This window comes from Carex rostrata, chromosome 9 (assembly GCF_964058835.1).
Source record: "Carex rostrata chromosome 9, lpCarRost1.2, whole genome shotgun sequence".
Classification (NCBI taxonomy): Eukaryota; Viridiplantae; Streptophyta; class Magnoliopsida; order Poales; family Cyperaceae; genus Carex; species Carex rostrata.
Genome location: NC_135926.1, coordinates 5318003 through 5390091, shown reverse-complemented (window position 1 = coordinate 5390091; position 72089 = coordinate 5318003). Strand labels below are relative to the sequence as shown.

The 72089-nt window shown below is 32.9% G+C and overlaps 5 protein-coding genes and 1 non-coding gene across 6 annotated transcripts; 1 reads left to right on the top strand and 5 right to left on the bottom strand.

Moving 5' to 3' along the window:
- The first annotated feature begins 10666 nt into the window (after window positions 1–10666).
- On the top strand, window positions 10667–11401 carry LOC144559521 (uncharacterized). Its single transcript, XM_078308572.1, has one exon. It carries the CDS (start codon window positions 10751–10753, stop codon window positions 11216–11218), a length of 468 nt encoding a protein of 155 aa, XP_078164698.1. The 5' UTR covers window positions 10667–10750; the 3' UTR covers window positions 11219–11401.
- Window positions 11402–14888: 3487 nt separating this feature from the next.
- TRNAA-AGC (transfer RNA alanine (anticodon AGC)) lies at window positions 14889–14961 on the bottom strand. Its single transcript has one exon. It is a non-coding gene; the product is annotated as a tRNA-Ala (tRNA).
- Window positions 14962–23367: 8406 nt separating this feature from the next.
- Window positions 23368–25133, bottom strand: LOC144559600 (uncharacterized). Its single transcript, XM_078308669.1, has 2 exons — window positions 25016–25133; window positions 23368–24870 (listed from the first exon to the last, which is right to left on the bottom strand). Exon 2 carries the CDS (start codon window positions 24866–24868, stop codon window positions 23582–23584), a length of 1287 nt encoding a protein of 428 aa, XP_078164795.1. The 5' UTR covers window positions 24869–24870; window positions 25016–25133; the 3' UTR covers window positions 23368–23581.
- A 367-nt stretch (window positions 25134–25500) lies between these two features.
- LOC144559793 (alcohol dehydrogenase-like 7) lies at window positions 25501–28951 on the bottom strand. Its single transcript, XM_078308914.1, has 9 exons — window positions 28735–28951; window positions 28453–28639; window positions 27609–27937; window positions 27021–27103; window positions 26871–26946; window positions 26708–26772; window positions 26506–26601; window positions 25953–26114; window positions 25501–25839 (listed from the first exon to the last, which is right to left on the bottom strand). Exons 1-9 carry the CDS (start codon window positions 28769–28771, stop codon window positions 25723–25725), a joined length of 1152 nt encoding a protein of 383 aa, XP_078165040.1. The 5' UTR covers window positions 28772–28951; the 3' UTR covers window positions 25501–25722.
- Window positions 28952–46379: 17428 nt separating this feature from the next.
- Window positions 46380–50522, bottom strand: LOC144559267 (alcohol dehydrogenase-like 1). The gene is made up of 9 exons (XM_078308281.1): window positions 50392–50522; window positions 50099–50285; window positions 49304–49629; window positions 48812–48894; window positions 47357–47432; window positions 47207–47271; window positions 47030–47125; window positions 46716–46877; window positions 46380–46611 (listed from the first exon to the last, which is right to left on the bottom strand). Exons 1-9 carry the CDS (start codon window positions 50429–50431, stop codon window positions 46495–46497), a joined length of 1152 nt encoding a protein of 383 aa, XP_078164407.1. The 5' UTR covers window positions 50432–50522; the 3' UTR covers window positions 46380–46494.
- A 14109-nt stretch (window positions 50523–64631) lies between these two features.
- On the bottom strand, window positions 64632–69473 carry LOC144559266 (alcohol dehydrogenase-like 1). The gene is made up of 9 exons (XM_078308280.1): window positions 69324–69473; window positions 69031–69217; window positions 68167–68492; window positions 67652–67734; window positions 65647–65722; window positions 65497–65561; window positions 65320–65415; window positions 65005–65166; window positions 64632–64900 (listed from the first exon to the last, which is right to left on the bottom strand). The coding sequence occupies exons 1-9, from the start codon at window positions 69361–69363 to the stop codon at window positions 64784–64786; spliced, it is 1152 nt and encodes a 383-aa protein (XP_078164406.1). The 5' UTR covers window positions 69364–69473; the 3' UTR covers window positions 64632–64783.
- Between the last annotated feature and the right edge of the window lie 2616 nt (window positions 69474–72089).

The following is a 72089-nucleotide window of genomic DNA, read 5'->3' as shown; positions in this document are numbered from 1 at the left end:
ATAGGTGACAAATTTTACAGTATACAAGTAATGTTTTGATGTGCATTTTGTATTATTTGTTATGATATGTGTATGTTACATTTTATATTAAGTAATTTACAGTATATAAGATATACAAATACAGTGTTATGAATACATTTTGATGTACATCATTATATTTATTTTTTTGTGTCTAACATTCTTTAGTATTGATTTTTACAGTTTTGTCCCAATGGCTTTTGATCTGAATGAAGATTTGGCAAGTGAAAATTCAAGCATGAATATTGAATAGTGTTGCAGAAATTAGGGTTGTAGAAATCGATTTAAATGCCGAACCCGATATTGTGGGAGATGTACGAATTGAAGAATCAGCAGAGTCAAACATTGTGGTGAACATATTTTGTGTGTGGTGAATAGATTTTGTTTGTGGTGAACAGATTTTTTGTGTGGTGAACAGATTTTTGTTGAACAGATGATGCATGGATGTATGTAGATTTAGAAATTTTACAGTATACATGGTATTATTTTATGGTTTATATTTTGAAATTTTACAGTATACATGATTCTTTGCAGGATGTAGTTTAAGCTGAAATGTAACATTTTTTACATTTTATCTTACAGTATACATGGTATTATTTTATGGTTTAGATTTAGAAATTTTACAATATACAAGATTCAATTGAAAATTTACAGTATTATTTGAAAATTTTACAGTATAAAAGATTCAATTTTACAGTATACAAGATTCAATTGAAAATTTTACGGTATACAAGATTCAATTTTACAGTATACAAGATTCAATTGAAAATTTTACTGTATACAAGATTCAATTTTACAGTATAAAAGATTCAATTTTACAGTATACAAGATTCAACCTAGTGCAGAGGCTAATAACTCTCTAACTGCCAATAACCGCTAATAACCGCTAATAACTAACTCTAACTACCAATAACTTCCTATAACGGTAATTTCTGAAAATACAGTTTGAAAGTATATTTCTTTTCTCATTGCAATCTTTTTCTAACTATCATGGGACCACTTCAAATAGTTGCTGAATGTTTTGTGATTAACTGATATATTTTATGTGATATATTGTATAATTATACAGCATGTAGAAGTAATTTTACAGTATTCTCGCAAGTCAAAGCTGTGGACAAATGGTGGACAAAAGGCTGTGGACAATTAGACGCTTCCTAAAAAATATTGAATGTATGTCTAAACACAAACAAAACTACAATACATAATTTATGAAACTTATTATCATGTACTATTACATAAAAAAAAGTCAATATGAAAAAAAAAATTACTGAAATAAATTGAAATAAACATGAAAAAAAGAGAATAATCGAGAATAAATGAAAATAAACGACCGATTAAACGATAAAACAGTTGATTAATCGAAAAAATCCACAACAAGTCTTCCATTAAATATATTCGTAACAGTTTGGGTTAACGATTAAACAGCCGATTATAACGGCCGTTTTTTACAACACTGATCTTTGTATTTACAACTCTAAAATTTTGGAAAGATACGAATCTTATTTCAGATAAGACAACTCCAGTGAGAAGTCAAATCAAATTCAATCCGATACCTTTCATACTACTTACCCCGTCTGTACGGCCAGTTAAAAAATGTTTGTAATGTCCTATCGTAAAAAGGTAACAAAAAGTAAGATTAAACAGTAAATCTAGCCCTAAAGGAATAGCATCTATAGTTACCATTTTGTCGTATCTAGATGTGATACAGTGACCAATAAAAACTACACAAGTAATGTTTTAAAGCTGAAAACAAAGCTATTTATGGAATTAAAAAATATACTTTTTTGCGTTTAACCCTAAAAAAAAAATAGACTTTTCTCCACTATTACCACGACTCGAGGCATGAGAAAGTTCCCTCTTTTATTGACTTGTAACTATAATTATTGATAGTTTGAAACTATACATAAATTAGTGGCGAACACGCTCATTGCAGTGCCTTTTTTAGTTGATCATTTGTGGAAGATCAAGTTTTCTTGCATGACAGCTAACTAATTACGTAAAAAGGGTATTGTGTGCACATCAAGTTTTCAATAAATTGACAAATAAGAATATGTGCAGACGAAATCATTTATGAATATTGATGAAGTGAGGCCAAATCATCTCTCAAAATATGAAAATTACTGGGTGCATATTTAAATGCACAACAGACAAAGCCGAAAAACGGTTAAAGGAAGATAATTTCAAAGAGGCCTACGGGCTGTCAATGAAGAAAAAAAAAATCTCAAATCCTCTAATAACTTGCTCTAATTTTAGAACCATTCTTTGATGAGGTATATAGTACACTTTCTGAATGAGAAATCGTGAGATTGAAATTTGAATAATTTTTTTTTTATGAACATTAAATAAAAATTAATATATTAGACCTCTATCTTTCTACATAATATGGGCTTGTTTGACGTTCCTACTGGGAATAAAAATAGAAATAGAAAGTGAAAATTAATGTTTACGTGAGAAAAAAAAAATTCACTCTATTTTGAACTGAAAATCATTTATATAAATTTTTTTAAAAGCACCTAACGTTAATCATTTCGAATTTCAAAAAATAGAGTGAAAACCCGAGGGAAGGGTAATTTGTTTGAAGTTTTCAAAAAATAGAGAGCAGGTTTCCAAAAAATATTTTATTGAAAACCCGAGGGAAGGGTAATTTGTTTGAAGTTTTCAAAACGAGAAAATATTATAAAATTTCTTTTTGATAACATATTTCGCAATATGGACAAAAGTATTTAGACTTTCAAAATAAGTTGATTGTATTATAAGAGAAAATATGTTATAAATAAGATTTTAAATAACAATTATCGCAGATGTTTTAAAATGTGGTTGCATATGTTTATGTTGTCTTGTGCTTAAAATATCATACAATTTTTGTATGCAATTTTGAATATGAGGCCACATATGTAATATGCATATATTAATATACAAATACAAAATTTAAGATGCGGTGCATGGAATCAAAATTTAATATATGTTATATGAATCGAACTCCGAATTATAATTGATTCTTATATAATTTATTTTGTTATTTAGACAATATCGACATATATAATTGTTGCTTACAAAATTTGTTACATTAATTTATATGGAAATAAATTCAAATATTCATCATGTTGAACAGTTTGTATTTGATTATTTGAACTTTAAAAATGTAGAGTGTAATCCGGTGTCACCAAAAAAGAGTGTGTGCGCATGTAAATTCTCATTTTAAATCCACATATATTAGTCCGCATTAAAAAACATTGATTATCGTAATTATCACATTATCATGGAAAAGCTAAAAAACATTATAGTACGCTATAGCACCGAAAACTACGGATAGTGCTATAATTTTTAAGACCAAAAAATGTCATAGCATGCTATTTAGAATATTAGTTATAAATAGAAACTTTAAGTTGTTTCAGTTTTAAAAAACAAAAACAAAAATGAGAGTCCAAATGCCTCCAACTTTTGTCTTCATTCAACTTTTAATTTTCTAAATAGCATAAACTTTAAAATTAATATGTGAAAATATAATTGTCAGATTAGTTCTCTACATATACATAAAATTTTCATTACTTTTCGGATTTGTTTTTTTATGAATCAATAAATTAAAAATCAATGTCCAAAATTTATCCATATCAATTTATTTTTGCAAATTCTTGATAAAAATAAAACAAAGTCAAAATAATATAATATATTATATGTGTATAAATAAAATAATATAAATTAAATTTAACAGTTTTATTATAATATTTGAGTTATAAATCTGAATTTATTAATATTTAAAAATGATGACATAATAAAGATATAAAAAATAAAATATTTGAAACCCTTTTTAAAACAAATTATCCTGTATCATTAATCAAATAATTGGGACGCTGATTCTAGTATTCTACCCATGCTTCTTTTGACATTAAAGAATCTCACGAGGGGTTCTTATTCTAGTCTAATAATTGCCCGCGTTATTTTACAGGAAACTTGGGGCTTTCTCTCAAATGGAGATGATTGCAACCTTTAATCAATCACATCTTGTATTAATATTGGCATATTATGTCTTCTTTTGTAGTGGCCGACCATAATTATCTGCCTTCCTATTGTCAGCAAAACAAAACAGCGACGAATTACAATTACACGTGTTATTGACTAGTTTTGTTCTGAGTCAAAAATCTCATCTTCTGTCCCCGTCTCAATTATGGGTCCGGATCTTCAAAAATTGAGTTTGAACCCGGACTGTTCAATTAGAATCTGAATTAATTCAGTTCGAGGTAAAATTCACCGAATCCTTTTAAATTTTTATACATATTTTGATTGAACGATCAGGATTTAAATTCCAACTTTTTAGTTACTTTAAGTAATATAAATTTTCAATTATGCCCGCGCGTGAATTTTTTATTTTTCGTAGTTAAGATATAATTATTGGAAAAAAGATTGATGGTTTTTTTATAAAAAAAAAGATTGATTGTTTTTTTATATTAAAAAAAAACGTAAGTTCCGAATCAAACTGCTGGTCTTTTTTTTTTTTTTTTTTTATATTCTGTCTTGGAGGAGGGGGGCTATCGGACCAAGGTTTCAGTTCCTCTTAGGGTATCAAATCTATAGTTCGGTGCATTTCATTGTTTTATTTTTAGATTTAATATATATAAATAAATCATAAATATAACTACTTCAGTGAAAATAATTACTTTTATTTTTTATTGCGTTACTGTATTAGTATGATTAATAATTGTAATACTATTTGTATATATATGTATATTGTAATACTTTTTTATTGACTGTGTATTTTTTTTTATATTACATCTCATTTGTCGATTGAAGTTAACAAAATAAATATTTTTTTGAATTATTAATAATACTAACATTATAATAACGCGTGCACACATATAATATTAAATTATAGCAATACTGATACAAAAATTGAAAATAAAAATAATTATTTTAACTAATACAGAAATTGAAACACAATTGTCTTTTGTAATATAATGAAACTAAGATTAATTCCGAAAAAAAACCTATAAACATGAAATTGTAGTCATTCCGCATACTATAAATTTTAAATAATACTACTAGAAAAACATTACATCTATATAAACGAATATTTAAAAAAAAATATTCAAAATAATATGAATTGCACCTTAAATATAAAATAAAATAAAAAATCCGACGAGCCAAATCATAGATTTGGTCCTCCTCAGAGTGTACCGAATCTATGGTTCGGTCTCCTCTTTTCTTGATCTTCTGTGGTTTCTTCTGTGGAGCAAGGAGGGATAGGAGGGGGGCCGAACCATGGAAATAAATCTACTACAATCATGAGAGATTGTAGGGTCCTACGATTTTAAATTCAATATTTTATTTTTTGGGTGGTATGAATCTCCATAGAAGTTGCTTTTTATGCACGAATCTCAAAACAAATGAAAGGCTGAATTTAGAATCGTAAGACCCTACAATCCCCTTAGAATCGCAGCAGATTTATATCCGCCGAACCATATATTCGGCACTTGTTATTTATGTAACAATCAACTTTTCATTTTTTTTCTTCCGAAAAGTTCATTTTCTATTTACCAAAAATTAAAAAAAATTCCCCGTGGGTAGCTTTCTCCAACAATATATTTACTAAAACTCCCTAATTCAAACTGAAATTATTTTAAAATTATCAAAATATTTATTGTGTATTATAAATACTCTAAAAAAAGAGTCATTTAACAATGGTTATTTTAATATGATTGTCAAAATAAAAATATCAAATGATTCCCTCTCTACTTAATTTAATAATAACAATAAATTACCAATTTAACCTAATAACATAAAGAGAAAAGTGATGCGTTGCCCCCCCCCCCCCCCCCCCCCCCCCCCCCCCCCTCTTCAAAAAAAAAAGAGAATTCGTATCCTCTCCATTAACTCAATGGATCTTTTGAGAGCATCTACATCCCTGAAACTCTTGGAGTTTCTAAATAACTGTTAACTAATTTTTAGAAACTTTATCTCTGAAAGTTTATAAACCCTCACATCCCTGAAACTCAAAATTAGAGTTTCTTAATTGCCACATCAGCAAATAAATTACAAGAGAAAAGAATTTCAGCGAATTATTTGGCCACGTCAGAGTTTATAAACGGTTTCTTATTAAGAAACTTTGGAGCAAAGTTGCTAAATAAGAAACCCATCTGCATCCCTGAAACTGGTTTAGAAACTGCCACATCAGATTAGAAACTCAAAGAGTTTCAGGGATGTAGATGCTCTGAGTTGATGTATCTGAGCCGTTCAGTCAGTTTTAAAATTTGTGCGCACTAATACTAAAGATGCTCTATATTTTAGACCGAGATCATATGAACTCCGTTTACAATCGAACAACCGATATGTATTAACTCAAAAGATGCTCTTTTGAGTTAATGCAGATGCGGACTCCAAAAAAATATTTCAGTCGTGTGACTCTCTTTGTAGACATTTTGAATTAAATGAGTTGTCAATTTAATATAAATAGAAGTCGAAACTTACATATATTACATATATTTAAATTATCTCTTTATTAAATATTTGAAAATTTCTTCATTGAAACTTTGATGCCGGATATAATTAAAAATACTTTTGTTGTATGCCCACAGATTGTTTAATTAAATAATAAAAAATCAATAAAATATCTTTCTTATAACAATTTCACATATGACGAGAAGAGGGATGAAGGCATGAATGCCAACGACCGAAATTTATATTTATACCATAAAGAAAAAAAAAAAATCAAACATCCTTATTTCTAGAGAATTTCAGATTTATTCAGGTCTCAGAGCCAATTTGCATACTCAAATACCAGAGTCCGCATAGACAATCTGCAACCCCAATAATATATTTTTTTTATTATTTTTACAAAATATTTATTAATAAAAAACAAAAAAACTTTGGCATTATCTCGGAGAACGCGAATTTCAAATTTTGGTTGGTGCTCTGAAAATTGATAAATTTTGACAGTACGCGAATTAAAAACTTTGGTTGATGCTCCGAAAGGAATTTTTAAGAAAAAAAAAGCGAAAGTAAAACTTTTTGGTGCAAACCCCACTCACTTACAAAAAAAATGTAAAACTGGGGTCATAGATTCAATCTGCGGACTCCAGTGCGATTTTCATTAAATGAGACCGTAGATTGTCTGTGTGGCTTGAATATTGATGGAATTATTTCAAAACGAGAATGTTTTGGTTTATTTTTTTTATTATGGTATTAAAAAAAAATTTGGTGCCAACAACGATGACTAATGATATTTTTTTCCACTACATTTTTTGGACTTATAATGCTAATTTAATTGAAATTTAACTATGGGATATATCAAAGGTATTAATATTTAATTTTAAAATTTAAAATTAGTGAAAATTTTAAATAGATTGTTTTAACAGGGATGCATCCAATTGCATTAAGAATTTGAGATTGACACTTTAACCTTTAATTTCAGGATTTGTTGCGCATTTGAGCTAAAGTAGAGAATGAATAAATTATTTTGAGATTCAAATAGAATCAAGCTTTCCAACTTACCCGCATGCTCTAATTAAAAAAACTTGAGAAAAAAAATCATAAAATGATCCACTTCCTATTAACCTATATTTACTTTTAATAAATTTAATCGAAAAATGGATGAAAATAGGACTGGTCTGGAGAAATCAAATAGCTTTCCTCTGCTGGCCGAGCTATAGGTCCTCTTCACTTGTCCTCCTCTTCTTTTGTCCCATTTTGAAACCCCAACAAAAATAGATAACAAGTTCATATTGCTATTAATTGGTGCTATTGTTGATAACTTGATATATATATGAAATGGTAATCACGTTTGAAAAATTTGCCATCACACAATATGCGCTCAATCTTTCAAACTTTTTGAACCTTCAAAAAATTGAGGTGGCTTCTTTCATGCTTTTTCTTCAATGCACGCCTCTGAAAGATACAAAGAGAGAAATTGGACTTAAATTTAAATAAACTGGACTTATTTACACGTATAACACGTGGGTTAAAAATAAAAAATATAAATAAACTGGACTTTATTTAGGGAGTGGACGATTAAGAAATTGATTCAACACATTTAATTTGATATTTTTATAAAGTGAAAAAAAGAGAGAGAATTAATTGGTTTACTTAAATTTGCAGTTCTAAATATACGTGGTAAGAGATAGCTCAGACAGACATCATATCAGTTTTTATAGTGTTTTGGATATTAAACAGTTAATAGAGTAAATAAATTTGGATAAAATTTAAAATTCAGTGACTAAAAACAAATAAATCAGTGTCAACACAACAAATTATAAATCAAATTTAGTAATCTCTGAAAAATTTTACCCTTAAAACTAACGTTACAGTTAATAACTGTTAAAAAGGAACACAAGGAATAAACATATCCGGATAAGTCACTAATAAAATAAAATTTGCACGAATATTAAAGAGATTCTGTAAATTCTAATTTGAGTCAAATTGGTTTTGATTCTGATCCAATGGTCCGGATCCAAACTCAAAATATGGAGTTACTTTATAGTACCCCGACCTAGGGCTGGCAAACAAATTCGTAGTTCGTGATTCGATTCGGGTTTGATTCGAGTTTAATTTGATTCGAAATGGATTTGAATTGAAACGAACCAAACCAGGTTCGGTTCAAAATTAATTCAAATCAAACTCAAACCTAGCTTAGTTTGATCGAAATGGGTTCGCGAACTTTTATGGTTTGAATCTCATAATAACATCGGCCGTTCATTTACCTGATGAAATTAAAACCCAAAATAGAGAGTCATAATTTAACTTAGCCGATGCTCATTCGCTCTCAAATCTCAATAATCTAGTTATCTCTTCGTCTCTTCCTAACTCACTCTCCCACTCACTCTAAAACCTAGTCAACGCTCTCGGCGACTAACTGTTTCTCTGGTCGTCACTCCTCTCTCCAGCCTAGACGGCTCTCTCTCCTCTCTCTTCGGTCGTCTCTCCTCTGCCTTCTCTACCTTTCGAATTCTCACTTCATTAGATGGTCCAATCGAGGGTTTGATCGAGTGAGCACTCGAGGTACGATTACTTGTTTTACTGCATATTTCAGTTCTCGTACTTAATCCTCTTTTTACATTTATTTGTTGTGATGTATTTTTTCATGAATAATTTTCAACTTAAAAATACTTATTTCATACCGGTAAAAGGAAGCCATGTGAATTTTGTCCCGCAAGAAAAAATTAATGTATAAACTATCGGTATAACTAGGCTGCTAAAAAATAATTTAATTTGTGATTCGATTCGGGTTTGATTCGAAAAATGTGTAGTTTGCAATTAATTCGATTCAAAATGGATTCGGTTCGAAAAGAATCAAACCAGGTTCAGTTTGAATCTTATTCAAACCAAATTCAAACGTAGAGTATGTTTGATTCGGTTCGATTCGTTGCCACCCGTACCCGGACCCAATAAAATATCGAGTCTGATGGTCTTCTAGCAATAAATTTGGTTGCTGAATAGATTGAATTTTGACAAACGTCATTACTAAATTATATTAAGGAACCACCGATAAGGCGCAATCTTTGTCATTTGAGTTGTTGCATAGACACTTCCCATGATAGCAACAACGGAATTATGTAATAACTGAAAATGACCGCAACACGTGGGCCTAATGTGGAACAAAGCGAGCGATGTAAGTGCACACGTGTGCTGTCACAATGGACACTCAATTTCGTCGGTGCTGGAGAGGATATTTCATTTCATCTGACACAAAATAATCTTTTGTAATTGAGGAATAAAAATAGACTAGGTAGAGCCATAGAGCAACTCAGGTAAGAGGAGGTTTCAAATGCCTCCATATTTTGTGTCTTCACTGTAACTCTATTTTTTAAACTTTAATAATTCAAAATTTAAAATTTAAAAGTCAAAATAAAACCGTTAGATGTGATCTATGTTATTTTCTCTATGTGCTCATAGAAAATTATCACATTTTAATTTTGTTTTTATGTGAATCAATAACTTCAAAAATTAACGTCTAGAAATCATCCACATTAGTGCGCTTTTTACAAACTCTTGATGACAATCAAAATAAAATTAAAATGTCATAATTTTTTACACGTGTATAAATAAAATGACGAAGATCATATCCAACGGTTTTATTTTTACTTTTAAGTTTTAAATTTTGAATTATTAAAATTTAAAAAAATAGAAACATGGTGGAAGCACAAAAAATGGAGGGAGCCATTTGAACCCTCCTCCTCAGGTAATTGTCTCAAAACTTTACATCACATATTTAATTAAAAAACTGAATTGACAGCCTCATTTACTTATTTAACTTTTGACAAGATTATTTGGTATTAACTTTTTACAATAATTTAATTTTGACCCATTCAAAGTTTCAAACCATGCCATTATTTGGCCAAGAGTGCCTACATGTCGTACTCCACAGGAAATAGATCTGCTACGATCCTAAGAGATGGTAGGGTCCTACGATTCTAAATCCAACCTTTCATTTTTTTGAGTTATACGAATCTCTATAGAAGTTGTTTTTATGCACGAATCTCAAAACAAATGAAAGGTTGGATTTAGAATTGTAAGACTCTACAATCCACATAGGATCGTAGCAGATTTATTTCCAAGTCTACATTCTAGACTTTTATTCCCCCACACGGTCTAACCTTTTCATCAATCCACACTCTACCCCTTTTGTTTGCACCATAAAATCTCATTTCTCAAGCCATACCTAGCAATCTAGCATCGACCATATAACACAACCATCCCTTGACAGATAAGAACAAAAGATAAAGAGAAAAAAGGAGAAGAAAATATGAAGAAATCAGAATGGGAAGATAGGTGCAAGATCCATCCAGAGCACCGTTTATCAAAAGGGGTATGCCCTTTTTGTCTTAGAGAGAGATTAGCTCATCTCTCTGCTTCCTCTTCTACAACAAACACCACACATGCCTCATCTAGCTCTAGAATCTCACCAAATTCTACCAATTCCAATCGTTCGCCTGGTGCCGCATCATCGCCGCCTCCACTTGTTGTCCCAACAAAGGATAGTTCTGTGAAAAGTTCTGATATATTTCAGAAAAGCCGATCTCTTGCTTTGGATGTTAATGAGAAGGAGACCACTGGTCAGAAGCACAAGGATAAAATTAAGAAGAAAAAGAAAAAAATCGAGAGGTTTTTCTCAAAAATTATTCATGGTCCGAGCAAGAAAAGCGAAGGTCATGATTTGCATCACTCGAGAACCATGAAGGAGAGTTCTGCACCTAAGTGGGTACTCTTCTAATTTTAATTCCAAGATTTCAATTCTTGTTGGTGTATTTAATTAGAGTCTGTTGCTTGATTATGTGCAAAAATTAGCAGAAAGTAACGGTATAGATGGTGACTTAAAAGCAGGATTTTTGTTGGTTTTGATGATTTTCTGACGATGTCGATCCGATTGATAATTACAACATATGGAATTTGTGTACTGTGTGTTAATGAACAAAAGTTAAATGCCCGAAAAAAAGTTGCATGTTTTTTAGATCATGTGCACTAGGATGATAATCAAGATGAGAAACTTTGTCTACATATTTGCAATTTGAAAATTTATTTGTTTCTTAATTAAGTTTCTGTGGTGGCGTGATCTTCTAAGCGACCATTGTCTTTTCTAAGTAATAAATAACAATCAATTTGCTCTTTTATTTACTTTTTCATTCAAATAATATCAACAAGCTAAGCAAATCATTATTACAAAAATAAATAAAGTAAATTATTTACAAAGGGAGGGTCAAACTTGCAAATTTATTGGAGGTGGACATTAATAATATAAATTCGCGGTCAAACAGGCAAATTAATAGATATATGTTATTATTGTTAGTGCTACCACTTAACTTAAGCAGCTGTTGACCACTTAATGGGGGTTTGCTTTCGTGCCTACCTATTAATGATACGTCAAAAGAGACAATTTGGTTGGAACTGCTACAAAATTTCCGAAAAACAGTACCATGAGAGACAAATAGATTACGACCCTGTACCAAATTCTGACAAGGAAATAACACCGAATTATCCGTTTGTGGCATACTGGCATGTGGCATTTGCTTTCAAGTTTTCTAATGTGAGTATATATAGGTCAAGATATTATGGTCCTATTCCACAATTTTAAAAATAATACATACGAAATCCATTCTGACCATTTTGCTTTTAGGTTTTTTTTTTTAATGCTAGAGAATTATACACAATGAATTATTCTCTCTTCATTGGTAATACTTAGAGGAAATTTACTAAAATTAAGGACTATAGTTCACTGATTATAACTCCGTGAAAATTATTTCATAGTTCGGTAATTAATTAATTTACTCCTGTAAAACTGACAAGTTGCAGAAAACATATATTGCGCACCTGCGAGGAATCTCATCATTTGTGTAATTGCGTTTATCAGTTGCATCCACTTCATTTAGCTTTTCCCATGTGGATTTTACTATCTTTTGTTTTTTTGCACCGCGTTTGGTTGGAAATCCTGTGGAATATGTTCAGTGCTAGTGGAGAGAAAAATAAATAAATAAGAAATGTCGAAGGTGAAACGGTGCATGCATTAAATGGTAAGATTGTGTTCTTGATGTGACTGAAACACAGAATTCATTTCTCTTCCAACTCCAAATTACCAGCACATTTTGTTTACATCATTTTTCCACGCATATCTTTATCTTCGTTCTTCAATAATTTCTTTTGCAATTGTACGGTAGCGGGGTACTATTTTGTACAGTTATTTGCTTGAATACACTAACCAGAATAAGCAAGATGCTCGATATGGGGCGTATAGATATTTTAGGTACATATTAAATTTCTTTTGTTTCTTGAATTTTAGGTACAAACATATAAGATGTCGAGTGAAGTAAATTGTTGTTTTGGTTTTTTAATCAAAGGATTCTGATACAGTCTAACATTGTTTAGATGTTAGTTTTTAAAATTAAATCAGCAGCTCTTTATAGAGGAGAGATGGGTTTGATACCATTATGCTAACTCCGCTGTTCAAAGTAGGTTATTGTTAAGAATCTGTTTTTAATTCAGGGGTAAAGACACATGACTTTCATGTGAAAAGTTAATTGTTCGAAACCTACAAAATAAAAAGTGTGTTGGATAGTTTGACATTTAACTCATAATTTTAAAAAAGTAGGTCATTGTTAATTGTTAAAAAAGTAAAAGTGTGAATAACAGAACGCAGCTTAAAGCAAACTGTAAAAGTGAGGTCTAAACTGCAAAAATGCAAATTAAAGAAAAACTAACGTGGCACTCTACTATCTTTCCCCGTGCGTACAAGCACTAGGGGTGTAAACAGGATCGGATATTATTCAATTTCGTTCAAATTTGAATCGGAAAAATTATTTAAATTATTTGATCTATATTCAAGACTATCTTTATTCATATCCGTATTCAAAAATTTATAATGGATAAGGATACAATTTAATTTTTAACTATTTGTAATTGTTTGTATCTGGCCATTTATATACCTGAAACAAAAAAAAGATATTATTTGTTCTTAAATTAATTTATTAAACTGCATATACATACTAATGATTTATTAAAGAGGAGGGATCCAATTACATTATTTTTTGGTGACACCAAATTACTTTATTTATTTTCGAAGTTTTTAAATTTCAAACAGTCGATCTAAACCGTTCAACATGATGATATATTAAAAAATTCAAATAGCTGACAGAAAGCAAATTTTTTTTATGAAAAATCTAGTCTTCAGTTGTTATGACCAATCAAATATACGGTGTGTTTTGATATATTTATGTCAATTAACTAGCTCACTTGAAACATGGTGAATTTTTATTTAACTAATTATTAAAGCGAGAATTGTAACTAACTTTGCACTTCTTTATTTTTGGTGACAATATAAATTGACGGATCATCAACTGAATGATAAAAAATATGTTTTAATCACGCTGATAAATGACCCATAAAAAAAAAAATTACTTCGATGTTCCGCTATAACAATTATACTGGTAATATTTTTTTACATTTCTTCAACTGTGTAGCGTCCTATGTTACTCTGATACTTCATCTAGAGCCCCGTATCTATATCGGATAATCTGGATGCACATCTGATACACGTAGATCAACTGAGCCGCCCAACCCAAATTAATTTTGTTAAGTGCTGCAGGACTCGAACACGGGACATTTTGATTTTCAGCGAAATGTCAGCGAAGATATGTATCGCTACACTAGCTACATATTGTATCCCCGTATCCGATTCAATATTCGTACCCATATTCTGCAACATAGATAGCGTGTATTATTGCTTAAGAAAAACTATAATAATGGAAAATATCATTGTAAGAATTTTTAGATTGCTCCACAGTCCACACTATAAAAGGCCCTTCCATCCTTTTGTATTTCAAATTTTACGTTTGATATTTTTTTTTTGTAACGGGACACGCAGCGTCGGAGATCCCAGTAACATTTTTGGAATGTTACTGAAAAAGAAAATATTTTGCAACCTGGGCCACTATAGCCCATTTCCCCCTTATCAATAACTGCGCCGTCGAAAGAAGTTTCAGCACTTGGCCCATCTATCCTATTATCCATGCGTACAACTCGGAAATGCCTGGTCCTGGATATGTTAGGTATGACATAGTTGGTAGTTGGTACCGGTACTTCTGTACTTGATGTTTGAAATGTAGGCCTAAAAGAAGTTGCATGTATTTCAAACTCATTGGAATTTCGTTACAGAATAGCCCATTTCCCCCTTATCAATAACTGCGCCGTCGAAAGAAGTTTCAGAACTTGGCCCATCTATCCTATTATCCATGCGTACAACTCGGAAATGCCTGGTCCTGGATATGTTAGGTATGACATAGTTGGCAGTTGGTACCGGTACTTCTGTACTTGATGTTTGAAATGTAGGCCTAAAAGAAGTTGCCTGTATTTCAAACTCATTGGAATTTCGTTACAGAAAAAAATATTGAAGTTGGAGATGCGGGGTATCGATCCCCGTACCTCTCGCATGCTAAGCGAGCGCTCTACCATCTGAGCTACATCCCCGTTATTAAATATTGTAAAATGTCTTAATATATTAATTATATTTAACAACTGCAGTAATTTTGTAAAATTCAGAAGTGTAAACCAGCAATTCTGTATAAGTTGTTCATTTGGCGAACTATTTAGTACAATTCTTTGTAGGTAATTTGACATCCATACTAATATATATGTTTTTTCATATAGCATACTAATAAACATCCATACTAATATATATATATTTTGAATTTTTTGAATTTTTTTAGATTTATTGAAAATTGAAGTTTTTTTTATAGTCCAGATTTGTCTGAAAACAACAATTTTCAATAATACTAAAAAAATAGTAAATTTTTTTCAAAAATATATAAAATTTGGTCTCCAAACACATATTAATATGGAGAACAAGATGAACGGTTTGAATCGGTTATTTGGACTTCGAATCCGATAATTTATAGTCCAATATACAAAAATGCCTATACATTGCAATGAATGGTAGCCACACACACACACACACACATATAGAGGGTCTGTCTAAATTGCTGCTGGCAGCATTTCAGCAGAGGTGATGCCGGGGATATATTTAGCCGTGTGATGTCCAAACAACAAATCCAAACCGTTAGATGTTTAATCCATATTATAATCTACTTGGAGACCAAATTTTACATTTTTTGGAATTTTTTTACTATATATTAAGTTGGTTTGAAAACTGCTGATTTCAGTAAATTTCTGCAGCATTGAAATCAACGGTTTTCAAACCAGCTTAATATATACTAAAAAAATTCCAAAATATGTAAAATTTGGTCTCCAAGTAGATTATAATATAGATTAAATATCTAACGGTTTGGATTTATTGTTTGGACATCACAAAATAAAAAAAAAGCGACAGCACTGCAGGCAGAAATGCTGCCGGCAGCAAATCAAAGTGGTAGTTCCTGAGCTTTGGTGCTACCAATTTGTTTTTCAATTTTTAAAGTTCAAAATGACGATCCGAACCGTTCAAGTTGTTCTCCATATTAAATTTTGGTTGGAGACCAAATTTTACATTTTTCTGAATTTGTTTACTATTTATTAAGCCACTTTGAAAACAGTTGATCCAACGGTGGCTTCTGATTTTACTGTTTTGTTAAGACACCGTTGGATCAATGATTTTCAAAGTGGCTTAATAAATAGTAAAAAAATTCAAAAAAATGTAAAATTTAGTCTCCAAGCACAATTTAATATGGAGAACAACTTGAACGGTTCGGATCAACATTTTGAACTTTGAAAATTGAAAAACGAATTGGTAGCACCAAAGCTTAGGAACTATCACTTTGATCTTAGCCAACCTCTATATATATACGTATACACACATATATATATACATATGTACATACATATACATCTCTCTCGAAGGCTATGCTACTTCGCGAATTAAACAGACTGTTTTAATTCGCGGTCATATCTCTAGTTTCGAAGTCCAAATAGCTGATCCAAACCGTTAGATATTTAATCTATATTAAAATGTGCTTGGAGATCAAATTTTACATTTTTTGAAATTTTTTTACTATTTATTAAGATTGTTTGAAAATCGCTATTTTTATTAAAATTTTGCACCATTAAAAAAACAGCGATTTTCAAACCATCTTAATAAATAGTAAAAAAATTATAAAAAATGTAAAATTTGGTTTCCAAGCACATTTTAATATAGATTAAACATCTAACGGTTTGGTTCGGCTATTTGGACTTCGAAACTAGAGATATGAGCGCGAATTAAAACAACCCGTTTAATTCCCGAAGTAGCGTAGCCTTACTCTCTCTCTCTCTCTCTCTCTCTCTCTCTCTCTCTATATATATATATATATATATATATAGGGTCTGTCTAAATTGCTGCTGGCAGCAGTTCTGCCCAGGTGCTGCCGGGGCTATTTTTAGCCGTGTGATGTCCAAACAACAAATCCAAACCGTTAGATGTTTAATCTATATTATAATATACTTGGAGACCAAATTTTACATTTTTTGGAATTTTTTTACTATTTATTAAGCTGGTTTGAAAACCGCTGATTTCAGTAATTTTCTGCAGCATTGAAATCAGCGGTTTTCAAACCAGCTTAATAAATAGTAAAAAAATTCCAAAAAATGTAAAATTTGGTCTCCAAGTAGATTATAACATAGATTAAACATCTAACGGTTTGGATTTATTGTTTGGACATCACACGGCTAAAAATAGCCCCGGCAGCACCTGAGCAGAACTGCTGCCAGCAGCAATTTAGCCACAGCACATATATATATATATATAGGTCCGGCTAATTTGCTGTCGGCAGCATTTCTGCCCAAGGTGCTGCCGCCCCTTTTTTATTTTGTGATGTCCAAACAACAAATCCAAACCGTTAGATGTTTAATCTATATTATAATCTACTTGGAGACCAAATTTTACATTTTTTGGATTTTTTTTACTATTTATTAAGCTGGTTTGAAAACCGCTGATTTCAATGCTGCAGAAATTTACTGAAAACAGTGGTTTTCAAACTAGCTTAATAAATAGTAAAAAAATTCCAAAAAATGTAAAATTTGGTCTCCAAGTAGATTATAATATAGATTAAACATCTAACGGTTTGGATTTGTTGTTTGGCATCACAAAATAAAAAAGGGGCGGCAGCACCTTGGGCAGAAATGCTGCCGACAGCAAATTAGCTGGACCATATATATATATATATATAGAGAGAGAGAGATGGGCTACGGTGAGTTGCGAAGTAAAACGCGTTTCTACTTTTTACCGTATTTTTATTTTGAAAGTCCAAACGATCGATCCGAACCGTTAGATGTTTAATCCATATTGAAATGTGCTTGGAGACCAAATTTTACATTTTTTGGAATTTTTTTACTATTTATTAAGCATTTTTGAAAATTCCTGTTTTGCTGTGAACAGTAAAAACAGTAAAATTTTTTGGACAATCAGATCAGCGACTTTCAAAATTGCTTAATAAATAATAAAAAATTTCTAAAAAATGTAAAATTTGGTCTCCAAGCACATTTCAATATGGAGAACAAGATGAACGGTTTGGATCGACATTTTGAACTTTAAAATCGCAAAATATGAGCGTGAAGTAAAATAGTCGCTTTACTTCGCAACTCATCGTAGCCCATCTCTCTGTCTCTCTCTCTCTCTATATATATATATTAAAGTGATTGTTGTAATTTGTGCTCATATCTTTAGTTTCAAAGTTCAAAACGTCAATCCGAACCATTCAAGTTGATATCTATATTAGATTGTTCTTGGAGACCAAATTTTATATTTTTTTGGAAATTTTTTACTATTTTTTTTAGAATTTTTCAAAATCAGTGTTTTTCAGAAAATTCTGGACCATCAAAAACAATAATTTTGAAAGATACTAAAAAATAGTAATTTTTTTCAAAATATATAAAATTTGGTCTCCAAGCACAATGTAATATGGATATCAAGTTGAACGGTTTGAATCAACGTTTTGAATTTTGAAATTAGAGATATGAGCGCAAATTAAAACACCCACTTTAATTTACAAAGCATGGTAGTCTTACTCTACATATATATGTGTGTATATATATATATATAGAGAGAGAGAGAGAGATGGGCTATGGTGCATTGCAATGCATGGAGGAGTTTGTGCATTGGACCATAAATCTAAAATTCAAAATCCAAATGACCGATCCAAACCGTTCATCTTGTTCTCCATATTAATATGTGCTTGGTGACCAAATTTTACATTTTTCTTAATTTTTTTTACTATTTATTAAGTATTTTACAAAATTGTTGATCCAACGGTGGCTGCTGATTTTACTGTTTTGTCAAGCCACCGTTGGATCAACAATTTTGTAAAATACTTAATAAATAGTAAAAAAATTCAGAAAAATGTAAAATTTGGTCTCCAAGCACATATTAATATGGAGAACAAGATGAACGGTTTGGATCGGTCATTTGAATTTTGAATTTTAGATTTATAGTTCAATGCACAAACCCCTCTATGCATTGCAATGCACCATAGCCCATCTCTCTCTATATATACACACACTTACATATAGATGTATATGTGTGTGTATTAATCACAATTTAACATAAATAAATTGTGACCTACTTCAGAAATCAAGCCTATTAAGATAATGGAAAAAAGGATACACAATCAATAAGATTGTATGCTGCACGGTTAATCGTAACTTATTTTCTTTGAAAATAAATATTTCATTAATTGAATTTATTTATTCTGATACTCTGGGATAGCCTACTAAGATCAGAATTATAGAGACTAAATGCTTTTATTCCTGATCGAATTATAGAGTCAACTGGTTATCAATTCGAGTTAACTCGTAACTCATTAAGACCAATTGTTGTTTAAATTTTAAACAATTTGAATTTCTTAAAACCTAAACAGTACATAATAAAAAGAAAATTTAACAAATTTAACCAAAATAAGAAAAAAAAAATACATATTCACTGCTTCACTGGGGATTGGGTTGGGTGACTTGGGTACTTCTATAATCTTCACTCTCAATTTAGCTCTTTTAATCCTGACCCATGTACATCTGATTCTTTGATGTGGAGATGGTCAATAGGGGGTAATTTTTCTTTTCATTCATATTATAAGTGACTTGAATATGGAGGTATTATCAATATTGAATATGACTCTATTTGAGCTGCAAGAATACCTCTAAAAATTAAAGTATTTTTTGGCTTTTGAAAAGAAATAAAATTCTAACAAAGGCCAATCTAGCTAAAAGGGGATGGACTGGAGATACCTCTTGTCCATTTTGTGGTAATTTTGGGACAGCTGACCATCTATTTGTTACTTGTTACTATGCTTTTCAGAGTTGGAGTTGGATTGCAGCTCATAATAACTTCATTTCTTCTGGTTCTACTATGTCAGATATATAGTTTTTAGCAGCCCCTATTCCATTAAAGGAACCGTTATTGATTGAATTCATTCGAGGAGTAGTCTTATGGACACTTTGGTTAGAAAAAAATAAATTGTATTTTCAACATTATAATATTCCTTCTTTGCAATAGGGTCTAAGATAATCTCTTTGACTAAATTTTGGTGTTCATCTCTTAATAGTAATTTATTACCTTGTTTACATCTAATTTTGTCTTTCGATACTACTTCTTTGCCTTGTCAGGCTTTGATAATTCAAAGAACATATATGGATCCTTCTTGGGCAGAGGAAGAGGATGGGGAAGGGGCAGGGGTAGTACCAGCTATTCTGGAACAAGAAGATGAAATCCACATGCTTGGTACCAAGTTCCTACTAGCTCTCGAATGAACTGAGTGTTTTTTCTATGCTGATTTGCCTTGTTTTGTAATCTTGTAGTATGTTGTATTTTTAGCTCAGCTGCTGTTGGGATGCTACTACTTGTTTGTTATGTGATTTTTGTATGCTATTACATTATCCATATTTGGAGATTGAAATGGCCAAATTCTATTAGTTCAATGAAAACTAGTGGATTTTCCCACACTATTTCAAAAAGAAGAAGATACTTTTGAGATTAGATGTGGTTCAACTCCATATAACTTGAGTTAGTAATGAGCAAGTTGGAATATGTTCGTGCTCAATTCATTAAGTTAATGAGTCAACCAACTCGAGTTGGTAGTGGACGAGTTATTAATGACTGAATTATGAGTGAATCACGAGTTACAAAAGTCCTTCATCATATCGTGGAGGCGGTGAAGAATATTTTTATCAGCCCTATTTCGGATAGAAAATAATGAATTGATTTGTAACCCTATAGCTCTGCTTGAATTCTCAATAAAAAGATAATTAACTCCAGATATTCATAAAATCTAAGAAAATTTAAATTCATCATCCAATTAGTGAGAATAAAAAATATTTGTTCTTCAGCTTTCACGGTCTACTTTTATGAAGAGCACAGTGCAGAAAATCGTTCTGTTGGAGAGAATAAAAAAAAATCACAACTGTTGTTCACAAGTTACTTTTTAGAACGTAGTTACTAGTTAGGGTGCATTGTAATCAGCCGATTTCAAATAATATCGTTTTTTTTATATTCATAATTTGAAATTGACTCATATAATTTTTATGAAGATTTAATATGTTTGATCATCATTCCTTTTTAAAGAAAAAACTGACTATTGTACAATATGTACAACTTAGATTATTGAGATTTTTCTACTTGAAGTATGTAACTTATAAGGAAATTATTAATATTTAATTTATTAAAAAAATATGTTATTTAATTTTTTCTTTGTATATTTTTGATACCCATTACTTAAAAATCTACCTCCAACTCTAATTAGAAAGAACCGAAAGTGAAAAAAATATCTGATATTCACGGTTTTCTGTCACGAATGTGCTGAAGAATCAGCCTAATTTCAGAAATCCATACAAATTTATAATAATGTCTAAACTAAAAATAAATAATATCTAATGAAATCTTATTAAGATTTTTAAATTTAAAATCATTAAAATTAAAATTGGTTCCAAATAGAAAATATATGACTCGAAACTATGTACAATATCGCAATGTATGCCAGATTAACCCGATATCCTGACGGATGAATCAAGTATAGTGGCAAATTAATCATTCTGATCTGTAAAATGCTCTTCTAATACAGTATAAATTGTGATTTGTCTGTCGACTCTGATGAGTGAGGCCGCCAAGACCGTTGACACAGTAGGTTTTGATAAAATGAAAATAGATCACGAAAATGAAGAGGAACTCTGTACAATGGCATTGGGTATCTGGCAAGAAAATATTAGCAATGTGAAGTTGATCAATTAATGCTTACATATAGTTGACAGATTATATATAGTAGATTGATAAAAAAAATATATAATCATAATGGAAAATTGTAAAGTTGGTACCAACATCTCTTTTTGCCTTTTATTCTCATGTTTCACTCGACTAGTTGAAGAATTTTGGTTTTGGCCTTTTATTATGTTTTTATTGCTTCAGAAATAAAGTTTATCAAAACTCCAGGTGATGCACGAACGATCAAGAAATTGGAAAAAGTAATGGAAAGATAGATTTTGTTCTGAGATCACACAGATTCTCAATTCTTTGATAAAACTGATACATAAAAACTAACTTCTGCCAAAAGACATGACGTCTGTTTAAATACAAATCCTAAAAACAGAAAATACATAAAAGATACATAAAAGATTCTAAAACTCTAAAATTATAAAGAAAGGTCCAAAAGTCCATAAAGGAAGACTCGGATCGCGAATTTGAGCCCGCAAAATGGGCGAAATGAATCATAGATTGTTTCGGATCCGGTTTTGGGCTGTGGAGTTCCTGTCAAAATTTCAGCCCGATCCGACGGACGGATCAAAAGTTACGCCCCTTTTCGTGAAGCATGCGCATGACCATATTGCATCACCAGGGACCACTTCTGGGATAAAGACCCACATCAACTGAATTTGATTATTGCGTTCCCCGCCCAGATTCAAGGTTTTCAGTTGGCTAGCCCTATTAAATGGAATCTTAACACTCGATAACTTAATGAAAAACTTGGCTAGCCCTATTAAATAGAATCTTAACACTCGATAACTTGATGGAAAACTTGGCTAGCCCTATTAAATAGAATCTTAACACTCGATAACTTGATGAAAAGAGGAATATGCATAGTCAATAGGTGCATTGTGTGTAGACAGGATGCTGAATCAGTAACACATCTATTTGAGACCTGCACAGTGGTGCAAACACTACATGACAGTGTGGCTTTTCAGCTGCAAACCGCACGACCAAACTTCAGAGGATTGACAGGTACACAACACACTGTTCGAGAAAAATCCATATCACAAATAACTCATTTTATCACCTGGAGAGAGAGGTGTGGGAGGATTTTCAGAGGAGAAGATAGTATGATGGATGAACTGCTGAGTCAAATAACAAAACAGTTCAGTTACAGTGCAGTTACAGCTTGGGGCAAGCAAGAATGTAGAAGATGGCACTTTCAGTAGTTCCAATTCGATTCCTATCTCTTTTCTTTTTTCTCTCATTTTTTATTTTACTTATTGCTATTTTTCTTAGTTTTCATTTCTGTTTTCTTTAGCATTTTTTATTTCTGTTATTTTCTTTTCCTAAGCTGATTCAGTACCTTATTATCAGCCTTGTATTATTTTCTCATTTTGGTTCTTACACAACTTTTGTAATGGACTATTTCATCAATCAAATGGGGGCTTGACTCCTACTTTTACTCAAAAAAACTCCAGAGGCCACTTAAAAATTTCTTTAGCCTGCAGAAACTACTTGCCCAAAAGATAGAAGTGCAAAATTTCTATGGTAGAAGTATTTTAACTTTTCTTCCATAATTTATTTTTTCAATTAATATTGTATAGCCGAAGTTTAAAATTTTTGTTGATAAATATCATGAAACTTAGACACAATCGAAACAAAAAAATTTAAGAAGAAATAACAGTGACAATGAGAAATAGACGGTACAAATTTACTTGTTGTATTTAGATTCCTTTGTTTTCTAATTTAGAAGAAAATAATCGGATGTGCTGTTTGTTCTTAATTTACAATATGAAAAAGAAAAGAAAAGAAATAAAATAAAATAAAACAGAGGTGAAAATGCTTGATTGAAGTCCAAAACACAGGACCAAAAAAGCATAAACACTTTCCTCCATGTTCACATAAAAAGTTTATATTATTATGAAAAAAAATAAACATAAACAATATCAATTATTTATGGAAGCTTTTCCATCTAAGCAAACCCTCAAATTTCTTCCGAATTGTCTCACTCTTCTTCAATTTTATCATAACCCGAGTTGGCGTACCTGGCGCCTCTTTACATTCAAAATTGGTACCTTTTAGGTGATCCTTCTCTTTTCTATCCGGTGAACCTATCATATCAGAGAGGCAACCAATTTTCTCAGTGTCACCGCATGAGTACCGCCTTCCATTTCTCCAGCGATGTCCTAGCGGTGATTTTGCCAAATTTCGCTTAGCAACTCTACCACCACCCTCACAAACCACTGCCTTTGGTGGTAATCTTGGCGATTCACCTTCAAATTTCACCGAATTTTTGTTTGAGTTCATGGTTGAAGTTGCAACAAGTAAGCCTTTTAGTTTTTTGACGCTATCTAATGCTGCTCCTTCACTGACTTTTATCGATTCGAGCTCATGTTTTAAGGATTGTATGGCATTTTCTTTCTCTTTCAATAAGTCCTTGAGTTGTGAGTTTTCCTTAAGCGCGATATCTCGTGATTCTTTAGCAACCGAAGCTTCATTTATCATGTGTTTGATTATATCTCTAAGGTTGTATACTTCTTGTCTGGCACCTTTTTCTGAGGCGATTATTTTCTCATTTTCTTCCTTTATTGTAATCATCTCTGCTTCACATAAAGATATGCATTGCAAGAATCCATTCTCTTTTTCTCTCCACGAAAGAGACGACTCATCTGCTTCAACTTTAAGCCTGTCGCTTTCGTCCAAGGCAATTCTAAGATCTCTTTCCTTTTGTCTTAGAATGATCTTCAAATTATTATTTTCCTTTTCAGTTTCTTCAAACTCCAATTGGGTTGCTGTCAGGCGCTGTCGTGCCAAAATAGACTCGTTTGTGACTTCTTGAAGGGCTAGTGCTAGACCATCCAGAGCCTTTTTGCTTTTCTCCTCTGCCTGTGTGGCGCGCTTTAGTTGGTTGTTTAATGTACCAGTTGGGGTTGTTTCTAGTAATTTCACAGCATCATCAAGGGAATGGATTTCAAGCTTGGCCTCTTCAAGACAAATTTTTGTTTGTTCTAGTTGTTTGGTTTGCGAGGTGAGAGATTCGAGCAATTTTCTTTCAGATTCTTTGGTTTTTGCCAACTCTTGTTCAAGGATTTCAAGTTTACATCTGCTGCTCGATGGGTACAAACTTTTGTCTGAGCAGCTTCGCCATTTAATTCTCTCAAGCTCATGTTGTGCTTGAGTTCGTTCTCGCTTCTCCTTCTTTAACTCTTCTCGGAGATGTTTAAGTTGCTGCTGCATCTCTGAACAAAATGTAGGGCTTAGAAATATGAAGGATTGAATTTCTATCTGAAGGATTACTAAGAGAATAAATCATAACATAAATTATGGATCCAAATTTAACTTCGCGTGACAAAAAAAAAAAAAAACTCAAGGGGAAAAACTTACTTGGCAGAAACTATCTGTTAAATTAATGATTTGACTGATAACGACAATAATGTTTGTTCTTCCTCTCACTCAAATGAAATTTTTGAGAGAGAGAGAGGAAGAAGAAAGAGAAAGGAGAGGGATCAGTTGGTATTCAGTTTTGTATATGCCTTCTAAATATAGACATGTACTTTTTCTAAGCTGGCACATGCTAGCATTTTCACAAAAAAAATGGAAGGATGTCGATAGCTGACATGATTTTTATTCACAGGAATGCCCTTAATGCCTGTATACAGCAGTAAACAATTATTAGCTAATATATTGTTTCAAAAATAAGTATTTGCATATAGTTTAGAGTTATTTGCTAATTTTCCTGAAAATAGGTTTTTAAGGTAATCAATTACCGGAAAATGTCATTTATTGGCATTATCATTTGCAGTTATACAAACCATACATGACATCATTGTAAATAGGTAACAACAGTAAATTTGATGAACAGCTTTAAATGATCAGTGCAAAACTAATCATCATATATTGGCATTAATTATAGTTTGCAGTAATACAATTGCCCATTACACATGCTGCATTCCAATAAAAAGACAAATACGTTAAATTTGCATGAAGATCTAATTAGTATTCTGAATTTATTATAAATCTTTCTTGAAATAACAGTGATGGGTTTTTTTATTCAAGATAAAAGCTATTCACTAAATTTCTAATTTGTTTCTTTATTTGTCCATCCAAATAATACATCTGAGGCTTTTTCCTTCAATTAGCAAATCAAATGCTTTGTTTATTTCATCTAGACCAATCTCATGCGTTATGAACTTGTCAAGCTCCAGTTCCTACAATATATTTGATTTTAAAAAAGAAGTTAGCAACAAAAATAAAACACCATGCAATCTTTCATCTAACAGTACTAATAATGAAAATTAATCAAGGAAAAGAAAATTCTTGCCTTATTGAGGTACTTATTGAGAAGAGTTGGGATGTCATCTTTAGGTTTGATCCCTCCAAACAATGATCCCATTACGCATTTGCCATTTAACAGTTCATACGGTGCTATGCATAAAGGCGAGCCATGCATCTCTACTCCTAGTATAATAGTCTTACCCCAACCCTGTATCATAAAAAAAAAGGAGAGGTTCGTTTTAAAAATGTGTTTTTATTCTCTAAATTGTCAAAAGGTTGACAAAAAGATTGAGATGGTATATTGGTATCAAATTGGAAATGGAGGAGATTACACAGTCCAATTAATTAGAAGATAGTGTAATGGGCTTTTCTTGGGCCAGATACCATAAATGCGAATTTGTAAATACGGCTTAATACTGTTTTGGATAATCACCGGGCTGGCTTCTTTTTTTTTCAGACTCAATTGTTCATCGCACAAGAAATATACTTTTGAGAGTTTGGTACCAGCTGTTGGTACCCTACCCTTGTATCTTTAGGTTTCATTAATGAAACTGGTGAGATATCCCACTGTTTGGTACCAGCTGTTTTGTTAAAATAACCTGACGAGAGCTTTTGAATGCATCGCTCATTAGTGATGATAAGCCTATGCACTCGAAACAGTAATCAGCACCGCCATTTGTCATCTCAATAATCACCTATAAAGAGGATGAAATAGTGAGATCATTACATATATTTTTTGCGCAGGGTTGATTGATCATTGATCGTATAATAGACAAACAAAATGAATTATGGATTATCGACCTCGCTGACTGATTTCTCGCCAATCTCCTTTGCATTCACAAAATCTGTCAAACCAAATTTCTTTCCTGCAAATATATAGAGAATCAAATGAGAAGAAAATGCTGATTCCAGAAATAGTACCAAATTTAAGAAATCTCAGATAGATATTACTAAATTATCTCACCGAGTTCAAACTTGTCAGGATTCAGATCAACACCGATAATTCTTGAGGCTCCGCGGATTCGACATCCTTCTGCAACCTGTTGTCAGCTAATTAATAAATACACTAGAGAAATTAGGAATTAGAATTTAACAGATTGTGAAAATGACATACTGCTAAACCAACTGATCCAAGGCCGAATATTGCAACAGTGGATCCAACCTCCACGGCAGCCACTTTCCATGCAGCGCCAACGCCTATTAATAAACTCAATCAATTTCAACTTACTGAAATCCAGATACACGTCCTTATCAATGAAAGTAACCTTTTTTTTTTAATTTATCATGTTTAGAAATTAGACATGTAGTACAATAATAATATAAATAAAAATAAAAATAATATTAATATAATAATATAAATAAAATAATAATATTATTATTATTATAATGTATGTGAGTTTATAATTGATCAACCTTTGGGATCTGGAATTCATTAATAAACCAGAATATCCCTAAATAATCAATTTTTGAAAACACTTAGTCTATAGAACCCTAACATTATTGCCTTTCTTTTTAAGGGTCACGCAGTAAAAAAAAGGTCAAACAAAATAACAACAGTCAGATGTTGAGCATAACAAATTATTTGATTTTGTACAAGATCAAACAAAATAACAACTTAATTTTTAAGGGTCACGCAGAAAAAAAAGGTGATGACAAGAATATATAATTTTTCCAAAGTCTAAAAACAATATATTTTGTGTACCTGTTGACACGCCACAGCTGAGCAAGCATAACTTGCTATGCTCAACCGCTGCATCCAACTTGACAACCTGAGTAACATCCACTACAGTGTACTCGCTGAAGCTCGATACACCGGTAAAGTGGTAAATCGGCTCTCCATTTGTGTCGGTAAACCTAGTCGTGCCATCCCTTGGCATTGCAGCACTGATTTTAAATGGTAGCAGTGAGCATATGTTGCTTCCTCGTTCTGAGGTGCAGTCGTCGCACTCATGGCATTGTCCGGTGAAAACGGGGACCACTAAATCGCCCACTTTGAACTCATTTACGTGCTCGCCTATGCTCTCTATTGTCCTGTCGAAGCCATTCGATTTAAATTGTCTCTTGTTAGTGAGATTTGTGTTGTCACTAAATATATTCAGTAAACTAAATCAACAGTCAGTACACCAAAGTCTGATCAAGTTGAAAATATGTATGTATGGTTTTTCTGTCATCGATTGAAAACAAGCTAGAAATGTGGAAAAAGGCTCTTTTCATGAATAGCAGGAATATTAAAACAAAAGAACCGATTCTTCTTTTCCAAATCTCGTGTGGTAGTTTGTATTGCAAATGCTGCACATGATCATCTCATATCCTGGCCATAATATGCACACCAGAAGAAATAAATTTCTAGAACAGAGGCTTCATCATCACAAAAGAACAAAGAACAAAGAACAAAGAACAAAGAAGAATCGAGAGATATATAATAGTGACTACAAGGAAAACAAAAACAAAACACATTGGATTTTATTTCTTTTGGGGACGGCGCTTAAGCTAGAGAAATCATGGGAAACTAATCAATAATTGAGTTGACAGAGCACACAACTTACCCGACGGCCTCATGTCCGAAGATCTTGGGATGAACTGTGATTGGGCCACCCTTCATGCGCCAAAATGTGATATCACTATGGCAAAGTGAGGTACATATGATCTTTATCCTAACCTCATATTCTTTAGGTGGCGCCACCACCACCTCCTCTATCTGGAGTGGTTCCCCTGCCGCTCTGCTTACCGCCGCTGCACACGTATATGTGAAAATTTGCAAAATTGTGTGAAAAAAACATAGAGGAAATTTGGTAGTGTGAATTTAAGTTATTATGGACCAATTTTACCTTTGCATTTGATGGGTCTTGGTGTGGCGGTAGACATGGCGTATGTGTCCCTTGTCAAGAATGTCGTTCTTTTTCTATGACAGGATTAAGGGGCCATAGATGCTTTTGGGCTTTATATGTGTGGCATGGGGTTGGTGATGTAGTTAAATATATATATATTTTTGCATTAATTAGTTTTTTACTGGCGTTCTTTGTATGGATTAGCATCATTCGTTTTCTAGAACAAAATTATTATGTTGATTCTTGATGCTCCTCTGGTCTATTGCTGACCGTCCATCTGGTTCTCATCTATGGCACAGATTTGGTCACAACCACCAACACCTAGTTATTATATTTTTCAATTTGCCAAAGAGAAAACTAAGTTATATTTTTTTTATTAGATTAATTAATTTGTCCATGATGAATTTTTATGTTCTTTTATGTTTTACTGAAACGGAAAAAATTCAAATCCCAAATTCCATAAATTGTTTTTGTATAAAATAAATGGCAATCAAATTTTATTTGCTCGGCATCACATTTTTTTAAAATTCAAGTCATAATCATACGAGAAACAAAATTAATATAGTTGGCTAAAACAATATTTTTGTAATAGAATATCACACATTCAAAACTCGCCATTAAACTAATTTTAAAATATACATATAAAGACTTGGCTATTTCTTTATTCAAAAGTTTTTTTTTTATTTTTTGGAAATTGCTTGGTAGGGCTACAAAATTTCTTTATTCAAAAGTTATACTGACCCAGTTGAACTTTATTCGATCCGATCCTCACAACTTGGACCGATATGATTGAACGATTGATCCTCTCCAATTGTGCAGATACGATTGATGAGTCCAGCTCCGTACATCAGCCATTGTTTTGTCATAAACTTTCCAGACAGATGTGCAGGTACGGATTCGTTCCCAATCCATATCCTCTGAGGTAACAAAATATTTATGTTTGGCTCACGGCCATCCATTTAAAATTTGGATCAGTTCAGTAGAGACTCGAGATGGAATACACAGTGTGGGAAAAATGGCACGGCGGAGTCGGCTCTGTCACGGAATGACACGGTACGGGTTATTATTCCGTACCGTGATTCGCGTGCCGTGATTATTCCTTAACATTTTGATCACAGCACGGCATGCAAAAGATCCAATAATGGCACGGCACGGCACGTAATCACACGAGTTACGTGTAATTAGAACCGTTAGGTCTTAATCAAATAGTGAATTTTGAAAAAACTAACTTAAATTATGAAAAAATAGTTAAACGTGAGAAACGTGATTGGTCACGTTTGGACACGGCACGCGAGTCACGCCGTGACTCGCATGCTGTGACCATTCGCGTGCCGTGACCACCCCTTGATATTTTGGTCACGGCACGGCATGGGTCACTGTTCACTTGATCACGGCATGTTAGTCACGGCACGGCATGGCATGGCATGTTTTTTTCACTATATACACATGATCATTTTAATGGGTTGTGCAGATTCTGATTAGACAGTTCATAACTTAAGATGGAACATAAATACTCTGTTACCTTAGGTGATTCGGATTCGTTCTAAAGAGATTGGAAAGACCCAAGTAATTTTGGATTATTACTTTGGATTTCACTGTGAGAGTTACTGACATGTGTAGTGAATTATGAGGTTGTGGTTTTAGACTATCTATCTCATTTGACGTTGTGTCTAGGGGTGAGTAAATTGTTCATAACTTGCTCATTAAATGCTCATTTAAACTCGCATATTTATCAACTCGCTTAAACTCGCTCATTAACAATTCGCTCATTTATTAAATGAGCGAGCATGAGCATGCCCCAACTCGCTCATAACTCGCTAATTTAGGATTTACCACATCTAATCCCTGCCACATTCAATCCCAAATAAATTTCTGCCACATCAGCCTTACCTCATTAAATCCTGTGTAATAATCATAGTTTCATCATACATTCATTTTTTTTTTAATTCAATAGAACAAGTTGAAAGTATTACACTTTGTTGGATGATACTATTGATTTTTGTTATATTATATTGTTGTTTGTTGGACGATAGCTGTGAAAGTATCACTGTTGAAGTATTGATGATACTGTTGATTTTTGTAATATGATTATATTTTTGTTAGATTTTTATTATATTTTATTTAAATGAATTATGACAATTTATTAAATTTTAGTACTTATAACTCGTGAGCCGCTCATAACTCGCTCATTTTCGACCCGCTCATTTATCAACTCGCTTAAATTCGCTCATTTACCAACTCGTTCATTTACTAAATAAACAAGCATGAACATACCCTAACTCGCTTGTTAATCAAGCCTAGTTGTGTCGGATGAATGAGCTGAAAAGTACAAAATAGACAGCCTTGCACGGTTTGGATCATGCAAATTGGATCAGGCAGTGGGGTAAGTTCGGATTTAAAAAAAAATAGAATTCATTTAAATAATTTTAAGAAAACAAGTACAATGAGTGGAAAAGTTGCAAAAGTTACTTCCATCGAGACACACTGCTTCAGTTGAGGGGGACCAGTTGCGAAAAAAAATCATCTCTACTGTATATTAAGATTTTGTTGAGGTCTGTCAGTGGAGATGATTTTTGTAACTTCTTCTGTGTTTGTTTTTTTTAAATCATTTAAATGAGTTTTATTTTTATAAAATCCCACAAATTTAAAGTAAATTTAGTGCGATATTAAATATCGCAATATTTGAAATCAATTTTAAATAATAAATATAATATTATTAGTATAGGAGATAGTAGGTTAAATAAAAATCTTTTACGATGATTAAATAATTAGATAGAACGCTAATTTTGACACTCAGAAAAAAAAAAAGTATCTCAAAGAATTTTCTATACACAATTATTTGACAATTTTATTGGACCTCTTAGTCAAAACAGTAAATTTGGATAGAGGTGCTACTTTTACCCGATTATCCGGATCCGATCTGGAACCGAACTATATCTAACTCGGAACCAATCCGGATCCGATTAATTTGGATAGGGTATGATTTAAAAAATATAACTGGTTAAATTATGGATACGGTTACAAAATTAATAATTTAATATCCGATTCGGATTCGAACCGGAACCGATACTGTAATGGGTAGGATATGTGTTTCATTTAATTATCCGACTCATAACCGAACCTAACCCGATACCCGTATAAATACCTGATAAAACATATATTAATAACTATTAATATATAAAAATACAACTTTGCATAAGCCGTGGTGAGAGCAATATTTTTTCACAACTTGAATGTTAGAAAATATAATGCAGTCACATATTCGTTGTGTTTATACACACAGATGAATGTCAAATTTATTCCTTCTGTAACAGTCGCATTAATTTTTTAAGTAAAATTTATTGCTATGAATACATCCTTCAATATTTGCCTTAATATTCTCTGCATAATAATGAAAATTTATTGCTCTCATTGATATGTCATTTCTACAAATTATTAGTATTTCATTCATAGATTTTTTGAACTATAGAAAAGGAAATCGTCATCTCTAATATGTTACTTTCTAAAAATTATATCTCTTCTTCAACTATGGAGTTATTATTTTTATTGTGTTATGTACCATGATATATTTTATTATTTATGAACAAGATCAATAGTATAATTTTTATTTTGCAGTAGTTTTTAATTTATATTGTAATGATTTATGATATGTGATGTTTAAGAAATTATTATATTTAAATGTAAATGATTTTTCAAATACTTTGGAGTTGTGACATATGCCCGCTCCGGATCCGGAACTGCTCCGTATCCAAACCAGATCCGATAATCTACAAACAAGTTATGAGTATCTATCTACCCGGAACTGAAAGACTGGACCCGAAATATCTTCAGATAGATAGGTATTCAGATCCGAATCCGATCCGATTTGAAACAAATAAATATATGGATCGAAATTCAGATCCAAACATTTTTAGAGTACGGGTCAAAATATAATAGTATCCGGACCAGACCCAATTCGATAGCACCTCTAAATTTGGGGCTGCTTTATTTATTCTAACTAATATCTCACGTGTTATTAAATTAATTAACAAATCATCAGCGGATCAAGTTCTCACTGCCACTGAGATATCAACCTCGATTCAATAAATAATGGATTCTCTTATGCTTCAATTTTTTAGAGATTATAAGGATAAAGATATTGACAAAATTAGTTGGACTTTATGAGTAAGACTTGAATGCTATGGATAGCATAAGGTCATTTATGTTATAGTTTTAAAAATATATCGTATAAACTTCAAACTTCGATTTAAGTAGCTTAATAAATTAGCTATATAATAAACTTGTAGAATACTAACTTTTGCTATTTAAATTTTTTTTTTACTATTTTTTATGATTTATAAAAGATGACCAAAAATGATCTAAAAATAAAAAAATTATCAATATTTTAAGCTATTTTTGTAATTTTTCGTAAATCATAAAAATAGTAAAAAAAAATTCAAAAATAGTAAAAATTAGTATTTTACAAGTTAATTATATAACTAATTTATTGAGTTACTTAAATCAAAATTTAAAATTTATACGATAGATTTTTTAAACCATAGCATGAATGACCTTATACTATTCATAACACCCAACCTTACTTGGACTTTATACAGCACGTAAGTCTCGATTTTTTTATTTATATCCAAAAAACAAATAAAATTTAAAAAAATATACAAATTCCGAATAAATTTCAAAAATACCCAAACCGGTTATCCAATAACCGGATTTGGGACAAATGTCCGGTTAACGGATTTCCGGACTCAAAAAATAAATCCGGTTAACCGTTAACCGAACTTATGTTTTTTATTTTATTTTTTTTAAGTTGTGTTTTTTTTAAAACATAAATTTTTTATTTTTTATTTATTTTTTGTATTGAAATATTAAAAATGTTGAATATATTTCTTTAAAAATAGATGGAATACAATATAATTTGATTTATTAGAAATACTGCAACAAATAACCCGGATCAATATTTTTCAGGCCGGATTTTTTGCGGCTGTAAGAAAAATTAATATATTTTTTTATGTGTTATTGGAAAAAAATAAAAATGCTTAGATTCTGAGTTATTGATCCTGGTTCAAAAGTCACTTCTATGTAATCCAGAAAATATTGTGATCTTTCTAGGACATTTAATTTATGAAAAGTTGTATCTATTTTTGAAAAAAAAATAAAAACTTTAAGTTATTTAATTATTGTTATTAAAAAGAATTATTAAAATAGATACAACTTTTTATAAATTAAATGTCCTAGAAGGATCACAATATTTTCTGGATTACATAGAAGTGACTTTTGAACCGGGATCAATAACTCAGAATCTAAGCATTTTTATTTTTTTCCAATAACACATAAAGAAATATATTAATTTTTCTTACAGCCGCGAAAAATCCGGCCTGAAAAATATTGATCCGGGTTATTTGTTGCAGTCTTTCTAATAAATCAAATTATATTGTATTCCATCTATTTTTAAAGAAATATATTCAACATTTCTAATATTTCAATACAAAAAAAAAATAATGTTTTAAAAAAAAAACACAACTTAAAAAAAAAAAAAACATAAGTCCGGTTAACCATTAACCGGATTTTTTATTTTAAAAAAAAATAATAAAAATATAACTTTCCGGTTAACGGTTAACCGGATTTATTTTTTGAGTCCGGGAATCCGTTAACCGGACATTTGTCCCAAATCCAGTTATTGGATAACCGGTTTGGATATTTTTTGAAATTTATTCGGGATTTGTAGATTTTTTTAAATTTTATTTGTTTTTTGGGCATTAATAAAAAAATCGGTGTAAGTCATATATATATATTTTATTTTGTATCCATTGACCAGGGCTGCAAACGACCAGAACCAAATCGAATCTGCCTTAGTTCGAATTCGAATTCGAAATAATTTCGAATCAAACCCAGTTCGAAATTGAAATAGATTAGAATCTAAAAGGCTAGTTCGAATTTGGTTCGGTATAATTCGAACTAGTTCGATTTGATTCGAAATTAGTTCGAAATTGGGAGCAATTCGATTAAATTTAAACTGCAATTCAAAATTGATGCAGTAGTTCGAAATTGAGGCAGTTCGAAATTGATGCAGCAGTTCGAAATTGAGACAGTTCGAAATTGATGCAACAGTTTGAAATTAAGGCAGTTCGAAATTGAGACAGCAGTTCAAAATTGAGGTAGTAATTTGATTACACAGTACTTTAAATATCAATAGAAACAATTCAAACAAATTAGTATAATCTATTACAAACAGGATCCAGCAATTCGGTCAAATATCAATTCTATCCAACAATTCGATTAAATATCAATAGAACAATCACAACAGTTTTAGAATTATTACAAACTCAAATATTAACCTAAATAAAAGCCATTTCTCTAAATCAACATAACAATCACAAATTAATACTAAACCTTTTGGTTGCACATCAGGTAACCTGCACAGAACAAAATTAAACAACTTTCAAAGCTGTCCTGATTTTAAGATCTAGCAAAATATCACATAATAATACAAAAAAACACATGATATTTTTTTTTGGTTGCCCATATGCATCTCTCAGATTGTCATCATCTGCTGTAAAAGATTTATAAAATTTGACAGAAACTAATTGAGATAAAAAGATCTGACAGAAGCTAATTGATATAAAATTAGATCATACAAAAATAAAACATTTCTGTCTAATATTTTCCAAAATAAAATAAGAGGTAGCCATCTAAGCAAGCATCAAATTGAAATGGTAACCAGAAACTGAGAATGTACCAGTAAACTAGTAAACTGGTACCGTCAACCAAGCAAGCATCAATTTTTTTTATATAAAAAGCACTTGTCATCATTTCAATTCAGAAATCAGAAAAACTTATCAGTAGCACAAATTAAGATCAAAATATGCACATGACTTTGAGAATGGGATAGCATAGAGGTTAGGCATAAAGATCTTACAATGCACCAAAGGCTATATTTTAGCCTTTTTTGTACATTACAAATCCGACGGTCGATCAGTTTCACTCTCTAATTAGTTTCAGATTTTTTTTTCTGGTCAGTTTCAGATTCAGATTTCTGGTCAGTTTCAGATTCAGATTTCTGATCAGTTTTGGCACCATATCTATAGCTTCATCTTCTTCCACCTCATTAGTGGGAGTATGAGAAGATTCAGCCCGCGACATCTTATAAAACAGCAAAAGATTTTGTTAACGTTACGGTTCAGATTTGTATATTGCTGAGAATCATAACAATTTAATGTTTATTAACTCATCTATAACTAGCAATAGACAAAAAAAAGTATATTACTTGTTTCTCAAGCTCTTTTGCTCGTGCCTCCGCTTCTTCGGATCTCTCTTCAGCAAATCAAATGGCTGTCTCAAATGGCATGTACTGCAGCAACAAATGAAAATATTTTTAATGAAATATTTTGCTAGTCCTGTACTGGTACAAATTACTTGCATAAAAAGATCTCATACTGATAATTCAAGTCTAATTCTATTAAAAGAGAGTAACACTACAGTCTTAATTCTAAATTTTTCGTATCTAATGAGTCTTACTTGTAAGGTGTGCAATATAATTATAATTGGGTGAATCTCTTAACTTAAAAAAAAGGAACTACTATATTAAAATCAGATTTGGTCAGATCTGTCACCAACAATTAATTAAGACAAATTTGGTATTTGTATATTACTTGTTTCTCAAGCTCTTTTGCTCGTGCCTCCGCTTCTTCGGATCTCTCTTCAGCAATTCATGCTACACACAGCTGCATTTAGAAAAGGAACTACTATATCAAAATCAAAATATTTCAGCAGGTTGGTAAAAAAAAGTTGAAGTTATTTATTTATGTATTTGCAACAAATAAAGTTCTTTTTAAGCACATACATGCACTAAGAAAGCAATTGTTTCCTTGTGATCAACAATCTCCTTCGACTGCCTCGCAATGCTCATCTAGAGAATAGACCAAAAGAAAACAAGAAAAAAGCATCATTAAAACAAGGTAATTAAAACTCAAAATGCTTTCACAACTCTTGGACTTTGGCTTACATACAAAATAAATGGTTTTTAGAAATGGACTTGGTGGTCCTCTTTGAGACTATGATCATTACTTTTCAGAAAAAATATGTCTGGTACCGGTACCAGTATGTACTGCTCTGGTACCAAACCAAATTGGTACATGTTGGTATCAGGTCATAATGTTAAGAGGTGTCACTTTTTTCTATTTCAGCTTACCACCAGCTACACCCCCACAAGAGAGCCAGGTGTCATATCAGGAATCGATTCCAAACCTTGTGCAGTTGTGCAGAACCCAGTACAATCACCTTCACTGAACTGTCATGAGAGTGGCTATGACTCAGCTCCTACGCCTAATACACCAGATGAAAATATGTCCTCCTGAGAAAAATTCAAATTCAAAAGAATATGAGTTGTAGTGTTGTACAATACATGAAACAAAGAAGATGAACTGTACAAAAAATTAGAGAGCAGTGAGCAATATTACACAGCGGAGGAGAGATGAGAGCAACGGCGGAGGAGAACGGCCGGAGAGAATAAAGCAACGGCGGCGGAGAACGCGAAGCACAGGCACTGGCACGGCGGAGGAGCACTGGCACGGTAGAGGAGAACGCGAAGAAGAAGCACCGGCACAGCGGAGGAGAACGCGCAGGAGCAACGGCGGAGGAAAGTCGCGTCGGCTAGGTTTAGGTTTAAGTGAGAGAGAGAAAGAATACTGGTGAGTGGTGAATGGCGATGGGCGATGGCAATGACAAACCTATAACCTTCATCGTAAACTAATGGACGGTCCCTGTTACGCGGAGATTCGAACCCAAAAAGATTCGCGAACTTATCGAATCGAACCAGGTCTGGTTCGAATTCGAAATTGAAATAATTTCGAATCGAACTGGTTTGAATTAATTTCGAATCGAATTAATTTCAAATCGAATTTTTTTCGAACTTTTTCGAATCGAACTCGAATCGAATTACGAATCTCGAATTTTTTGTGCACCCCTACCATTGACCATGCACTGCATAAAGTAAAAACTAATTATGTCTATATATTTACCTGCTTTGGCCTGTTGATGGATCTCATGTCCCGGTACGATTTGAAGTTCTTAAACAGATTCAGATTTTCGAGATTCCCAACATCATGAGACAGATTATCATCGGAAAGCAAACATGTCAAAAAGATCATAACCGATTTCTTTTCTAAAAAAAATACTAATGTCAAAAGCTTTTAGTATTGTAAAATTTCGCAATATTTGCATGTACACTATGTATTTAAAATTCAAACTTCAATTATGTTTATTTAAATAAAAAACTTTTTCATAAAATTTTATAGTTATTGGAACTTAATTAATTTATACTAGATTAAGTTGTAAAAAATAATTGTTCTAAACTTAATCCATCATAGTTAACTAGATCCTTTCGTCTTTTAATCTCTTGATTTAGTATAAATAATTAAATATAATTCTAAAACTTATATAATTTTATGTGAATAAATGAGAATAATAATATTAATGATTATATATAAAAATAAGGCTATGGTACTTTGCAAAACACATGTAGATCTGTACTATGGATCAATATTTTTGTTTTAAAAGTTTAAATAGCTTTCAACATAATATTTATATAAAAATATATTTGGTGAAGAAAATTTTCATTTTTGAGAACTTTGGTATTGGTTTTTTAGATAGAAAATGAGGAGGGTTCAAATGCCTCCATCATGCCTTCATTTTTAAAAACTTTAATAACTCAAAATTTAGAACTTAAAAGTCAAAATAAAATCGTTGGATGTGATATACATCATTTTCTCTATGTGCTCATTAAAAATTATGACATTTCAATTTTGTTTTGATGTGAATCAATAAGTTAAAAAATCAACGTCTAGAAATTATCCACATTAGTAGGTTTTTTATAAGCTCTTGATGACAACCAAAATAAAATTGAAATGTCATAATTTTTTATATGTGCATAAATAAAATGATGTAGATCACATTCAATGGTTTTATTTTGACTTTTAAGTTTTAAATTTTGAGTTATTAAAGTTTGTAAAAATGGAGGTATAGTGGAGGCACAAAAAATAGAAGCATTTGAACCCTCCTCGATAGAATATCAGGTATTCTAAATATTATGGACCATTTGATAGTAGTAATATTCTACCTATAGAAAATAATGGCAAACAAATTTTAAAAAAAAATTTGGTCGGCAAGTATTTTTTCATATGGAAATCCAGTTGAGTGATTCAGATGGACTGTTTAAATCTAAACTATAAATATATATTACGGATCAATGTGTGCATTACAAAGTATCATAACCTCACTCTATTTAAATATTAGATATTCAAATAAAAATATAACAAATGTAATTATTCGTGACTTCGATCTGAGATTTCAATATTAAAATTATTGTTGAAATTATAAAAAATGTCAACGTATTACATACAATAATGAAAGCTCTGTCGTCTTAGAAAGAATAAAATGATATTATGTGGAAGAATATAAAGAGAGTTTAGGTGGTAGGAGTCGCCCAGGCGATTCTGTCTCTTCGCGCTCCCCTCACTCCGAACTCCACTCATATTTTCTTCAATGCTCTACTTCTGCAGTTTTTTTTCTATTACTTTGTGAGAAGCTGCTTCCGCTTAGGATTTGGATTTTTCTCCTCTTATTCAATGATCGAAGAGCGAGTGGAAAAGTTATTTCGGCTCTCCAGTTGTTTTTTATTTTGTTGTTGTTGATGTTGTTTGTTGGAGTTTGTAGTCTATTTACTCTCTTTCTATCCTTTCTTCTCCTCATTTCCTCTTCCTTCTCAACCTCTTCTCCTTGTCTCCTTCTTTCTTCACTGTGATATTTCCACCGCTCGGGTAACCGTCTCTCTGATGATGACGGTTTCTCTGACCAATATAGATTAGATGTTGTATGTCACCAACTCTATTCGGCACTTTCACAGCTTTCGACATAATCCTGCTAGTGTGAACAATAGATTAAGTGTAAACAGGGGCTGAATTAATGCGAACACTACTACAAATATGAAATGGGCTTCCGCAATGTGAACATGGGTGTTATTTTCTGGCTCATAGTGGCTCTGTATCTTGGTGCCACGTACTCCCCCAAAGCGACAGCCAATCTAGACAGTGCAGTCCATCCTCATCTCCAAGTGCAGTGTCAGTATATGCAGATTTCTCATCTTTCGCTACTGATCTTCAATATATCTATGTAGGGGTGCACAAAAAACTCATGATTCGAAACTCAGTTCGGAATCAATTCGGATTTAACTCACTATAACTCAAGTTAAAACTGACTCGAGTTTATTGACTCGAGTCAAAATTGACTTGGTTGATTTATGAGTCGATTCCAAGTTATCTCTAACTCGGTTCGGAATCAACTCTGTTGGACTCATCACACTAAAGCCTAATTCATATATTTTCAATTTTTGAGGCGCCCCAAAACCTTAAAAATTAGAAATATTTGTCACTGCCAACATTTTGTTTGACTAATATTTTTTTTTAGTAATCTGTAGCAGATGAAGAGTATAGAAGAAATAGCAAGAAAAATAGAGAAAAGAAATGCGTACTACTTTATTAGACTTTTTTTTTTTTGATAATTATGTTTGATAATTTGATAATTATGTAATGTTTTGTTAGACATCATAATATTTGGTAATTTGATGAACTATGTACTATTTCTTTTGTTTTGTTAATTTATTAGACTTTGTACTGTTTTGTTAGACTTTATCGGTTTGGTAATTTTTAATTATGTACTATTTTGGTATTTTCATAATTTTTAATTATGTGTTGGCCATTATTTCATTATGTATTGCCTTTAATTGTGTATTATTTTGACAAACTATGTAATATTTTTTTCTTGTTAGAATTAAATTAGATTGTCTCACTATGTACTACATTATGAGACACGAGTCGACTCGCTTCGACTCGAGTTGCTCACGAGTTGATTCTAAATCGGAGTTTTTGACTCAGAACTGAATTAGCGACTCGGACTCAACTCGACTCATGAGTTCGCAAAGTTGAATCTAAATTGTCCTCAACTCAGCTCATGAGCAGCCCTATAAAATAATCACGGAAAACACCAGTCAATTGGATATGAAGAGAACAAAAGACCTTTAGTTAGCTCATATGTTATTTATATGCACTTTTGTTTTGATACACCACTAAAGTGTTATCATATTCTTCAGAAATGCATTAACCGTAATTTAACAGCGACTAGTTATAATCAATTCATATGGCTCATTTCTTGCCTTAAAATCGCCTTAAATTCCAATATCTTCAAGTAGTCTGAAATAATTTATTAGTGCTCATTAATTCTAATTGATACATCCATTTCTTTGGGAATAAATTATGTTGAAATTCATCCAACGATTAGTGAGGGATTTATTCTTAAATAGAGAAAAAATGAGTCGTGAACTTGAAATTGAAAAAAATAATAACCAATTATCGATGGAGGGCGAAAAAAGAGTTTTGATTATTATGACTTCAGTGAGGAATCTATATTCCAGCGATTAGTGGGGAATTTATCAGTGCTCATTCTAATCGATGCACCCATTTACAGTCATAATAACCAAAACTCGCAAACATCCTTTAAATATCATTAACTAGAAATTGAAAAAAAAATATTGGTATTAATTATAGTCGAGACATTAATTTTTATGCGAACAAATTCTACTATCACTACTACAATAAACATTTTTTCCATTGCCCTTTTACTATCGGATGTACTTCCGCACAGATGGCGCTCGTCATGAGTGACAGCATTGTAATTATGTTGAACTTTGTACTATCGGTTAGCGTTCAAAAAACCGATAGGGTTGATGCCCACCTCTTTGCCATCGGTTTATTTTTAACGAACCGTTGATTTTGATTGAATCTTTCACATCGGTTGGGCTATTAAACAGATGCTGTAGATGTGGTGATCTTTACCATCCGTGATGTAGATGAGCCGTCAGCATAAGTTTGATCAATACCAACTCTATTCTTTTTTTGAACCGATGGAGATGTTCAAAAGGGTAATTAATACCTTTTTTTTAGAAGTAATATTCATGCATGCACAAAATACACAATATGTGTCTATCCATACAAAATATATTCTTGAAATATCTAGCTAGCTAGTATAACAGCAAACTCTTCTCAACATGCATAGTGTCGAGTTCCGCAGCTGCGAATTCTACAACTCTCAAATTCAATCCACTATAACTTCCATCATTATCCGTTGTATATTTAAGATTGCAATAACCATCACTGGTTATACGATAGTTCTTAAAATTTTGCAATTCCCATGTACCAAGCATCAGATATTTAATTACTCGCCACACCATAAAGTCAAACCTCCAGTACTTGACCTCAACTATCTCAAGATATCTTCTTGGAGATGATGGAAGCCTCGGCGGGACTCGTGGATTTGATGGTACTCTATCCTCAACTGACCATGGCAGAGCATAACAGTGTTGTTTTGATATTAAATTAACAATTATCAATTGATAAGTAGATCCTTAATTTAACTTACAACAATTAATTAAATGATGCATATGGAAGATATGTATAGCTTAATTAAGTTGGAAAACTATATATATATAGAGGAGAGTTCAAATGCACCCAAATTTTTGTGCACCAAAATGCACCCTATTTTTCAAATTATTTTTCTCCATTTTCAAAGTCCGAATAGTCAATCCGAACCGTTAGATGTGATCTACATATTAAGATGTGCTTGGAGACCAAATTTTATATTTTTTGAAATTTTTTTACTATTTATTAAGCCAATTTGAAAATCGCTGATTTTACATTTTCTGGACCATTGGATCAGCGATTTTCAAAGTGGTTTAATAAATAGTAAAAAAATTCCAAAAAATATAAAATTTGGTCTCCAAGCACATCTTAATATATAGATCGCATCTAACGGTTCGGATTGACTATTCGGACTTTGAAAACAGATAAAAAGGATTTGAAAGATAGGGTGCATTTGGGTGCACAAAAATTTGGGTGCATTTGAACCCTCCTCATATATATATACTTACACAATTCTCATGTTGTACTATTGCGAGCCTTGTCAGGTTGGGGCAGCTCTTTATGATCCAACTTTCCATTTGTAAAAAGGTAAATGTACAAATAGAAACAGTTAAAACCTTCAAGTTATCAAATTTTGGGAGTCTTATCGGCAAAACTAACAATTCTTATATACACACACATGTAATTAGGATAATAATATACAAACACAAGTCGGGATAATTAATTGAACTATATATAAATTCATTAGCTATAAATGTGGGTCAATTAATTCAGGACCATGAATTAATTAACTAGCTATGTGGGTCAATTAATCATGTAAAATTAGCAGCACAATTAATTTGTGACCTTAAAACTATAGATGTGGGTCAATCAGATAAAATTGAATTTGATAATGAGGTCAATTTAGTTAATTACAGTACCCAATATTTTATTATAAATACTTAATTAGACACCCGCGCGCGTCAATTAGAGAGATTAATTAATTATACCAGGAGAGTGCGCTTGAGATGTAATTCCAGAAGATGAACATCTGCAGTAATCTTCTCAAGTAAATTAACAATGATCCATGGAATATTAGGCTTGAGAATCCCTCGCATTGATGTTGAGAATGGGTAAAGTGGTCCATAGGCTGTTCCACCTCTTAGACAGTACACATGTACGCACTGCCTCTTGGGTGGCCAACAACCCTAAGATTACGACAAGTATTTGATCGGGCAAATTACTAATGTAGTCGTTCATTGTTCCTATAGTGGAAGAGGTGAGATGATCGAATAAACCCCAAACAGTCGAGAGAGTACTGTATGCAGGCTCAAGGTGGAAGACGAACGGGTCGATCGAGAATTAATTCAATTTTCTACACGCCATAGGTTGAACCGATGGTGTTAAAGTTGAACACATTCTCCGAAGTTAAACTCCCAAAGTCTTGCAAATTTTGAGTTGCGAATTGAACGGTCCGATCTTCAATTGTGTGGTATGATATTTTTTATCGCTCAAATCTGACGGTGGGATACAAATTCAAAGTGTGTGTTACTTTAGAGTTAGGTTATTGGGAAGATTTGATAGAAAAAATTTAAATGAGACATTGTATATATATATATAAGCAAATTAACTACATATCATATATACCTGATGAAATTAAAATATGTCCCTCATATGATTAAAACATGTTCAATTTTATCATATTTGATCAATTCAATTTTAACATGTTAAATTGTAAACAAACTGCTACAACAATGTTATTACATCATGTTAAAAATTGAAATAAACGAGACGTATGTATAAGCAATCATAATTTAATATTTGATCATTTAAATTTAATAACATGTTAAATTATAATAATTTAATAATTTAAACGTTAATAGCATGTTAAATTATAATAATTTCAGTTTTCTTTAATAGCTGAAAACACTAAGAGCAATCATAATTTTAATTTTGCATAGAAAAAAATTAGTTTCATGTATTTTCACAGATCATGTTCAACGTACGGCTTGGATTGATTATTAGTACTTCCAAAATCAAGTTGCAATTCGATGTTGTAATTAAGTACATATTGTTGCAATCTCCATGGCTCACCGTAGCTCATCTCATATATATATATAGAGAGAGAGAGATGGGCTATGGTGCATTGCAATGTATGGGCACCTTTGTGCATTGAACTATAAATCACCGATTCAAAGTCCAAATAACCGATCCAAACTGTTCATCTTGTTCTCCATATTAATATGTGCTTGGAGACCAAATTTTACATTTTTTAGAATTTTTTTACTATTTATTAAGCCACTTTGAAAATCTGAAAATCCGGGTGAACAGTAAAAACAGTAAAAAAATTTAGACCACCGGATCAGCGATTTTCAAAATAGCTTAATAAATAGTAAAAAAATTCCAAAAAATATAAAATTTGGTCTCCAAGCACATATTAATATGGAGAACAAGATGAACAGTTTGGATCGGTCATTTGGACTTTGAATCGGTGATTTATAGTCCAATGCACAAGGGTGCCCATGCATTGCAATGCACCATAGCCCATCTCTCTCTCTCTCTCTCTCTCTCTATATTTATATATATATATATATATATATATGAGCTAGGCTACAGTGAGTTGCGAAGTAAAGCGACTATTTTACTTTACGCTCATATTTTGCGATTTTAAAGTTCAAAACGTCGATCCGAACCGTTCATCTTGTTCTCCATATTGAAATGTGCTTGGAGACCAAATTTTATATTTTTTGGAATTTTTTTACTATTTATTAAGTAATTTTGAAAGTTGTTGATCTGATGGTCCAGAAAATTTTACTGTTTTTTACTGTTCACAGCAAAGCAGCAATTTTCAAAAATGCTTAATAAATAGCAAAAAAATTCCAAAAAATGTAAAATTTGGTCTCCAAGCACATTTCAATATGGATTAAACATCTAACGGTTCGGATTGGTCATTTGGACTTTCAAAATAAAAATACGGCGTGAAGTAGAAATGCGTTTTACTTCGCAACTCACCGTAGCCCACCTCATATATATATTGCTATATATAAATGGATACTAGCTCCTAATACGGACATATATAATGAAATATATAAAAAGAAATCACCAGCGGTCCAAAGTAATAATAGATGACAAACTATGACATGCAAATGCCAACTCAAACACATCCGATGGTGTAATACACTTTTGCTAACGGCTAATAACATCGAGAGACGATGATGTTTCCATTTTAATGGCATAATTAACAGCCAAAAAACTAATATTTTCCGTCAGTCCCTAATTTATAACCGATCGCGTTGGAGCTTAACGCCATCGGCTCATACTGATGGCGTACGGGTAAACATTTCCTATCGGGGCAATATGCATCGGATCGGACTCCAATGGCAGAACGCGATTTCAACCGATGTAAAAGGGTTTTTTCGTAGTAGTGTATAACAACATGTTGCGTTGCGTGCATCAATTTGATGCTTGATTTTAATTAAAGTCTCATTAAAAGTAGTACAATTTCCAAAACACACGGATGTTCTCCATGTATCATCAAATAGTCTTTTTGAGAACTTAACAGTGGCTGTGAAGGAATGTATCGTCAAATAGTCGCTGACAATTATTTGGTACTAATTCTAATTCGATACAATAATATTTGGTATCCGATTGACAATTCGGAAGACATTTTTATGTAAATTCAGTCCCTTTTATATTCAATCATACGGGCAAATTAATTTGAAATAGTAGGGCATTACTTTTCTAAGAAGAAAAGCAGAAGACGCTAGCTCCTTAATTAGGTTCAAACGAATTTTAAACTTATCTCCAAAAATACAACTTTCAGATTGTTGTCCAAATTATGCTAGATCCTAGAAATTCTGTTCAAAGAGAATCAGCCTTTATAAATTATAATCATCTAAGATGGCTTGTAAATTGTAATCACAAGAACTTGTAACCACAAGACCCGGTAATGGCAACATGGCTTGAAACCGAAAAGCTAAGATGTGCCTCAGAACGAACCAATTCAAAATCGGTTGAAAACTTGAAACAGAACGTAACAGTTCTAAATAAAGTCAGGTTCAGGTACACAGCTAATTGTTTGAGAACTATGGCTTTCATTATTGAAAACGGTATGAAGATACATTTACATGATATCAGATTTGATGCCTTTCTTATTCGATAATTAAGCTAACAATTTTGGAGAAATTATAGTTCATCAATTACTGATACATTTCTGGCAACACACATCTAAGGCTTCTAACAAAATATTTGCTGAATTTAGAAATATTCTTTTTTTTATTGAGAATGGAGTGGCAAGAGAATTTTATATTTCTGTGCTTCATTTGTCCATCCAAATAATGCATCTAAGACTCTTTCCTTCAAGAAGTAAATCAAAAGATGTGTTTATCTCTGCTAAACCAACCTCATGTGTTATAAACATGTCAAGCTCCAGCTCCTACAAATTGTTTTGCTTTTCATTAACAGCATATTGAACAAAATAAATTGTGTGATGAATGATAATCTAAAAGACTTCTTTTGAAGAAGCGTATGAAGAGTTACCTTGCTGAGATACTTATTTACAAGAGTTGGGATGTCAGTTTTTGCCTTGATCCCTCCAAATAGCGAACCCATTACGCTTTTACCGTTCAATATGTTGTAAGATTCTAAGCATAATGGTGAGCCGTGCATCTCCCCGCCTAAAATTATAGTCTTGCCCCAACCCTTAATTGGCAACCAAAAAAAATAAAGAGAATATTAGTTCAATGAACTTATGCTGGTTCAGCTGTAGGTTTTTTCTTCCTGGTATATTATATATAACTGGCACAGATTCAGCTAGGTATATTTCTGGTATGAACTGGCCAATCAGTCTGTACCTTCCGAGAGCTTTTAAATGCATCATTCATTACTGATGCCACACCAATGCACTCGAAGCAATAGTCGGCCCCACCCTTTGTCATCTCTATGATTACCTAATTCAGGAACGAAAAATGAAGGTCAAATTAGAGTTCTGTGCACCATTATTTTGCATTTTATAGGTATGCTAGCATTACCTCACTAATAGATTTTTCACCAAGTTCGCTGGGATTCACGAAATCTGTCAGCCCAACAGTTTTTCCTGCTTATATACATATATCACATAAGAATATATTCCTAATTATCTTAACAGTAAAAGGTATCATAAATAATTAATTAATTGGTACCTAGCTCAAATTTATCAGGATTCAAATCAATGCCAATGATTCGTGATACTCCACGCAACCTGCATCCCTCTGCAACCTGTGAAATTGCATAAAGAACTGGTATTATGTACTCGAAATATCCAAGTACATGTAAAAGAGTAACCAACACAATTGTTGTTATCCAGTAGGAAAAAATCATCTAAAATAATTGTCTCTGTATGGTGTAATTGCTAATTAGAGCAAGAGCATGATACAATCATGCAGCCAGCAGCCAACAGCCAACTATATTGATATGCAGTTTTCTTATTTTCGATAATTTGAAAAGAAATTAAGGAATGGGTAAGAGTATTTTGTTTTGCATAGGACTGGTAAGAATTGTCATGATTCTTAACTGAGCTTCAAGTAGAGGGCCACAGAAATTATATTATAAACAATAGCATTATTAAAAGTTAAAAAATTATTAAGATACCAAAGCACATGCCATTGTTTTTTTAAACGTTTTGTATGCATTTTCTTCACTGCATCTTTTCACCTTATCTTTCTCTCTGTTTTATATTTCATTTCTACAAGTATCAGATCTTTTCTACGTCAGGTTTTCCTTTCATGTTTTTTACTTTTTTGGAACAAAATAAGATCTGAGTTTCTATGGTACGGTACCTCGCCACAATCGAGCAAAGCAAGCCTTGTCAATTGGGATCTTGTTTGTACACCAAAGCAAATGGGAGGATTGGGAGTAATGGACCTAAGAACCTTCAATAACGCCTTATTAATGAAATGGAGATGGCATTGGGAGAGCCCGAAACAGACAGTATGTAAGCACATCATCACTTTTACAGTTTTACTTCACAAGTGATAGACTTCATACCACAGGTACCTCTATTCACCCACACACTTCAAAGAACACACAAATCAGACACGTACTGGGCAGTGGCTTAAACATCTCACTATGGATGCATAATTCGGGCTTTGAAATATTAAAAATAGAATTACCCAATCTCTACACACATGCACTCAACACAACAACAACACTCATACAAGGCGTGACTACACAAGACATCAGGGGTATGTTCGTACATTCCCTGCCAATTCTAGCAGACCAAGAGTTACAAAAACTTCGGCAACTTCTACAAAGCACAACATTGGACCAGCATGCCCACGATGACATACAGTGGAAATGGAAAGCTTCAGGATAGTTCACGGTGAAAAGTGCTTAAAGATGGGCCCATAATCATAACGAGACAACAAAACATCCTGGGTAGCTTTTTGCAATGGAATATCAATGGAATATGGGCGTGACGCATGTTTTTCCTCAAAAATAAATGCAATATGAGTTTTTATAATATTTTGAACCTGTTTGAAAATTGGCTTAACATAAGAACTGAATAGTCTACTTTTGTTATGATTCCAAATAAATACCTTTTTGCAAATAATACCTGTCAAAATCCTATGGAAAATTAAAATACATGTAATACATACAGCTAAACCAACTGTTCCGAGGCCAAAGATGGCGATTGTGGATCCCGCCTCCACCCCAGCCACCTTCCATGCTGCTCCAACACCTGTGATCCAATTAAACGTAATTTAATTAATCAACCAATCATTGAATAAAGAAACCGATAAATTCTGCTATGTAAACATCATCCTCCGTAATTGAAGGTCATTTCTTAGAAGTCTAACTAAATGGAAGGACACATGTCCTAATCTGCAACCGAACTAAATTAATTAAGTCAGTCACATCTCACATGCAAGTGGGTCATTTAAAGTCCTGATCTCATCACTATTATATACCTATAAAGCACAGAAGACCACGTTAAATAAGACAAGTTCTTCATTAAAATAATACAAACTAAATCATGAATTTTCGTCACTAATATATCATTACGAAATTCAGGCAGAATTCTTCTAATCTCATTCACACCATACAACTCAAAAAGAAAAACGAATAATCTCATAAATTTGTGCAGCTACCAGTTGAGATGCCACAACTAAGGAGGCAGGCTTTCTCAGGTGAGATAGCAGGGTCCACCTTGGTGACATACGCGCCATCTACAACCGTGTATTCGCTAAAACTCGATACAGATAGAAAGTGATTAATCGGCTCTCCTTTGGCATCAGCAAACCTAGTTGTCCCATCTCTAGGCATGCCATGTCCGATCTGAAACTCGAGTTTGGAGCACATATTGCTGCGCTCTGAAGTGCAGTCAATGCATTCATTGCATTGTGCCATGAATGTGGGAACCACCAGGTCACCCACTTTGAACTCGTCTACATGCTCACCAACGCTCTCAATCGTCCTGTATAGCAGCCCGATTGAGTTTCAATATATAAGTTTGTTGTCGAATTATTTTAAGGAACAGAATGAACTTTGGGATTTTTTAAATTTTGGTACTTGACACAATAGATCGGTACTGTAACATGATATCCTGAATTTGTGATAATATGTAACCATACTCCGCTTAGGTAGTAAAAGGAATCTCATAATTAGATTATGTCAGAAAATTAGAGTGGCATAACGATAAAAACAAAGTAATAGCAAACCAGTAGCAAAATAAAACAAAGTAACAAACCTTAACCTTAAAAAAAAAAAAAAAAGTAGCAAACCTTAACCTTTTACTCAGATCAAAATAAAAAAAAAGTAGCAAACCAGACTAATAAAAACTAATAGCTAAAATCCTTTTCTCAGAAAAATTTAATAATAATAATTAATTAAATAATAACAATAATAATTTAATCATTTATTAAATTTTTTAAAAAAGTACATACCCAACAGCCTCATGACCGAAAATAATCGGATGTACTGCGAAGGGGCCTGCCTTCATGCGCCAAAATGTGACATCAGTATGGCAAAGGGAGGTGCATATGATCTTTATCCGGACCTCATACGCTTTAGGCGGTGCCACCACCACCTCCTCTATCTGCAACGGTTCTCCGCCGGCTCTGCTCACCGCCGCTACATGTTACCATACAATCAGACAAATTTATCGTTATTGCAAGCTCAATTGTGGAAAATCAGATAGAGAGATCAGAGCACATGAGATATATTAGCATGCTAGTACCTTTGCACTTGATTGGTTTTATGGTGTTGGTGGTGGCCATGGTGTGTTTGTGTTTGGTTTTCTTTCAAGCAAGGTGAGGAATAAAGTAGATGGGAGAGGTTTATATTTATATTGAAAAATTGGATTATATGTTGGATTTATTAAATAGTAGATCCGTTATGGAAAATCCGAATCCAAAACCCAACCCGTTATGAAGATGTGCATTGTTTTTTATATAAACCATATCATTCTCTCTCTGAAATGTGTGAATAGTGAGTGCCAAGAAAGAGAGAAAAGATAGAGAGCACTAAGAAATATTATGTTTATGCTTGAAGGTTTTAGGTCGTGGAAAACGCAAGGCTTTCGGCTTTGGCTTGTGATTTCTTACAGAACCAGTAATACTGCTACACTCGTAAGATCTGCTTTCGCTTTCGCTTCCGCACGAAGATTAACGAAGTAATTTGTAAGTTCTATCCGTTAGTTAATATTGATATCAGAGCACAGTTATGGCATGTATTCTGATTTTAATAATCACGATTTTTTTTTATCATAATCATAGCCAAGTTTTGCATAAATTTAATGTTTTCGAAAATTTTGTTTATACATGAGAATAATTTTTTTGAAAAACTAATTTCACGTATTCAGATATTTTAATACATAATATGGAATTATTTTCAAAAATTAATTTCATGCTTCAGAAATGTCTAATTAGAAACAAAGAATTTGGAAGCAATTTTATTATGGAAATTTCCAAATTTAATTTGCAATTTTTTTTGTTGAGTAAATATGATAAATGTAAATATGAATTTTAAAAAAAAAAACGTATTTAATGTGGTACTGCTGAAAATTGAAAGCATATGAATTTAAAAAAAAAAACTATCAAATCGTGTTTATTTCATTGAATATCTATAGAATGTGGTACTGCTGGACATTTGTTCTTACTTTGCTGAAAACAGGCGAAACCGAGGAAGAATATGGAATTCTAAGGTTTATACACGGTCTGTGTACCTTCTTATGCGGACCGTACAACTCTCTGCCCGACCACAGACACGACCAGGACACCATCCACACGACCTGTATATGATGCTGAAATTTCAGGACCTGAACTGAAAACAGTAACTACTTTTGACTCGTAACTCCGTTTTGAGTGTATGACCACTTTTCAGAAAGCTTGCGAGAAGATCTACAATCTGAGCCAAAAACACAGGCACATGGTTCGTGTTAAGCATTTCCGAAAACAGATCCAGAATTTGAAAATAAGGCTAATTGAAGGAAGGTTGGCCAGAAAAGATTATAAGCGGGATTTCTTGCACCAGAGACCTCATTTTGGAGCAGAGAAGATATTTCTAGGGTTTGGGAGAAGGCTGCTAAGCTTGGAGGCAAAGGGAGGAGGAAAACGAGAGTTTTCCAATGATTCCTCTTCTTCTTCTTTCTTCGAGTTTTATCATTTCTTCTTGTTTTCTTTTCATCTCTTTTAATTGCTTTAGAACCATGTTAGAGTAGACTTTTTAGTTTCTAGGATTTGGATGTAATCGAATGTTTTGTTTTGCATCTTAGTTATTGGAATTTTTGTGTTGAAATTTGTGTTTGCTTGATTGTGTTTGATTTTAATTGCTTAGATTAAATTGTTTGATTTTTATTAGTTTGCCACTAGATGCATGATCACATCTAAAACGCATTTTAACTCTTATAATCTTTCAACCAAACTAAGTACATGAGGTAGGTTTAGTGATCCGAAAGGTGAAACCAAATAGTAGCCGAAAGGTGAACATTTCCTCTTATCGACGGATAAGAGGTTACCTTTAGAATACCAAACAAGTAACTAGGTAATTCGGACTAATATATGCAAGTTGAGGTCTAGAACCCGACGAGGGCAAATATTGCAATTCCATACCAAGTTAATGAACCAATATACGATAGTTGAGGTTTAGAAACATTAGGTCTGGTTAGTAAAACCCTACAGAAAGGAGCAACACAGAAAAACAGTAACTGCTGCATTCACTCGGGGGCCACATGGACCGTGTACATTGGACACGGCCCGCCTGTGTAGGACAGTGCACAGACCGAGTACCTCGAGGCAGAACTGAGATGAAGTCAGAACCTTAGGAACACCTTTTTATTCTTTTTAAACAAAACCCCAAAAATATTTATTGTTTTGAGTATTATTATTTATCTGTTTAAAACACCAAAATCACATTTGCAACTTCTAGAGTTTATTTAATTTAAGTAAAGTCCAGTTTGAATCAATCCGTCCCTGATGATCAATAACTGAATATACTACTCGATAGGATTGTACACTTGCAATCTAACTCGAAAGTGCAATCAAGGTTAAAAGGTATAGCTTGCTATACTGAAACTTTGTGCATACGCTTTTGTGTGAACACACCAATTATGTTTATGTAACATAATTGTGAATATATAAGTATGGTTGTATCAATAAATAAAAGAGATAATGTAATACTTAAAAAATGTGAATTGATGATCTGGAGTACTGCATATTTACTCTACTTAGATGTTGTTATTCATACCTAGCAGTTGGATAACAACATATGCTCTCAAATTAAAATATGCTGGTCATGGCCTAATTCCTTGTATGAATTTTAACAGAGATAAGAGATTACGTTCTCTTAGTTTATAGCGGGTATCATATTTTGTGCAAGTGGGAGATGTTGAATTCGAATCCAAAACCCGACCCGTTATGAAGAGGTGCATTGTTTTTTATATAAACCATATCCTTCTCTCTTTGAAACGTGTAAATAGTGACTGTCAAGAAAGAGAGAAAAGATAGAGAGCACCAAGAAACACTCTGTTTATGCTTGAAGGTTTTAGATCATGGAAAACGCAAAGCTTCTGGTTTCGGCTTGTGATTTATTGCAGAACCAATGATACTGCTATGCTCGTAAGATCTGCTTTCGCACGAAGATTAACAGAGTAAATTGTAAGTTATATCTGTTAATTAACAGTGGTTCACTGGCTTGTTTATGTGAAATGGTTTATATCCTACCAGATTTTAGCCACTCTTCGTCTCTCTCCAATTAATAAGAAAATGACACTACATAAAAGGTGCGAGAGATTTCCAATAGCTGCTAGTGCCATGTAGGACTGGCAAAAAAGCTCGTGGCTCGCTTGGTATTAGCCCGCAACTCGATCGGTAATGGCTCGTTCGTTAGTGGACCGAGCCAAAATAAGCTCGCTCGCCAGATACTCGGACCAAAATTAATGAGTTCGAGTGAAGCCCAGCTCGGCCCGAGCTAGCTCGGCTCCTTAACGAGCTAAGCGAATATACCGTAGTAACTATACCGCCATATGTTTTTTTAATCGGATGATCAGATCCGTTCGTTCATTTTAGGTTTAGGTTTGAGCGTTTGACCATTCGACTCAAAAATTCTCAGAGCCTCACTCTCTATCTATCTCTACTCTCTAGTGCGGCGCCTCCAACCCTTCTAAAATCCTCAAATCCCTCTGGCCCTCCTCCATCGCTCTCCTCCTTCCTCCACCAAATCTTTCAAAGCCTCCATCTCCATGACTCTGCCGGAGAGTCAGAGACCTTTTTCGCGGCTCCATCTTCACAAGTCGTAATTCCATCTTCGTGACTCCATCTCTGCGCAGACCGTGCGGTAGCAACACCCTTAAATATGTAAGATTCTTGCCGAATTATAATTTAAAGTTTAAAGTTCTTTTTTGAAATTTTGTTTTTGGTTATTTTTTTTCAGTGATCCCTCAGACATCTGATCAGGTGCCTTAAATATGTAAGATTCTTCTCAAGTTACAAAAATTGATGACTTTAAAGTTTATAGTTATTTTCTGAAATTTTATTTTTGGTTATTTTTTCAAGTGATCCCTCGGACATCAGCACTTGTTCGTCCCACAGCCAGGTTAGTGCATTTCTAAAACTAATGATTTTTTTTTATCTTTTAAGTTAGTTCTGAAATTTATACTTTAGTCGTGCCTATTTGTATTCAAACTTGATAGTATCTAATTTAGAGTTGTAATTTTTAATCTGCATTTTATGATGTAATTTAGAACTGTAATTTAGAATTAGAGCTGTAATTTAACAATAGTGTGTGAGCTTTAGACTGATATTTGTGCATTTTTTTTCATAATGTTGCAAACATTATCAGATGGTTCTACACCCACCACCACACCTACCACTAGTGATCCAGCAAGGCCAGAAAGTGCAAATAGCACGGCTAGCGGACAGGCATCCGCATCACAGACCAGTACATATGGTGTTGATGAGACTAGTGAAAAAGGTGAAAAAAGGAAAAAAACTTCTGAAGTATGGGAGTTTTTCAAGATAATTAAAGTTAACGGGGTTAATAAGGCCGAGTGCCAATGTTGCAAAAAGAAGTACAAAGTATTGGAGGGTGGAACAACCTCTACATTGATCCGTCATGTGAAGGATTGTGGCAGAATTAAGAGATTTAAAGGTACATCTTCTGGTTTGTTACCTTATCATGAATCTGTGCTCACATCAGTAAAAGAGGGGGTGGACGCGGGCATTGTAGATTATGGGAAGTATGATCATACAAAGAGTAGGGAATTACTAGCTAAGGCCATAATTTGTCATGAGTTGCCATTCATGTTTGTCGAATACCATCGTATGAACATATTCTTGAAGTATTGCAATCTGTTTTATCAAACAGTGACTAGAAACACTATTAAAAAAGAGTGTATCAAAGTGTTTGAGAATGAGAAAGGCATTATTAAAAAGGTTTTGCAAAATGTTGATAGGATATCACTTACTAGTGATTGTTGGACGTCCAATCAAACCATCGGTTATATGTGTATAACAGCACATTACATAGATAAGGACTGGAATTTGCAAAAGTGAATAATTAGCTTTAACGAATTGGCACCACCTCATAGTGGTGAAGTAATAGCTGATGCAATTGTTGAATCTCTAGGGAAATGGGGTATTGGGGATAAGGTAGGAACTATAACTTTAGACAATGCTACTAACAATGATAAGGCAGCCCTAATTTTGAAGTTAGATTTTGATGCATGAAATAAGTTGCATTTTAAAGGGTTCTTTTTCCATATTAGATCTTGTGCTCACATCTTAAACTTAGTTGTTCAAGATGGGCTTCTTAAGATTGAGAAAAGTGTCCTTAAAATTAGAGAAGGGTGAAATATCTTAGGAAGTCGCCGGGTCGGCTTCTAAGATTTGGGAAGAGAGCAAAGCAGTTAGGTATATCCACCCATCGGTCTTTGTGCACTGATGTCAAAACAAGGTGGAATTCGACACACCGAATGCTTCAATCAGCCATTTATTACAGAAAAGCCTTCAGTGGCTATGCCCAACGGGATACTAATTTTAACGAGTGGCTTCTCATGGATTCTCAGTGGGATGAGGCAGAAAAAGTCTGTAAATTACTTGAGGTTTTTAGTGGGGCCACAAAGGTTTTTTCGGGTACATCTTATCCCACATCAAATTTATTTTTGGCGGAGATGCTTAATGTTAAAAAGGCAATTTGCGATGCCTACCATGATGAGGATGGTTTCACAAGAGGGATGAGCATGGCTATGTACGAAAAGTTCGAGAAATATTGGGGGGATGTTAATGTGCCAATGGCAGTGGCTGCCATTCTCGATCCAAGGTTGAAGACTCTCTCGATTAAGTTTTGTTATCAAAAGTTGTACCCTAATTTTGAGGTTGATTCGCGTATGAACAGTGTGTTGGACCATATGCGAATTCTATATGACATCTATGCAAAGCAGCATGTGGTCTCTCAACCAGGTAAATTATTTAAAACTTTTTTTAATGCTAATTTTGCATTGTTTAGTGTTGTCTATGCTCACATATATATTCTTGATAGGTTCTGATGCTCCAGCTGCACCAGCTGTTGCTGCCATTGATGAGGATAATGATATGTGGCGCTTTGTAGAATCCACTTGGAATGAAAATCAATCGAACTCAGATCTAGAAGACTATCTAACAGAGGCTGTTTTTAAGCATAGAGATAAGGTACCTTTGAATATATTAAAATGGTGGCAGGTGAATGCAGGAAGATACCCCATTTTAAGCAAACTAGCAAGAGATATTCTTTGCATTCCAATCTCAACCGTCGCATCCGAGTCGGCCTTTAGTGCTGGTGGTCGCGTTTTAGATGATTATCGAAGTTCCCTTACGAAGGATATGGTTGAGATTTTAGTTTGTGGGGGTGATTGGATAAGGGCGAGCACAATGGCCGAATTGCATACTTTAGAAGTGAGTTCTACATTTTTTTATTTCAGTTTCTGGTTTAGCTTCTACTAATATATTGAATGTTTAACATATTGATTTTTTTTAATTTCAGCAAGCTTCCAAGGCAGAGGAGAATTTGGAAGTTAAGTTTCCAAACCTTAACATTAATTGCTCTTGAATCTTACAAGTGAGTTCTACACTTTTAAAACTGACAATTATAGTTGTTCTTTTTGGTGATTAAGATGAATCACATATTATAAACATATTAAGATGGTTCTTCAAGTGAGTTATACTTTTTTTGTCCACATTTGTACTATGGATGCTACAATAGAGTTCTAACATTTGTACTAAACCACATTTCTATCCACGTTTGGTGGAATAAAATTCATACCTGATGCTATATTTGTACTAAACCACTATATTTGTACTATTTTTTTTTTTAAATTGACAGCCACAAGTCTACAACATGATGCGAGTCGACATTCTGGGGATACTATGGATGCTATACTGATTTGTTTGGATGGACTATGTGTGATTTAATTAGCACCAAGTTAATTTGTATGAGTTTGTTTGATTTTGTATGCATGGTTTATTTATGAGTTTTTGTATGAATTTGGTATGTAATTGTTGCAAACTTAATTTATTGTAGGTGATTTGCTTTGTTGCACTTGAATTAAGAGAGTATTGCTCAATAATTAGTCATATAAATGTCATTTTATTTTAGCCATAAATAATAAGATGTGCTATGGAAATTGAATATATAGTAGAAAAATAATATACAAATTTATGAATCTGTCAAGCTAGTAACAAGCTAGCTCGGCTCGCTCAGACAAGTCACGAGTCGGTCTTGAGCAAGAGTTTTAGCTCGGGACCTAAAATCTAAACTTGCTCGCTCAACTTGATACACTAACAAGCCGAGTACGAGTGTGGCCTAGCTCGCGCTGTTGCCACCCCTAGTGCCATGTATGCTCATGATTTGTAGGAATTTAAACACGCTTAACTTTTTAGAACTATATACAACATCTATGTTTAATGCACATTTATTTGAAAGATATCTCACTTCGACTCAAAAAAATTACAAGTACAGCTACAAGTGAAACTAGTAAGCAGTGCCTCATTGGCGCTTAATGTTGGCACATCATTTTAGTTGACTCCTTAAAAAGTTATTTTACGGTCAATCTGCCTAAATTCTAAGGATCAAGATAACTACAAATGTCAATTTGTCAAACTGTTTGAAATTATTGTGGACCCCCGCTTAATGTTGGCACATCATTCATGACCACAGCAATATATAATTGAATAAGTTGACTAGTCTAGAGTCTAGACCCCCGCTTTGTTTATGATTTTCATTTTTGTTAGTTGGAGAAGATCCCGTGAGGTAGGAATCCATATCCTCTGCATTAGGGCTGTCAAAAAAGCTCGCGACTCGTGGCTCGCTCGTGGCTCGCCTCTAGCTCGCTCGCTAATAGCTCGCTCGGTAGTGGACCGAGCTGTTAACGAGCCAGCTCGGCTCAGGCTCGGGCCAAAATAAACGAGCTGAGCCAGGGGTCAGCTCGGACCGGGCCAGCTCGGCTCGTTAAGCTACAGTGAATTTAGGGTTTAGTCCCGTATAATTTCAAGTCCAGTCCCATTTTTAAAGGAGCAATTATACAAAATTGATGTATTTTCGGTTTGGGAAGAAAGGATATGGCTTTAGTTGCTTGAAGATGTGCCTGCTGGACAATTTCTTAAATTTTTTGAATGGGATTTCTTATTTTTTTATTTTTGAATTTCTATAATAACAGCCCAATAAAGCCCAACGAGCCAGCTCGTCAGCTCGCGAGCTAGCTCGGGCTGGCTTGTGACAAGCTGAGCCAGGGGTTTTGGCTCGGGTGACCTAGGTCCAGCTCGCTCGGTCCAGGCTCGGGCCAAAATAAACGAGCTGAGCTAAGGCCCAGCTCGGCCCGAGCCAGCTCGTTTACAGCCCTACTCTGCATCAACTCAAAAGGGAATTTTTGAGTTAATAAATTTAAAACGTCTAATTTATTTCAAGATTCATGCAGACTAGATCTGCACTAATATTAAAGAATCCTTATGTTATAAACAAGAACCGGATTTACTCCGTTTAAAATCAGACGGTTAAGATTTTTTAACTCAAAAGATGCCCTTTTGAGTTAATGCAGAGGATACACATTTGTGAGGTAGGGGTGCAAACGGATTGGACACGGATACGGATCGAATAGTGGTAAAGCTATATCCATATCTCTGCTTTTAATTTTTGGATACAAATACGGATTGGATATTAAATGGATACGTATACGGATATTCGTTTTTTATAATAGTGAATAATATAAAAAAATTTCATAATATATATTAAACTATATATGATATATCTACTATTTAAATATAGATAATTAAAATTTAAAACCATAATTTAGAACATCATACTATTAAAGAATAGTTCATATCTTAGATTTTTTTTTTTTATCAAGTTATCTATTCGGTACTATGTTTTTTTTAAAATATTGTTCATAAAAATATATAAAATTCCATATTTAAAAAAAAATCATTTTTTTAATTAAAATATTATTCATGTAACTAATACTATATGATATAATATGTAATATTTTTTTAAACATTATTTATTTAAATATATGAAGTCTCAGATTTAAAATCTTTTTTGTTATATTTTAATTTTTAAGTTCAACTGTTACCCATCTCCTTGAACAAACTTCACATCTCGTGAGATATCTCAAAATTTAAATTGATATGTAACAATTTGTGACCGTTCAGATTCTCAAATCATGAATTTGAACCAATTATACACTTTCTATTAATATTATCCCCAAATATTTCATAAAATATTTGGTCCGATTTTTAAAATAAACTGAAAAGTTCAGTTATCTTGGAAAAAATATGCAATCCTCTAAACAGATACCAAGCATGCATGCTCGAAGTATGGCCCAGCCTTTTTTTTCTTTTTCATTTTGCTGAATAATTTCTTGCTACTGATTTCTTTGCCTTCTTTTTTTTTTTAAAATTCCCTGACAGATGCTGCCAGTGTTTTTGCATTAGCCTGATAACATCCATCTTTACATGCTCATATAGAGCCCCCAAACTTACCAATCTTCATGAGCACAAAATCAAGAAATTTTTTACAGAAACAAAAATACAATCTGCTCAAAGCTAGCAATGCTTTTGCCATAGCTCGCCTTCTGTAATGATCTTATCAACTAACAACCACGGAGGCATTATCTTACCTCTGAAAACTCGTTCGTTTCTCTGTTAATTTCCAAATTAACCACGTCACACACGGGAACCATGCTATCCATGTAACGTCTTTCATGCTGATTTCTTTGTCATTAGTCAACACGTAAGCTTTTGCGGTCAACATTTTAAATTGAGTAGCAGACGTTTACAGTCCACCCAATAGTACCACGTGATAATATATTTTTTTTCTTATTATAAATAATGATAATTTTTCATTCTTACATTTATTATTATTACAAACTGATTTGACTATCAGATATTCAACCGTTTTAGTTATGATATTTATTAGGCTATATATAAAATGTTAACACCTAATAATTAATAGTTTCATTATTTCAAAATTGCGATTTGATAAGTCTTATTAAATTATACTATAATGATATACAGTGTCCTCGGTAAATAATCAAGATCATCGACGATTAATACAATATTATTTTAAATAATAATTTCATAAGACTTTTTAAATTATGCTGTATTTATTCGCTAAAGACCTTCATTTTTCACCGAAATCTTGCATTATTTGATAAAATAGATTTATAAATTAGATAAATTTGATGTATTAAAATATTCATGATATTATCTCGTCATTTGTTTGTATAAAATTTTAAAAATATCAAAATTAATTAATATTTGATAAGTGAACTTTTTAATAATAGTAAGTATAAGACTATCTACAAATTAATTTCATGATTATCAGTGAAAGACTACCATAATTTATAATAATAATTTATGATAATAAAATATTATTTTTGTTTTCTCAACTTTGAAATCCACCATTTGGCGGCTATAGGAGATAAATGGCCAATGCAAGTCAGCCAAGCAGCGGCCATTTTTTTTAATACCCCAAAAAAAAAAAAATTTACAGAAGTTCCCAGAATTTTGATTTTTTTTTTTTTTTAAATCTACTCAGACCGCTAGGCCCACAGGCGGCCCAGAATCCTAGCAGACCGCCTGGGGCTAGGGCGATCCACTGGGAACTGGACCACCTGGAACCCGGGCGGTCCACTAAGCACCTTATTACCCCCGTGAACCCTCTTCTCTCTCCCTCTCTGCTTCGTCCCTGCGCCAGAACAAAAGAAAAAAAACCCTAGCCCCACCCGGCCACCCTGCCTTCGCCACCCTTGCCTCTGCCACCCTAGCCGCTCCTCCACCTTTACCTCTGCCCAGCCGTCCCCTCCCTCACTGGTTCACCCTGCTGCCACCCTCCCTCTCCCTCGCTCGTCGGCATCTTCACCACCGCGCCTCCCCCGCCGTCGCTGCCACTCCTCCCTCTTCCTCGGGTAAGTTTTCGATTCAACGATTGAATGTGATTAAGTTATATAATTGTTGAATTCGATTCGATTCGATTCGATTATATTCGATTGAATGTGATTGAATGCAATTGAATGCGATTGAATTCGATTAATTGTAATTGGGATTGTGATTGTAATTGTGATTATGATTGTAATTGTGATTGTGATTATGATTGTGATTAAATTAATAATTGTGATTATAGAGAGAGAGAGAGACTAATGTGCATTCGAATGTATATAGGCTGAAATATATACGGTCCAAATTCTACTTTTCAAAATCCAAATGGTCGATCCGAACCATTCATCTTGTTTTCCATATTAATATATGCTTGGAGATCAAATTTTACATTTTTCTGAATGTTTTTACTATTTATTAAGTATTTTACAAAATTATTGATCCAACGGTGGCTTAACAAAACAGTAAAATCAACAGCCACCGTTGGATCAACAATTTTGTAAAATAGTTAATAAATAGTAAAAAAAATCAGAAAAATATAAAATTTGGTCTCCAAGCACATATTAATATGGAGAACAAGATGAACGATTCGGATCAACCGTTTGAATTTTGAAAAGTCAAATTTGGACCGTATGTATTTCGGCCCATATACATTCGAATGCACATTAGTCACTCTCTATTTCTATATATATATATATATAGTGTGGCTAATTTGCTACCGGAAGCACTTCAACCGAGGTGCTTCCGGGGCTATATTAGCATATGTTATGTTCAAACAACAAATCCAAACCGTTAGATGTTTAATCTATATTAAAATCTACTTGGAGACCAAATTTTATATTTTTTGGAATTTTTTACTATTTATTAAGATGGTTTGAAAGTTGCTGTTTTATATGGTGCAGAATTTTAATAAAAACAGCGATTTTCAAACTATCTTAATAAATAGTAAAACAATTCTAAAAAATGTAAAATTTGGTCTCCAAGTAGATTTTAATATAGATTAAACATATATCGATTTGGATTTGTTGTTTGAACATCACATATGCTAATATAGCCCCGGAAGCACCTCGGTCGAAGTGCTTCCGGTAGCAAATTAGCCACACTATATATATATAAAAAATTTGACCTCTGCTGGTAAATTAGTAACTGGACTAATACATGGACCAAACTGCAAAAGTGATTACACCAGCATGTAGAACATTCAAAAATACATTAGAATTGATACAAATTTCAATTTATTTGGATTTTTCCTATAGTTAGTTATGAATTTTCAAAGTTCACCTTTTGAAAAAACAAATTTAACAGTCATAACTTTGGCTAGAAAAGTTAGATTTGCGCGTATGACCACTTTTCGGAAAGGGAGAGACGAGACGAATCCGAATATCTCTCGGGGGTCACCCCCGGGCATCTGAAGCATCAGAATTTCAAAAAAATATCGTTTAGTGCCTCAAAAATTCAGTTTAAGTTTTCATTCAATGGTATACGTACAATGGTAGGTATTTTGTTTAGTATAATTTAGGTTTTTATAGTGTAATTATTAAATGTAGAATTTTTTAGTTTGCATACAGAGTAATTTAGCTTTTTGTATAATTATATTATATTATATAATTGTACAAAAACCTAAATTATATATAATTATATGTAATTATATTATATATACATATATTATATTGAGGAGGGTTCAAATGCACTCAAATTTTTGTGCACCCAAATGCACTCTATCTTTCAAATTCTTTTTCTCCGTTTTCAAAGTTCGAATAGTCAATCTGAATAGTTAGATGCGATCTATATATTAAGATGTGCTTGGAGACCAAATTTTACATTTTTTGGAATTTTTTTACTATTTATTAAGCCACTTTGAAAATCGCTAATTTTATATTTTCTGGTCTATTGGATCAGCGATTTTCAAAGTGGTTTAATAAATAGTAAAAAAATTCCAAAAAATATAAAATTTGGTCTCCAAGCACATCTTAATATATAGATCGCATCTAACAGTTCGGATTGACTATTTGGACTTTGAAAACAGAGAAAAAAAATTTGAAAGATATGGTGCATTTGGGTGCACAAAAATTTGGGTGCATTTGAACCCTCCTCTATTATATTATACATATATTAATTAAATTTATGCAATAATTAATGTTATAACGTATTTATTGCTTAATTAAATGATTTTGACACATTAAATTAAATAGCATTACATGTATATTGCTTACATTACTCACATCTTCTATACATAACATGAAACATAAACTCTTGTTTGGTGAGTTAATGAAGAAGCATGAGAATATATCATCTGTTGGTCAATCGGAATCATTTAAATTAAAAAACACTACATTTACTGTCTTGTATCCAAGTTTGATCAAATTTTGTTTTTTATTTATCCATCCATCTAGTTGATTGAAAATTGAAGTATCGTATGGTCATAAACACTTCGTGTTGGATCGAAGCCCATAGATAATAAAACTTCCGAACTTTTATGCTGGTTACATTCAATGTTCTTCCTTGATCATTTTAAAACAGATTTGGAAAGATTTTATTGCAGATCGACCATTGATTTCCCGTATGAAAATGAACTGTCCGAAAATATTTTATAAATTTGAAGGGGCATATAATATTGAAAGTCTATAAAAATGATATGTGTAAGTATTATTTAACTATATAAGATGTAAAAAAAATAAAACTATTTTTTTTAAAAAAATTTCATATGTGTTTCTGTACATCTATTAGATGTTATGTATAAGTAATTGATTTAAGCAACATTGTTTTAAAATAATTAATAATTTTGATTTATATTTTATTATAAAAAAATTATTGAGTTCAAATATGCAACCATGTCAAATAAATTTTAGTTTAAATGAATTTTGATTTATAATTTAATGGTTTACAAAGAAAAAAAAAAGAAAAAGGCCTACCGTGAACTCGGACTGCCCTGCCCCCGAACCCGAGATGGGCACGGGTTTGAAACGGGCAAGGTAGGGTTTTTGAAAAAAAAAATCCCGTGCTACCCGGCCCGTTGTACCCGTGTGTCCATGTCGCCCGTGTCCGGGTTTAACCCGGTCCACCCAGCCCGGCCCGTTTGCAAAACACTAGTTGGTGACAACAACAATATTGATATTTTTTTTTCATTTTATTAATGTTTGCACATTTGATGAGACAAAGTCAATATTGCTTCCAACAATCAGTTCAAAAAAATTTCAATCCCATTCCTATACACCGAACCCGTCCAGTACGTGTATAGATACTCATTTGAATTTTTGCTGGGAATTGACAGAGCTAATGACAGCTTATCAAGCTCTGTAATCCAGTGAAACCATCCATTGTCAGACTTGTAAATTGTAATCACAAGACCCGGTAATGGCAACATGGCTTGAAACCGAAAAGCTAAGATGTGCCTCAAAACGAACCAATTCAAAATCGGTTGAAAACTTGAAACAGAACATAACAGTTCTAAATAAAGTCAGGTTCAGGTACACAGCTAATTGTTCGGGAACTATGGCTTTCATTATTGAAAACGGTATGACTACATTTACATGATATCAGATTTGATACCTCTTTTATTTGATAATTAAGCTAACAATTTTGGACTGACAAATGAAATTATAGTTCATCAATTACTGATACATTTCTGGCAACACGCATCTAAGGCTTCTAACAAAATATTTGCTGAATTTAGAAATATTCTTTTTTTATTGAGAATGGAGTGGCAAGAGAATTTTATATTTCTGTGCTTCATTTGTCCATCCAAATAATGCATCTAAGACTCTTTCCTTCAAGAAGTAAATCAAAAGATGTGTTTATCTCTGCTAAACCAACCTCATGTGTTATAAACATGTCAAGCTCCAGCTCCTACAAATTGGTTTGATTTTCATTAACAGCATATTGAACAGAATAAATTGTGTGATGAATGATAATCTAAAAGACTTCTTTTGAAGAAGCGTATGAAGAATTACCTTGCTGAGATACTTATTTACAAGAGTTGGGATGTCAGTTTTTGCCTTGATCCCTCCAAATAGCGAACCCATTACGCTTTTACCGTTCAATATGTCGTAAGATTCTAAGCATAATGGTGAGCCGTGCATCTCCACGCCTAAAATTATAGTCTTGCCCCAACCCTTAATTGTCAACCAAAAAAAATAAAGAGAATATTAGTTCAATGAACTTATTCTGGTCCAGCTATAGTTTTTTTTCTTCCTGGTATATTATATATAACTGGCACAGATTCAGCTAGGTATATTTCTGGTATGAACTAGCCAATCAGTCTGTACCTTCCGAGAGCTTTTAAATGCATCATTCATTACTGATGCTACACCAATGCACTCGAAGCAATAGTCGGCCCCACCCTTTGTCATCTCTATGATTACCTAATTCAGGAACAAAAAATGAAGGTCAAATTAGAGTTCTGTGCACCATTATTTTGCATTTTATAGGTATGTTAGCATTACCTCACTAATAGATTTTTCACCAAGTTCGCTGGGATTCACGAAATCTGTCAGCCCAACAGTTTTTCCTGCTTATATACATATAGCACATAAGAATATATTCCTAATTATCTTAACAGTAAAAGGTATCATAAATAATTAATTAATTGGTACCTAGCTCAAATTTATCAGGATTCAAATCAATGCCAATGATTCGTGATACTCCACGCAACCTGCATCCCTCTGCAACCTGTGAAATTGCATAAAGAACTGGTATTATGTACTCGAAATATCCAAGTACATGTAAAAGAGTAACCAACACAATTGTTGTTATCCAGTAGGAAAAAATCATCTAAAATAATTGTCTCTGTATGGTGTAATTGCTAATTAGAGCAAGAGCATGATACAATCATGCAGCCAGCAGCCAACAGCCAACTATATTGATATGCAGTTTTCTTATTTTCGATAATTTGAAAAAAATTAAGGAATGGGTAAGAGTATTTTGTTTTGCATAGGTCTTGTACGAATTGTCATGATTCTTAACCCAGGTTCAAGTAGAGAGCCACAGAAAATAAAATTAAAAACGTTTGCATAAAAGTTCAAAAATTATTAAGATACCATAGCTCATGCCATTTTTTTTAAAAAGTTTTGTATGCATTTTCTTAACTGCATCTTTTCACCCTATCTTACTCTCTGTTTTCTATTTCATTTCTACCAGTATCAGATCTTTTCTGCATCAGGTTTTCCTTTCATTTTTTTTTATTTTTTTGGAACAAAATGCAATCTGAGTTTCTATGGCATGGTACCTCGCCACAATCGAGCAAAGCAAGCCTTGTCAATTGGGATCTTGTTTGTATACCAAAGCAAACGGGAGGATTGGGAGTAATGGACCTAAGAACCTTCAATAACACCTTATTAATGAAATGGAGATGGCATTGGGAGAGCCCGAAACAGACAGTATGTAAGGACATCATCACTTTTACTTCACAAGTGACAGACTTCATACCACAGGTACTGCTATTCACACACACACTTCAAAAAACACACAAACCATGCACATACTGGGCAGTGGCTTAAACATCTCACTATGGATGCATAATTGGGGCTTTGAAATATTAAAAATAGAATTACCCAATCTCTACACGTATACACTCAACACAACAACAACACTCGTACAAGCCGTGACTACACAAGACATCAGGGGTATGTTCGTACATTTCCTGCCAATCCTAGCAGAACAAGAGTTACAAAAACTTCGTCAACTTCTACAAAGCACAACACTGGACCAGCATTCCCACGATGATATATAGTGGAAATGGAAAGCTTCCGGACAGTTCATGGTGAAAAGTGCTTACGCAGCACTCAAAGATGGGCCTAGAATCATAACGAGACGAGACAACAAAACATCTGGGAGTGAAAGGTGCCTCCAAGAATCAGGGTTTTCGGGTGGTTAACATCACTTTACAGGATCCTGACGATTGATAATTTGATTAAAAAGGGGTGGACGCTGGTTAACAGGTGCCCCATGCACAAATCAAACCTGGAATCTGTACAACATCTCTTCAATGAGTGCCCCTTTGCAATTAACCGATATCAGGACCTGCACACGCATAATCTGCTTACCGTACCAGGGAACAAATTACCAACAGAAGTGATATTGGATACCACAATTGAGCTCCAAACTAGATCAGCACTACTATTATCTCGATTCATATTGTGGAAAGAACTCTGCTCAAGGATTTTGGCAGATGGAGGAAGATGGGTACCAGAACTGAGAGAGGACCTGCTGACACCAATCCATCTCATCTCGCCTTGAAATAGGGGGGTAACATCAATCTAGAATCTTTCATTTATTTCTGTTTTGTTTTAATATTCTGTCTTTATTTCAAAATTTATCTTTTGCTTAAATCAGGCTCAACTGTTTTGAGCAAGGAAACTGTTTTTATTTTCATGTAAAAGCTGCTCACTGGATAGCTTGATAAAATATGGACGTGACCCATGTTTTTCCTCAAAAATAAATGCCATCTGAGTTTTTATAATATTTTGAACCTGTTTGAAAATTGGCTTAACATGAGAACTGAATAGTCTGTTTTCCTTATGATTCCAAATTAATAAATACCTTTTTGCAAAGAATACCTGTCAAAATCCTATGGAAAATTAAAATACATGTAATACATACTGCTAAACCAACTGTTCCGAGGCCAAAGATGGCGACTGTGGATCCCGCCTCCACCCCAGCCACCTTCCATGCTGCTCCAACACCTGTGATCCAATTAAACGTAATTTAATTAATCAACCAATCATTGAATAAAGAAACCGATAAATTCTGCTATCTAAACATCATCCTCCGTAATTGAAGGTCCTTTCTTAGAAGTCTAATTAAAAGGAATAAATTTAATAACATTGGCGGTTCACATGTCCTGATATGTAACCGAACTAAATTAATTAATTTAGTCACATGAGTCATTTAAACTCTAGAGGCCTGATCTCATCATAAAATAAATTATTATCCACCTATAAAGCACAGAAGACCATGTTAAATAAGACAAGTTCTTCATTAAAATAATACAAACTCAATCATGAATTTCCATCAGTAATATATCATTACGAAATTCAGGCAGAATTCTTCTAATCTCAATCACACCATACAACTCAAAAAGGAAAACGAATACTGTCATAAATTTGTGCAGCTACCAGATGAGATGCCACAACTAAGGAGGCAGGCTTTCTCAGGTGAGATTGCAGGGTCCACCTTGGTGACATACGCAGCATCTACAACCGTGTATTCGCTAAAACTCGATATACATAGAAAGTGATTAATCGGCTCTCCTTTGGCATCAGAAAACCTAGTTGTCCCATCTCTAGGCATGCCATGTCTGACCTGAAACTCGAGTTTGGAGCACATATTGCTGCGCTCTGAAGTGCAGTCGATGCACTCATTGCATTGTGCCATGAATGTGGGAACCACCAGGTCACCCACTTTGAACTCGTCTACATGCTCACCAACGCTCTCAATCGTCCTGTATAGCAGTCCGATTGAGTTTCAATATATAAGTTTGTTGGGGAATTATTTCTTTGGGATTTTAAAAATTTTGGTACTTGACACAATCGATCGGTACTGTAACATGATATCCTGAACTTATATTTTACAAGGTTGTGCCTGACAATACTGCTCCAGTTCTTGTTCTCTTAATCAAAAATCTTTTGACTGATGGGGTTCAATTTGTGATAATATGTAACCATACTCCGCTTAGGTAGTAAAAGGAATCTCATAATTAGATTATGTCAGAAAATTAGAGTGGCATAACGCTAAAAACAAAGTAATAGCAAACCAGTAGCAAAATAAAACAAAGTAACAAACCTTAACCTTAAAAAAAAAAAAAAAAAGTAGCAAACCTTAACCTTTTACTCAGATCAAAATAAAAAAAAAGTAGCAAACCAGACTAATAAAAACTAATAGCTAAAATCCTTTTCTCAGAAAAATTTAATAATAATAATTAATTAAATAATAACAATAATAATTTAATCATTTATTAAATTTTTTTAAAAAGTACATACCCAACAGCCTCATGACCGAAAATAATCGGATGTACTGCGAAGGGGCCTGCCTTCATGCGCCAAAATGTGACATCAGTATGGCAAAGGGAGGTGCATATGATCTTTATCCGGACCTCATACGCTTTAGGCGGTGCCACCACCACCTCCTCTATCTGCAACGGTTCTCCGCCGGCTCTGCTCACTGCCGCTACATGTTACCATACAATCAGACAAATTTATCGTTATTGCAAGCTCAATTGTGGAAAATCAGATAGAGAGATCAGAGCACATGAGATATATTAGCATGCTAGTACCTTTGCACTTGATTGGTTTTATGGTGTTGGTGGTGGCCATGGTGTGTTTGTGTTTGGTTTTCTTTCAAGCAAGGTGAGGAATAAAGTAGATGAAAGAGGTTTATATTTATATTGAAAAATTGGATTATTATGTGGTTCACTGGTTTGTTTGTGTGAAATGGTTTATATATATCCTACCAGATTTTAGCCACTCTTCGTCTAACTCCAACTAATAAGAAAATGACACTACATAAGAGGTGTGAGATACTTTCCAATAGCTGTTAGTGTCATGTATGCTCATGATTTGTAGGAATTAGAACACGCTTAACTTTTTAGAACTACAACATCTATGTTTAATGTACATTTTTTTGAAAGATATTTCACTTCGACTCAAAAAAAATTACAAGTACGTACAGCTACAAGTGAAATTAGTAAGCAGTGTCTCATTGGCGCTTAAAAGTGGAATTTCTCAAAATTATGGTTCGGTCCATTTTCACTAAAATATTGGCATATCATTTAAGTTGATTCCTTAAAAAGTTATTTTACGGTCAATCTGCCTAAATTCCAAGGATCAAGATAACTACAAATGTCAATTTGTCTGACTGTTTGAAATTATTGTGGAGGAAAGCTCAAAGGTAATCCATTCATGACCACCGCAATATATAATTGAAGAAGTTGACTAGTACGTCTAGACCCCCGCTTTGTTTATGATTTTCATGTTTGTTAGTTGGAAACTTGGAGTTGATCCCGTGAGCTAGGGGGTGCAAACGGATTGGAAACTGATCGGATAGTTGTAAAGTCATGTCCGTATCTCTGCTTTTATTTTCTGAATACAAATATTGATCGGATATTAAACGAATACGTATACGGATGTCCGTTTTTTATAATAGTAAACAATATAATTTTTTTTTCATAATATAATATTAAATTATATAGGATATATCTATAATACATATAATTAAAATTTAAAACCATAATTTAGAACATCATACTCATAATAGTATAGTTCATATCTTATTTTCTTTTATAAAGTTATCTCTTCGGTACTATGTTTTTTTTTAAATACTGTTCATAAAAATATGTAAAGTCTCATATTTTTTTTTTTTAAAAAAACTCATATTTTTAGTGAGAATGTTATTCATGTAACTAATACTATGTGATATAATATGTAATATTTTTTTAAACATTATTTATTTAAATATATGAAGTCTCAGATCTAAAATCTTTTTTTTGTTATATTTTAATTTTTAAGTTCAACTAGTACCATCTCCTTGAACAAACTTCACATCTCGTGAGATATCTCAAAATTTAAATTGATATGTAAAAATTTGTGACCGTTCAGATTCTCAAATCACTAATTTGAAGCAATTATACATTTTCTATTAATATTATCCCCAAATATTTCATAAAATATTTGGTCCGATTTTTAAAATGAAAAGTTCAGTTAACTTGGAAAAAATATGCAATCCTCTAAACAGTTACCAAGCATGCATGCTCGAAGTCCCGTTTTTTTTTTTCCTACCATCCTAAAAAATCGGAATTAAATGAATACCACCGAGAAAATCGGATTTCAGATTCCGCCAGGTTTGCATCATGGATCTACAGACGGATCACCAACCCGTTCGCGTAATGGATCTGCGGACTGACCAGCTCGAGTAACCTGTTCGCACAGTGGATATGCGGACCGACCCGTTTGCACCGTGGATATGCGGACCGACCCGTTCGCACCATGGATCATGCGGACTCTCTTTTGTCATATTTGGAAATATGGTAGCAATGAAAACCAACGGGTCGGTCTGCATATCCACGGTGCGAATGGGTCAATCCGCACATCCACTGTACGAACGAGTCAGTCCGCAAATCCATTACGCGAACGGATTGGCGATCCGTCCGCAGATCCATGGTGCGAACATGGCGGAATCTGAATTCCGATTTTTCGGATGGTATTCATTTAATTTCAATTTTTGTGAGTGGTAGGAAAAAAAAAACGGTCGAAGTCGAAGTATGGCCCAGCCTTTTTTTTCCATTTTGCAGAATAATTTCTTGCTACTGATTTCTTTGTCAATACCACATGATAATATATTTTATTATTATTATTATTATATTAAATTGTGTAGCACTGTAGCAGACGTTTACAGTCCACCCAATCTCAACATTTTAAATTGAGTAGCACTGTAGCAGACGTTTACAGTCCAGAGTCCACCCAATACCACATGATAATATATTTTATTATTATTATTATAAATAATGATAATTTTTCATTCTTACATTTATTATTATTATAAACTGATTTGACTATCTGATATTCAACCGTTTTATTTTGATATTTATTAGGTTATATATAAAATGTTTACACCTAATAATTAATAGTTTCATTATTTCAAAATTGCGATTTGATAAGTCTCATTAATTATACTATAATGATATATAGTGTCCTCGGTAAATAATCAAGATCATCGACGATTAATACAATATTATTTTAAATAATAATTTCATAAGACTTTTTAAATTATGCTGTATTTATTCGCTAAAGACCTTCATTTTTCACCGAAATCTTGCATTATTTGATAAAATAGATTTATAAATTAGATAAATTTGATGTATTAAAATATTCATGATATTATGTCGTCATTTGTTTGTATAAAATTTAAAAAATATCAAAATTAAAATTAATTAATATTTGATAAGTGAACTTTTTAATAATAATAAGCATAAGACTATCTACAAATTAATTTCATGATTATCAGTGAAAGACTGCCATAATTTATAATAATAGTTAATGATAAT

Bases quoted from the DNA above. Each gene is read 5' to 3' on its own strand.
- LOC144559521 (XM_078308572.1), top strand. From the start codon at position 10,751: ATGAAGAAATCAGAATGGGAAGATAGGTGCAAGATCCATCCAGAGCAC.
- LOC144559600 (XM_078308669.1), bottom strand. From the start codon at position 24,868: ATGCAGCAGCAACTTAAACATCTCCGAGAAGAGTTAAAGAAGGAGAAG.
- LOC144559793 (XM_078308914.1), bottom strand. From the start codon at position 28,771: ATGTCTACCGCCACACCAAGACCCATCAAATGCAAAG. The intron at 28,640-28,734 runs GTAAAATTGGTC...ATACGTGTGCAG, and splicing joins AAGACCCATCAAATGCAAAG to CGGCGGTAAGCAGAGCGGCA. The intron at 26,773-26,870 runs GTGAGATAATTT...ATATATTTGCAG, and splicing joins TCCTGACAAGTTTGAACTCG to GAAAGAAATTTGGTTTGACA.
- LOC144559267 (XM_078308281.1), bottom strand. From the start codon at position 50,431: ATGGCCACCACCAACACCATAAAACCAATCAAGTGCAAAG. The intron at 48,895-49,303 runs GTAGCTGCACAA...ATTGGATCACAG, and splicing joins TAGTTGTGGCATCTCAACTG to GTGTTGGAGCAGCATGGAAG. The intron at 46,878-47,029 runs GTACAGACTGAT...TTGCCAATTAAG, and splicing joins CATTTAAAAGCTCTCGGAAG to GGTTGGGGCAAGACTATAAT.
- LOC144559266 (XM_078308280.1), bottom strand. From the start codon at position 69,363: ATGGCCACCACCAACACCATAAAACCAATCAAGTGCAAAG. The intron at 68,493-69,030 runs GTATGTACTTTT...ACTGCTATACAG, and splicing joins TTCGGTCATGAGGCTGTTGG to GACGATTGAGAGCGTTGGTG. The intron at 65,167-65,319 runs GTACAGACTGAT...TTGACAATTAAG, and splicing joins CATTTAAAAGCTCTCGGAAG to GGTTGGGGCAAGACTATAAT.